The sequence below is a fragment of the Ranitomeya variabilis genome, chromosome 3 (genome assembly GCF_051348905.1).
Source record: "Ranitomeya variabilis isolate aRanVar5 chromosome 3, aRanVar5.hap1, whole genome shotgun sequence".
NCBI lineage: Eukaryota > Metazoa > Chordata > Amphibia > Anura > Dendrobatidae > Ranitomeya > Ranitomeya variabilis.
In genome coordinates, this window is record NC_135234.1 from 110,611,328 (window position 1) to 110,683,416 (window position 72,089).

Genomic DNA, 72,089 nt, shown 5'->3' on the forward strand with positions numbered 1-72,089 from the left:
AGGATAGGGATGAGGAGCCATAAATATGAGGATATGGATGAGGGAGCCATGCATACCAGGATAGGGATGAGGGGGCCATGTGTATCAGAATGGGGATGAGGGGGCCATGTGTATCAGCATGGGGATGAGGGGACCATAAATACCAGGACACGGGATATTAAGTACAGAATTGACCATTTTTTTGCTTCAATTTTTTTTCCCCTAATTTCCTCCTCTCAAACCTAGGTGCGTCTTATGGTCCGGTGCATCTTATAGTCCAAAAAATACAGTATAAAAAAACCTGTGCTTTCAGCCACCATCACCACAGAAGGGTCAGAGAGCGGTCAGATGCCAGAGAAGGCCTATAGTGTGAGGAAGGTCCATGACCAGTGCCAGTAGAAGACCGCAAGCAGCACCAGTAGAAGACCATGACTATATTCAAACCAGGCTCAGGGGGACGATCTGGCTGGTGCAGAGGAATGTTCCTGTGGGCCGGTGCTTTGAGCGTAGATGTATTGTACAGGGTGCGGACTGGGGCCGAGCTTCAGGTAATGGAGTTGGCCAGTGCGACAAGCACACTGTATACCTAGTGACTCGCATATCTAGGTCTTGTGGCCTAGCTGGAAATACTGGTGACCCCCATTGGGCCAGTGTAGCGATCAGAGGTGCTTACAGAGACTACGACGCAGACGGGCTTAGTATTGAGAGTGGCGCCCATTAAGCTGAAACATAAAGGTTAAGCATCACTCAACATCAGTCGTTTTAACTTCTAGAGAATAAGGACAGTGTACATAAATAGGACGTCAAATAGATATCATATTAAGTTGTATTGCTGTGCTCTGATTCTGTCATAATATACTGTACTGACCTTGCTACTGTTGTCCATAATATAGTGCTTACTTGTACAGTATATATATATATATATATATTGCAAAAGGGTCACTGGTAATGTGCTGGAGGGGAGGTACAAGTACTCACTAAATTAGAATATCATCAAAAAGTTAATTTATTTCAGTTCTACAATAGAAAAAGTGAAACTCATATATTATATAGAGTCATTACAAACAGAGTGATCTATTTCAAGTATTTATTTATGTTAATGTTGATGATTACGGCTTACAGCCAAGGAAAACCCCAAAGTCATTATCTCAGTAAATTAGAATACTTCATAACACCAGCTTGAAAATTTACTTTAAAATCTGAAATGTTGGCCTACTGAAATGTATGTTCAGTAAATACACTCATTACTAGGTTGGGGCTCCTTTTGCATTAATTTCTGCATCAATGCAGCATGGCATGGATGCCATCAGCCTGTGGCACTGCTGAGGTGTTATGGAAGCCCAGGTTGCTTTGATAGCAGCCTTCAGCTCGTCTGCATTGTTGGGTCTGGTGTCTTTCATCTTCCTCTTGACAGTAGCTCATAGATTCTCTATGGGGTTAAGATCAGGTGAGTTTGCTGGCCAATCAAGCACAGTGATACTGTTGTTTTTAATCCAGGTATTGGTACATTTGGCAGTGTGGACAGGTGCCAAGTCCTGCTGAAGAATGAAATTTCCATCTCCAAAAAGCTTGTCAGCTTAGGGAAGCATGAATTGCTCTTATATTTCCAGGTAGATGGCTGCGCTGACTTTGGTCTACAAGGAATGCGACAATTGTAGCCCATGTCCTGGATATGTCTATGTATGATGGTTCTTCATAATTTGTAAAGCGCTGCGGAATATGTTGGCGCTATATAAATAAAATTATTATTATATTCTTGAAGCAAATATTCCAGCAGCAGTCCACTCCTTGTGAATCTCCCCCAAATTTTTGAATGGCCTTTTCTTACAATCCTTTCATGGCTGCGGTTATCCCGCTTGCTTGTGCACCTTTTTCTACCACACTTTTTCCTTCCACTCAACTTTCCATTAATATGCTTGGATACAGCACTCTGTGAACAGCCAACTTTTTCAGCAATGACCTTTTGTGGCTTACCCTCCTTGTGGAGTGTGTCAATGACTGCCTTCTAGTGATGAGCAAGTGTACTCATTACTCGAGGTTTCCGAGCATGCTCGGGTATCCTCCGAGTATTTTGGGCGTGCTCGTAGATTATGTTTTAGTCCCTGCCGCTGCATGATTTGCGGCTGCTAGACAACCTGAACACATGCAGGGATTGCCTGTTTGTTAGGGAATCCCCACATGTATTCATACTGTCTAGCAGCTGCAAATCATGCAGCTGCGGTGACTCAAACATAATCTACGAGCACGCCCAAAATACTCGGATAACACCTGAGCATGCTCGGAAAACTCGAGTAATGAGTACACGCGCTCATCACTACTGCCTTATGGACATCTGTCAAGTCAGCAATCTTCCCCATGATCGTGGAGCCTACTGAAACAGACTAAGAGACCTTTTTAAATGCTTAAGAAGCCTTTGCAAGTGTTTTGTTAATTATTCTAATTTACTGAGATAATGACTTTTGGGTTTTAAGTGGCTGTAAGCCATAATTATCAACATTAACAGAAATAAACACTTGAAATAGATCACTGTTTGTAATGACTCTATAATATATGACTTTAACTTTTTGTATTGAAGAACTGAAATAAATTAACTTTTTGATGATATTCTAATTTAGTGAGAAGCACTTGTATGTTTCACTGAGGTTATTAGCTTTAGTGATATAAACCTGGAAGTTTTGCTCCAGCATGTTATGTGCCAGCCGTGGCACCTGCTCTGTGGCATAATTGCATGTTTTATGTGTCAATAATAACTGTTCTTCCTGTTATTCAGCTAGAAAAGAAATCTATTTTAAAAAGGCGCCTGCGCAGTAGCGGCTATGATCCGATAGCTGCTACTGCGCATGCGCTGGTGGCACCATCTTACTGGAAAAGAAAAAAATTCCTCCTCCAAGATGGCACCGTCTGTGCAGTAGCAGCTCTTGGAGATAGCATAATGAATATCTGTACATACTTAAAAAACAAACAAAAAAAACCCCTTCTATTTTTAATAAAGTTAAATTTTCTACTACATTTTGGTTCTTTGTGTACAAATTTCTTGTCTATAGACAAACTGTATCTTCTATGGTTTCAAGCTCGCTGCTGCCTCCAGTCATCAGAACAATACGCAATCAACCAACGATTGATGGACGAGGTGACGGTTGCTTTCACTACTAGGCTAATTATTGGGAAACTGACAGTGACCTTATAATAAATACAGCACCGATTCCAAAGTATGGTCACTGCCAAGCTCCACAATAAGCCAAGAAAAACTACTAGTTGCCACCACCAATCGCTTTACAGGCTGATTGGACACCCGTCACAGATAGCCTATAGCTTTGGGGATGCGGTTTATAGAACAAGAGGAACAAAGCTATTAAATTTGGTAAATTTAATCTGAAAAGTAGGCAGTGTTTATAAAAATATACATAAGATTTTACAAAGGGGACAAAATAATACAGGATGTACAATAACATTAAAAAAAGAATAACCAAACAAAATTACTAAACATAGGTCATGGAAATAGCTCAGATTTATGGAGGAAAGAACCCCAGAGAAACATGGATCAATGCTGCACAGTAATGTACCTGCCTGGTATTGAACGAGGATCATAATTGGCTTTTTATTAACACAAGTTACACACACAAACCTCCCGTCTGGTGACTCATAACAGGGCTTGACTTAAAGGGAACCTGTCACCCCGTTTTTTCCGTATGAGATAAAAATACTGTTAAATAGGGCCTGAGCTGTGCATTACAATAGTGTATTCTGTGGACCCCGATTCCCCACCTATGCTGCCGAAATACGTTACCAAAGCAGTCGTTTTCGCCTGTCAATCAGGCTGGTCTGGTCAAAAGGGCGTGGTGTCTTCCCCCAGATCTTGCTTAGTTTTCCGTTGGTGGCGTAGTGGTGTGCGCATGCCCAAGGACCCAAATCCACGTCACAGGGGAGTGAAAAGAGCGCGATGTGCTGTATTTCATTGGTGATCGGTGGGCGCGGCCATCTTCCATTGGCCGCGCGTGCGCAGAAGCGGCGCTCTGCTGGCCGCGGCTTCAGGAAAATGGCCGCGGGATGCCGCGTGTGCGCAGATGGAGATCGCGGCGGCCATTTTCCTGAAGCCGAGATGCGAACTCCGCTTCAGGAAAATGGCCGCCGCGATCTCCATCTGCGCACGCGCTGCATCCCGCGGCCATTTCCCTGAAGCCACGGCCAGCAGAGCGCCGCTTCTGCGCACGCGCGGCCAAAGGAAGATGGCCGCGCCCACCGATCACCAGTGAAATACAGCACATCTCGCTCTTTTCACTCCCCTGTGACGTGGATTTGGGTCCTTGGGCATGCGCACACCACTACGCCACCAACGGAAAACTAAGCAAGATCTGGGGGAAGACACCACGCCCTTTTGACCAGACCAGCCTGATTGACAGGCGAAAACGACTACTTTGGTAACGTATTTCGGCAGCATAGGTGGGGAATCGGGGTCCACAAAATACACTATTGCAATGCACAGCTCAGGCCCTATTTAATAGTATTTTTATCTCATACGGAAAAAACGGGGTGACAGGTTCCCTGTAAGAGAACTGTAGGATGCGTCTTAGATAATTCTGAGATTCCCAACTTTTGCGATATCTTTGCCCCTGGAGGTCCATGGCAGGAGATATTACCTTCTTCTTTCCTATCTATCGCGATTTTATCCATTCATAGATAGAAGACATGACATAGATATTGTCTTTATCTATCCGATATCCATTTGACGGAACCCTGGCTATTGCCCAGTGACGCGAAATGATGCTTTGTGTTCGCTATTTCATCACATTTCTTATATATTACGTCGACGCCGTTCATAAAACCTCACTTAATAATTTCCATAAGGATTTTACGTTTTCTTTTTAGCTGGGTCTCTTATCTCTATTGGTCGTAAATTTGGTCGTAAATAGTGGTTGCCCAGGCATGTGCCAATTGGGTAGGGTGCCCAGCTATTGTCTGGGAGACACCTTGCAGCTTTTCACATTAACCAAATGCCTCCCAGCTGTCCCTTTAAAAGCAAGGGAGCGCGTGTACTAGGCATGCCACTGAGACACAGTGCGGCGTGCACACCAGGAAGTGACAGGAGCATGTCGAGGATTGCGCCAAAGACTGGGGCAATGAGTAAGCTGGTGTCCCTGCACGGAGCGAGAAGGGGACAGTATCGCTACAATTACCTGTTTCCAAAGGAGGAGCTTGTTAGATTGCAAGAGACTTCTTATAGATTTACAATCATCTATAACAAATGGTAACCTATATTCATCAGTTTGTATTTAGGTGCCATGACTGGTTGCTCTTTTTGTGTTTAATGCAGGCAAATGTGTAGCTGTGGCCTGTTGGCACGGGAATCCGACTGTCAGCAGAGACAGCCAGAGTCCTCATAAAGAGGGCAGAAACATTTTTTTACTGTCTGTTCCTTCTTGATAGCTGTGTACACAGAGCTAAAGAAACTCCGGGTCCAGCGGTAAGGTGATGATAACTGTTTATAGGTAAGGAATTGGAACTACTTGGTGATGAGTCTTTGGAGATCCAGACAGCAGTGCTGTGCTGCCAGGAGGCTGCATTTTCCTTTATAACTAGACCTAATATATCAGCCCCAGTTACAAGAGACGTAAGATGAAAATATAAATATTTCAATATTTAAATCAAACCCTCTTATCCTCTAAAACAGGGGTGGGGAACCTCCGGCCCCAGGGCCATTTATGGCCCTCAATGACCTTTTATCAGGCCCCCGGGCAGATTCTCAGGAACGCATTCTTGGACAGGGAGGTGTATTTTGATTACAACCAGTTCATTATTTTCTTCTTGCTCTGTTAGCACACACACAGTGTTCACTACTGAGCACTGAAGGGCATGCAATGAAAGATTACGTCCTGAAACTAGTGCTAGAGTCAGGATGTACTTTGTAGGTGGAGTGTGTACGGCCCCGAGGGATGGTATAAATATCCAAATGGCTCTTGGCAGAAAAGATTCCCCACCCCTGCTCTTAAAGGTCTTTAAATAAATACAGTACAGACCAAAAGTTTGGACACACCTCATTTAAAGATTTTTCTGTATTTTCATGACTATGAAAATTGTACATTCACACTGAAGGCATCAAAACTATGAATTAACACATGTGGAATTATATACTTAACAAAAAAGTGTGAAACAACTGAAAATATGTCTTATATTCTAGGTTATTCAAAGTAGCCACCTGTTGCTTTGATGACTGCTTTGCACACTCTTGCCATTCTCTTGATGAGCTTCAAGAGGTAGTCACCGGGAATGGTCTTCCAACAATCTCGAAGGAGTTCCCAGAGATGCTTAGCACTTGTTGGCCCTTTTGCCTTCACTCTGCGGTCCAGCTCACCTCAAACCATCTCGATTGGGTTCAGGTCTGGTGACTGTGGAGGCCAGGTCATCTGGCGTAGCAACCCATCACTCTCCTTCTTGGTCAAATAGCCCTTACATAGCCTGGAGGTGTGTTTGGGGTCATTGTCCTGTTGAAAAATAAATGATGGTCCAACTAAACTCAAACCGGATGGAATAGCATGCCGCTGCAAGATGCTGTGGTAGCCATGCTGGTTCAGTATGCCTTCAATTTTGAATAAATCCCCAACAGTGTCACCAGCAAAGCACCCCCACACCATCACACCTCCTTCTCCATGCTTCACGGTGGGAACCAGTCATGTAGAGTCCATCCATTCACCTGTTCTGCATCACACAAAGACACGGTGGTTGGAACCAAAGATCTCAAATTTGGACTCATCAGACCAAAGCTCAGATTTCCACTGGTCTAATGTCCATTCCTTGTGTTCTTTAGCCCAAACAAGTCTCTTCTGCTTGTTACCTGTCCTTAGCAGTGGTTTCCTAGCAGCTATTTTACCATGAAAGCCTGTTGCACAAAGTCTCCTCTTAACAGTTCTTGTAGAGATGTGTCTGCTGCTAGAACTCTCTGTGGCATTGACCTGGTCTCTAATCTGAGCTGCTGTTAACCTGCGATTTCTGAGGCTGGTGACTCAGATAAACTTATCCTCAGAAGCAGAGGTGACTCTTGGTCTTCCTTTCCTGGGCGGTCCTCATGTGAGCCAGTTTCTTTGTAGCGCTTGATGGTTTTTGCCACTGCGCTTAGGGAGACTTGCAAAGTTTTCCCAATTTTTCGGACTGACTGACCTTCATTTCTTAAAGTAATGATGGCTGTTGTGGATTCTGTTTGTGGGCTCCCTCTGGTGGTTGCTGCTGGTACTGGGTGACTTTGGTGGGTTGCGGCCTTTGGTTTCCACCTGTCCATCAGAGGCTGGGTGTTTCCTATTTTACCTGGCCTTTCTGTCATTCCCTTGCCGGCTATCAATGTATTCAGATGTGCTCTGTTTGGTTCCTGCCTACCTGCTCCCAGATCTTTCAGGATAAGCTAAGTGCTGATTTTCAGTTGTTTGGTTTTTTTGTCCAGCTTGCTTATTATGTCTCTATGCTAGCTGGTAGCTCTAGTGGACTGAGGTTCTCCCCATGTGCCATGAGTTGGCACATGGGTTCTTGTAATCTCAGGATGGTATTTTTGATTAGGGTTTTTTGCTGACCGCTCAGTCCCCTTTTGTATCTTTCTGCTTTCTAGTTTTCAGCGGGCCTCAATTTGCTAAAACTATATATATCATCTCTATGTGTGTGCCTTCCTCTCATTTCACCGTCAATACATGTGAGGGGGCAACTATATCTTTTGGGGTTCATTCCTCTGGAGGCAAGTGAGGTCTTATTTTCTCTGCAGTACTAGTTAGCTCTTAGGCTGGTGCGTGGCGTCTAGAACCAACGTAGGCACGCTCCCTGGCTATCTCTAGTTGCGTTTGTCAGGCGTAGGGCAGCGGTCAGCCCAGGTTCCATCACCCTAGAGCTCGTCCGTTATTTATTTGTACTTTGTTTGTCCTGTGCTATCCCTAGCCATTGGGGATTCATGACAGTATAGCCGGCCCACAAAGTGTTAATATTTTGGGCTGAAGCAGGAGAAATAGAAGTGTTTAAGGGAATTTTTTTTTTTTTTTTTTTTTTTTCCCCTTCAGAGTTTTGCTGCCTAGCCCTTAATTGCTGTCTAGCTGCTTCTTACCTCCTCTTAACCCTTGAATGGCTCTGATCTTAGCTGTTTAACATGGATGTCCAGAGTTTGGCTTCCAGCCTGAGTAATCTCGCGGCAAAAGTTCAAAACATACAGGATTTTGTTGTTCACACTCCCATGTCTGAACCTAGAATTCCTATTCCAGAGTTCTTTTCTGGAGATAGATCTACCTTCCTGAATTTCAGGAACAATTGTAAATTGTTTTTTTCTTTAAAATCTCGCTCCTCTGGAGACCCTGCTCAACAGGTCAAGATTGTAATATCTTTCCTGCGGGGCGACCCTCAGAATTGGGCATTTGCATTGGCACCAGGGGATCCTGCATTGCTCAGTGTGGATGCGTTTTTTCTGGCATTGGGATTGCTCTATGAGGAACCTAACCTGGAGATTCAGGCTGAAAAGGCTTTATTAGCCCTCTCTCAGGGGCATGATGAAGCGGAAATATATTGTCAAAAATTTCGGAAATGGTCGGTGCTTACTCAGTGGAATGAGTGCGCCCTGGCTGCAAACTTCAGAAATGGTCTTTCTGAGGCCATTAAGGATATTATGGTGGGGTTCCCTACGCCTACAGGTCTGAATGAGTCTATGGCTATGGCCATTCAGATTGATCGGCGTTTACGGGAGCGCAAACCCGTGCACCAGTTGGCGGTGTCTTCTGAACAGGCACCTGAGACTATGCAATGTGATAGAATTCAGTCCAGAAGTGAACGGCAAAATTATAGGCGGAAAAATGGATTGTGTTTTTATTGTGGTGATTCAGCTCATGTTATATCAGCATGCTCTAAACGCACAAAAAGGGTTGATAAATCTTTTGCCATTGGTACTCTGCAGCCTAAGTTCATTTTGTCTGTGACTCTGATTTTTTCACTGTCTTCCATTTCCGTCGATGCCTATGTGGATTCGGGCGCTGCCCTGAGTCTTATGGATTGGTCATTTGCTAAACGCTGCGGTTTTAGTCTGGAGCCTCTGGAAGTTCCTATTCCTCTGAAGGGAATTGACTCTACACCATTGGCTATGAATAAACCACAGTACTGGACACAAGTGACCATGCGCATGACTCCCGTTCATCAGGAGGTGATTCGCTTCCTTGTACTGTATAATTTACATGATGTACTAGTGCTTGGTCTGCCATGGTTACAAACTCATAATCCTGTCCTGGACTGGAAAACAATGTCTGTGTTAAGCTGGGGATGTCAGGGGGTTCATGGTGATGTACCTCCGATTTCAATTGCTTCATCTACTCCTTCTGAGATCCCTGCGTTTTTGTCTGACTATAGGGATGTTTTTGAGGAGCCTAAGCTCAATTCGCTCCCTCCTCATAGAGAGTGTGACTGTGCTATAGAATTGATTCCTGGCAGTAAGTTCCCTAAGGGTCGTTTATTTAATCTGTCACTGCCAGAGCATACTGCTATGCGGAATTATATTAAGGAGTCCTTGGAAAAGGGACATATTCGTCCATCTTCGTCCCCTCTGGGAGCAGGTTTTTTTTTCGTGGCAAAAAAAGATGGTTCCCTGAGGCCTTGTATAGATTATCGCCTTTTGAATAAGATTACAGTCAAATATCAGTATCCATTGCCATTATTAACTGATTTGTTTGCTCGCATTAAGGGGGCTAGGTGGTTCACTAAGATAGATCTTCGCGGTGCGTATAATCTGGTGCGGATAAAACAGGGTGATGAGTGGAAAACCGCATTTAATACGCCTGAGGGCCATTTTGAGTATTTGGTAATGCCTTTTGGACTCTCCAATGCTCCGTCAGTCTTTCAGTCCTTTATGCACAATATTTTCCGTGAATATCTGGATAAGTTTATGATTGTGTATTTGGATGATATTTTTGGTGTTTTCTGATGACTGGGAGTCTCATGTTCTACAGGTCAGGAAGGTGTTTCAGGTTCTGCGGGCCAATTCTCTGTTTGTGAAGGGCTCAAAGTGTCTCTTCGGAGTCCAGAAGATTTCTTTTTTGGGGTACATTTTTTCTCCTTCTACTATTGAGATGGATCCCGTCAAGGTTCAGGCTATTTGTGACTGGACACAACCTACATCTGTTAAGAGCCTTCAGAAGTTCTTGGGGTTTGCTAATTTTTATCGTCGGTTCATTGCTAATTTTTCCAGTATTGTTAAACCTTTGACTGATTTGACTAAAAAGGGTGCTGATGTTGCTGATTGGTCTCCTGCGGCTGTGGAGGCCTTTCGGGAACTTAAGCGCCGGTTTTCTTCTGCTCCTGTGTTGTGTCAACCAGATGTTTCACTTCCTTTTCAGGTTGAGGTTGATGCTTCCGAGATTGGAGCGGGGGCGGTTTTGTCGCAGAGAAGTTCTAATGGCTCGGTGATGAAGCCATGTGCATTCTTCTCTAGAAAATTCTCGCCCGCCGAGCGCAATTATGATGTGGGTAATCGGGAGCTTTTGGCCATGAAGTGGGCATTTGAGGAGTGGCGTCATTGGCTTGAGGGTGCTAAACATCGTGTGGTGGTCTTGACTGATCACAAGAATCTCATTTACCTTGAGTCTGCCAGGTGTTTGAATCCTAGACAGGCTCGTTGGTCGTTGTTTTTTTCTCGTTTCAATTTCGTGGTTTCATACCTGCCAGGTTCAAAGAATGTAAAGGCAGATGCTCTTTCCAGGAGTTTTGTGCCTGACTCTCCTGGAGACTCTGGGCCTACTGGTATCCTTAGGGATGGGGTAATATTGTCCGCCGTATCCCCAGACTTGCGACGTGCATTGCAGGAGTTTCAGTTTCAGGTGGATAAACCGGATCGTTGTCCACCAGAAAGACTGTTTGTCCCGGATGATTGGACCAGTAGAGTCATCTCCGAGGTCCATTCTTCTGTGTTGGCTGGTCATCCTGGAATATTTGGTACTAGAGACTTGGTGGCCAGGTCTTTTTGGTGGCCTTCCTTGTCTAGGGATGTGCGTACCTTTGTGCAGTCTTGTGAAGTGTGTGCTCGAGCTAAGCCTTGCTGTTCTCGGGCCAGTGGGTTGTTGTTATCCTTGCCCATCCCGAAGAGGCCTTGGACGCACATTTCCATGGATTTTATTTCTGATCTCCCGGTTTCACAGAAAATGTCCGTTATCTGGGTTGTGTGTGACCGCTTTTCTAAGATGGTTCATTTGGTGCCCTTGCCTAAGTTGCCCTCCTCCTCTGAGTTGGTCCCGTTATTTTTTCAGAACGTGGTTCGTTTGCATGGGATTCCGGAGAATATCGTTTCTGACAGGGGATCCCAGTTTGTGTTTAGATTTTGGCGGACGTTTTGTGCCAAGATGGGCATTGATTTGTCTTTTTCGTCTGCATTCCATCCTCAGACGAATGGCCAGACGGAGCGAACTAATCAGACCTTGGAAACTTATTTGAGGTGTTTTGTTTCTGCTGATCAAGATGACTGGGTTGCTTTTTTGCCACTGGCCGAATTTGCTCTTAATAATCGGGCTAGTTCTGCCACGTTGGTCTCTCCTTTTTTTTGTAATTCGGGGTTTCATCCTCGTTTTTCCTCTGGTCAGGTGGAGTCTTCGGATTGTCCTGGAGTGGACGTGGTGGTGGACAGGCTACATCAGATTTGGAATCAGGTGGTGGACAATTTGAAGTTATCTCAGGAGAAGACTCAGCAGTTTGCTAATCGCCGTCGCCGCGTGGGTCCCCGACTTCTTGTTGGGGATTTGGTGTGGTTGTCTTCTCGTTTTGTCCCTATGAAGGTCTCTTCTCCTAAGTTCAAGCCTCGGTTCATCGGTCCTTATAGGATCTCGGAGATTCTTAACCCTGTATCTTTTCGTTTGGATCTCCCAGCATCGTTTGCTATTCATAATGTGTTCCATCGGTCGTTGTTGCGGAGGTATGAGGTACCCGTTGTTCCTTCGGTTGAGCCTCCTGCTCCGGTGCTGGTGGAGGGAGAATTGGAGTATGTTGTTGAGAAGATCTTGGATTCTCGTGTTTCCAGACGCAAACTCCAGTATTTGGTTAAGTGGAAGGGTTATGGTCAGGAGGATAATTCCTGGGTGGTCGCCTCCGATGTTCATGCGACTGATTTGGTCCGCGCCTTCCATAGAGCTCACCCTGATCGCCCTGGGGGTTCTCGTGAGGGTTCGGTGACCCCTCCTCAAGGGGGGGGTACTGTTGTGGATTCTGTTTGTGGGCTCCCTCTGGTGGTTGCTGCTGGTACTGGGTGACTTTGGTGGGTTGCGGCCTTTGGTTTCCACCTGTCCATCAGAGGCTGGGTGTTTCCTATTTTACCTGGCCTTTCTGTCATTCCCTTGCCGGCTATCAATGTATTCAGATGTGCTCTGTTTGGTTCCTGCCTACCTGCTCCCAGATCTTTCAGGATAAGCTAAGTGCTGATTTTCAGTTGTTTGGTTTTTTTGTCCAGCTTGCTTATTATGTCTCTATGCTAGCTGGTAGCTCTAGTGGACTGAGGTTCTCCCCATGTGCCATGAGTTGGCACATGGGTTCTTGTAATCTCAGGATGGTATTTTTGATTAGGGTTTTTTGCTGACCGCTCAGTCCCCTTTTGTATCTTTCTGCTTTCTAGTTTTCAGCGGGCCTCAATTTGCTAAAACTATATATATCATCTCTATGTGTGTGCCTTCCTCTCATTTCACCGTCAATACATGTGAGGGGGCAACTATATCTTTTGGGGTTCATTCCTCTGGAGGCAAGTGAGGTCTTATTTTCTCTGCAGTACTAGTTAGCTCTTAGGCTGGTGCGTGGCGTCTAGAACCAACGTAGGCACGCTCCCTGGCTATCTCTAGTTGCGTTTGTCAGGCGTAGGGCAGCGGTCAGCCCAGGTTCCATCACCCTAGAGCTCGTCCGTTATTTATTTGTACTTTGTTTGTCCTGTGCTATCCCTAGCCATTGGGGATTCATGACAGATGGCCACTCGTTTTTCTTTACTTAACTGCTTTTTTCTTCCCATAATACAAATTCTAACAGTCTATTCAGTAGGACTATCAGCTGTGTATCCACCAGACTTCTGCACAACACAACTGATGGTCCCAACCCCATTTATAAGGCAAGAAATCCCACTTATTACACCTGACAGGGCACACCAGTGAAGTGAAAACCATTCCCGGTGACAACCTCTTGAAGCTCATCAAGAGAATGCCAAGAGTGTGCAAAGCAGTCATCAAAGCAAAAGGTGGCTACTTTGAAGAACCTAGAATATAAGACAGAATTTCAGTTGTTTCACACTTTTTTGTTAAGTATATAATTCCACATGTGTTAATTCATAGTTTTGATACCATCAGTGTGAATGTACAATTTTCATAGTCATGAAAATACAGAAAAATCTTTAAATGAGAAGGTGTGTCCAAACTTTTGGTCTGTACTGTACATCTGATGGTGGGTCAGTGACGCCAGCACCGATTTGGCACAGGTTTCATGTGATGTAACAACCTCACGTGAGCTCTGTGAACACTAGTGCCGACACCTCTGGAACAGCCCCGGCAATGGAGGTGAGTATAGGTGTTTTTATTTTAACGGGGGGCAAATATTCAGATCGAGACTGGGTTGTCCTACTAGTGGATGACCCCTTTTCCACCACGTACGAAAAAACCCTTAAAATGTAGCTGGTCAGGAATGGGGGTAAATGAGTTAGGATTGAACTAGTTAACATGTATTTTATGTTTTTTGTTTTACAACAATAAAGAAAAGAAAGACAGTGTTCACATGAGAATGCTCAGGGTGTCAAGAGTCAAATATCCTAAAATTGTAAGATTCTCAACCTGACACATGACTCTGACCACTGAAAGCAGAGATGGTATGATACGTGAGGCCATGCCATGATCAGCTGCAGAATCCACTGATGCTCTTCTTTATGAAATCTAGGACAGCAGCGCGGTGTCACAGATCTAAAGCTGCCCATCCTTAGGAAGAACTGAGATAAGAACATGTGTAATGTGATGAGATCTCCCCCCCCCCCCCCTCTCCTCTGTAAAGCCAGAGGCAAAATGAAAAATATAGGCTGCGCTAGCTGAGAAGATGGAGTAAGATGTCAGATAACTTATAAATGGCACATCAAATAAAATAAGAATACCCCACATTCTTCACATTATTGTGTAATAATAGCCTGTACTGCACTACATAGACAAAAAAAAATAACTGAATGATGCCTCTAGGCTCAATTTACTTAGCATGTCAGTAGGATGTGCCATTGAAAAAGTGTCACTAGGTGTCACTGGTTACTAGCAATACACAGTGTAACCCTTGCCTCTGAGCTAGAGCAAGCGTAAAACTTCAGATCAGTGTCTCATCTTATTGTATGATACAGCTACCATCACTTTTATTTTAAGACTGTGATAAGAAATTTCTAAATTGTACACTATAGTATCTTTACATGTTAGTTATCACCAAAAGCATTCTCAAATTCATGAAATGTGTCTTACTTGTAAGTGGATATAGTGTACTAAAGCTTAAAATTACAATTTATCGTAATGTCAACCACTTCTGTTCCATACATCGCTTGTGATGTCCACCTAGTATTGTCTACAGATGTACTGAACCTGTATTAAAGGGAACCTGTTGAGTCCAGAAACACAATATACCTGCAGAGAGTGTGTGTAGAGCAGTCTGTCAATCAAAGTGTCGGGGAGTGAGTACAGCTTTGCTTTCAGTGTAGTGAATGGTGACTGAAATCACTAAAAAAAGCCGCCCCAATGACTAGAATCGGCTGCAGGGAGGATATAAGTTCATTGTGTACCCCTTAGCCGCTTTTGTAGTAAGACAAGTAAGATTTTAACACTATTTACCTTCAGATTATCCTTATATCATCAAGTATAAAACGTTTCTAGATATAACAGGCTCCCTTTAAATCAGACTTGGGCAAAACTGTGTCTCATGGGCCACAGCCTGCCCTTTGGCTTGGGGGCTATCATACTGCGTGTGGGGGGCTGTAAGGACATCAAATTGTGTATATGTGTGTGAGTGTGTGGTGGGGTGCTGTGGGGGCATCATGCTGTGTGGGGGGCTGTGGGTGCCATCATAGCGTGCGGGGGCCATCATACTGTGTGATAATGTGTTTAAGGAGCTGTGAGGAGTATTGTACTGTCTATGGAGAGCCGTGGACCAGCATATTGTGTGGGGGTCTGTAGAGGCCATTATACTGTATGGGAGAATCATACTGTTTATGTGGGGGGACTGTTGGGACCATCATACTGTGTGTCTGGTGTCTTGCGGGAGCATCAAACAGTGTGATGGAGCCATAGGGGCAATCATATTGTTGGAAGAAAAAGAATCCAGCTCACCCGCAAGTAGACTCTTGCGGTCTGGAGCAATGGCAGCGTCTGTGCCTCGATGCTGGAAAAGTCCAATGAATGGAGAGCAGTCCAGCTCCATGCAACCGAATTTTACCTTATTTCAGTGCAAAATCCAGTGCAAATTATTTAAAATATCATGATAGAAAAATAAAACATCAACGCATTTCAGGTTAGTACACCCATGACTAAGGGTGTGCTAACCTGAAACGCGTGGATGGAATCATTATACATATCAGACTAGAAGAAAATTAAACTTTATGACAGATGTAAATAGCACGAAATAGAGCTAACAATATGAGACCAAATAATCTATGCTATATATTATAAAGCATCATGGATCTAAAAGAAAATACGGTAGATCTTAATTCTGATATTGGAATTTTTCTCATATATGAACAGCTGAAGCTGAGATTTTCATTTAATCCCTCAGAGGTGACTGTACTAATTCTGTCAATCTATCTCCATTCACACTGTAGGATCTTTTAGTTCCAATTCCCACCTCTCCAGAAATCTATGTTTCAGTATCACATGTCTAACATTAGGGATCCATAAGACAATACAACCATTACTATGCTTACTGAATAAAGCTCTAAAAGGTCATAGGTGTCACGGGTGCATCAGGTGTGACAGACAGTCATCCTGGATCCGGCTGTAGAAGGTCATTGCAATTAGCTCTACAAGTACCTTCTTGATTTTTGCAACTCTTTTATGGAGCGATATCCTTCTCACTCTTGGACCCAACAGTTACCTCTACTTTCTGCTGCTTATTAGCACACCCTTGCTGAAGGCTTAAATATCTTCAGCCTCTTCAGCAAGGTGCTGGTGTTAGCTCAATTTCCCTCTGTTTGGTTGGAAGTACTAGCAGTCGGCTAGTGTCTTCTCGGAGTACTCTTGGAGCATTGCTGGCATGATATCTTGGTGGTCTTCTCAAGCTAGGTTTATCCCCTCATTTGTCAACCCTGTCTTTAGTTGTAGTGGGGGATGACTATCCTACATCCCATCCCCTCCCTATCCAGGACCTATCGCTAGGGTCAGGCAGGGATTAGGTTCCTGCTCGGTGATAGGTGCAGACCTATTTAAGGATGTCATGCAAGACAGGGTGTAGTTAGATCTGCCTAGAGGTCTCCACTCTCCCCTTCCCTAGTTTTTGGGCTTCCCTTCCCTCTCACTGTTGTTGTGCACCTTGCTTCTCCCTCACCCAGCGTGACAGTAGGGGTAGTGTAAAAGCATCAGGGGACCTAGAATATTATTACGGCGCACTGTGATACTCACCTAGCTTCCCGGGTTCCGTGCCGCGTTCCTTCTCTTCCGGATCCTCAGCCACAATGGGGATCCTGTTCCCCCCCCGCATGCGTGCTAGGCCACTTAGGCCGCAGTCGCACGCACTCCCGGCTTCATAAAGAAGCCGGGTTGTACTGACCCGGAGGCGCTTTCCTGCCTGGGCAGCAGCCTCTGGGTATATCAGGTTGCTTCCTGCTAGAGGAGGCGCCTGATTACTATTGTGTCCCTCCGTGCTCCCACCGGGTCCACTTAGGCTCCAGTACGTCAGGTCCCTTTACGCTTCCAGTGCACGCGTGCTCTGCTCAGTCCCTGTATGCTTTCAGTGCATGCGTGCTCTGCTTTGTCCTTGTACGCTTCCAGGGTGTGTGTGCTCTGCTCTGTACCTGTATGCTTCCAGTGCGACCATGCTCTCTCTGTTCAGTCCCTGTACGCCTCTACACTGTGTTCCAAATTATTATGCAAATAATATTTCCTAATATTTTCTCTAAATTACCGTATATACTCGAGTATAAGCCGACCCGAGTATAAGCCGACCCCCCTAATTTTGCCACAAAAAACTGGGAAAACTTATTGACTCGAGTATAAGCCTAGGGTGGAAAATGCAGCAGCTACCGGTGAATTTCAAAATTAAAAATAGATGCTCCATACCATTCATTATGGCCCCATAGATGCTCCATATAAAGCTGTGCCACATATAATGCTCTGCACCGTTCATTATGGCCCCATAGATGCTCCTTATAAAGCTGTGCCATATAGAATGCTCTGCACCGTTCAGTATGGACCCATAGATGCTCCACATAAAGCTGTGCCATATATAATGCTCTGCACCATTCATTATGGTCCCATAGATGCTCCACATAAAGCTGTGCCATATAGAATGCTCTGCACCGTTCATTATGGCCCCATAGATGCTCCTTATAAAGCTGTGCCATATAGAATGCTCTGCACCGTTCAGTATGGACCCATAGATGCTCCACATAAAGCTGTGCCATATATAATGCTCTGCACCGTTCATTATGGTCCCATAGATGCTCCACATAAAGCTGTGCCATATATAATGCTCTGCACCGTTCATTATGGCCCCATAGATGCTCCACATAAAGCTGTGCCATATATAATGCTCTGCACAGTTCATTATGGCCCCATAGATGCTCCATAGAATGCTGTGCCATATATAATGCTCTGCACCGTTCATTATGGTCCCATAGATGCTCCACATAAAGCTGTGCCATATACAATGCTCTGCACTGGTCATTATGGCCCCATAGATGCTCCACATAAAGCTGTGCCATATAGAATGCTCTGCACCGTTCATTATGGCCCCATAGATGCTCCTTATAAAGCTGTGCCATATAGAATGCTCTGCACCGTTCAGTATGGACCCATAGATGCTCCACATAAAGCTGTGCCATATTTAATGCTCTGCACCGTTCATTATGGACCCATAGATGCTCCACATAAAGCTGTGCCATATATAATGCTCTGCACAGTTCATTATGGCCCCATAGATGCTCCATAGAATGCTGTGCCATATATAATGCTCTGCACCGTTCATTATGGTCCCATAGATGCTCCACATAAAGCTGTGCCATATATAATGCTCTGCACCGTTCATTATGGCCCCATAGATGCTCCTTATAAAGCTGCCCCATATATAATGCTCTGCACAGTTCATTATGGCCCCATAGATGCTCCTTATAAAGCTGTGCCATATACAATGCTCTGCACTGTTGATTATTGCCCCATAGATGCTCCACATAAATCTGTGCAATATACAATGCTGCTGCTGCTGCAATAAAAAAAAAAAATGACATACTCACCTCTCTTGCTTGCAGCTCCTCAGCGTCCCATCTCGGCGTCTCTCCGCACTGACTGTTCAGGCAGAGGGCGGCGTGCACACTAGTACGTCATCGCGCCCTCTGACCTGAACAGTCACTGCAAGAGGACGGGAAGACGGAGCGGCGCCCGGCGTGTGGAACGCGGACAGGTGACTATGAGATACTTACCTGCTCCCGGCGTCCCTGGCTCCTTATCCCAGACAGCTGGTCTCCGGGTGCCGCAGCCTCTTCCTCTGTCAGCGGTCACCGTTACCGTCATTAGAGAAATGAATATGCGGCTCCACCCCTATGGGTCACAATGCAGTCATTGTTGTTTTCCAGTCATCTACTATTCTAGTATAATTGCAATGTTTTGGAACAAACTGCCTATGAAAACAGTATCTTTTTAAAAAAATAAAAATAAACACTCAAAATGCATGTTCCAAATTATTATGCACAGCAGAGTTTTCAACCTTTTTTTTTATTTTGAACAAAAAAATGGCCAATTGTGAAGTTATAAGCATTATCAGCTTATTACAAAATTAAATCAAACAGTTTTCAAGTGAAAACTTTATTCTAGGTGATGTTACATTTGCACATAGCACCCCTTGTTCGAAAGAAGCTTCTGAAATCTCTCGTCCATTGAATTTGTCAGTTTTTGGATGGTTTCTGCTTCAATTGTTTTGCATGTGGACAGAATACCCTCCCAGAGCTGTTGCTTAGATGTGAACTGCCTCCCGCCATCATAGACACTCCTTTTGATGATGCTCCAGAGGTTCTCAATGGGGTTGAGGTCAGGGGAAGATGGTGGCCACACTATCAGTTTGTCCTCTTTTATGCCCATAGCAGCCGGAGATGCAGATGTGTTTTTTGCAGCATGAGATCATGCATGAAAATGATCTTGCTGCGGAAAGCACGGTTCTTCCTCTTGAACCATGGCAGGAAGTGTTGTTTTAGAAACTCCACATAGATTATGGAGTTCATCTTTACCCCTTCAGGGATCATAAAGGGGCCAACAATCTCTCTCCCCATGATTACAGCCCAAAACATTACTCCACCCCCTCCTTGTTGGCGCCTTAGCCGTGTTTTCATGGGGTGTCCATCAACCAGCCATCCTCCACTCCATCCATCTGGACCATCGAGCGTTGCACGGCACTCATCGGAGAACAAAACAGTTTGGAAGTCAGTCTTCATGTATCGTTTGGCCCACTGGAGCCGTTTCTGCTTGTGTGCAGTGGATAGAGATGGTCGACAGGATGGCTTACGCACAGCTGCAAACCTCTGAAGGACCCTGCATCTTGTTGTTCTGGGGACGTTGGAGGCACCAGCAGCTTCAAAAACTTGTCTGCTGCTATGACAAGGCATTTTTGTAGCTGCTCTTTTAACCATACGCAATTGCCTGTTGGAAAGAGTCCTCAATTTTTCCTTATCAGCACGCACACGTGTGTGCTGGGAATCCGCTACATACTTCTTGATTGTGAGATGATCACGATGAAGTGTCTTGGCAATGTTGATTGTAGTCATGCCTTGACCTAAATACTCCACAATTTGTTGCTTCTCAGCAGCCGACACATCCTTTTTCTTTCCCATTTTGGCAAAAAATGTAGGCTGCTTAATAATGTGGAACAGCCTTCTTAAAGAAGTTGTCCACTACTATAACCTTTTTTTTTTTTTTTCATAAATCTTGCTATTATGGGCCACTGAAAACATCTACTGTGTTTATTTTACCAATATAACCTTTTATCATGCTGTAGCAGCACATCTTTAGTGCTGGATTCAGCTCTCATGGGGTTAATCGACAACTTCCTTTCTCCTGAGTTACTGTGCTCTAATACTACAAGTTCCATGATGCATTGCACTGCTACTAAGCACGAACCTACCACACCCACTCCAAAACACACCCAACCCCTCCCTCCTCTCCCCCCTCTAGCTTCAGAAAGATTTATGATGTCATTTCTGTCCAACCTCCTCTTTACATTTGTCCAACCCACACTCCATTACACACAGATAGAGGGAAAGATAGATAGATAGATAGATAGATAGATAGATAGATAGATAGATAGATAGATACATACAGATATATGTCTATTTCCATAGATATGTCCATATCCATGTTTCTAAACCCCTTCACCCCCTGGAGCTTTTTTGTTTTCGTTTATCGCTCCCCTTCTTTCCAGAGCCATAATTTTTCCGTCAATATGGCCATGTGATCTTTTGCGGGACAAGTTCTACTTTTGAACGACAGCATTGGTTTTACCATGTCGTGTAGCAGAAAATGTGAAAAAAATTCAAAGTGCAATGAAATGGCAAAAAAGTGCAATCCCACACTTGTTTTTTGCTTGGCTTTTTGGCTAGGTTCACTAAATGCTAAGGCTGTGTGCACACGTTGCGGATTTGATTGCAGATCCGCAGCGTTTTTTGCTGCACTGAATTGCATCAAATCCGCAGTGTAGTGCACAACCAATGTAAGTCTATGTGAGCCGCAGACTTGTTGTGCACATGCTGCGGAAAAAGCCACATCAAAACCACACCAAGAACTGCATCAAAACCGCACCAAAAACTGCATCAAAACCGCACCAAAACTGCAAAACTGCACCAGGTTTTGATGCAGTTTTTGGTGCAGTTTTGATGCTTTTTTTGGTGCGGTTTATGCGCGGTTTTAGGGTACGTTCACACAGGACTTTTTTGCTGCTTTTTTTTGCTGCTTTTTTTTATGCTAATTTTCAGCTGCTTTTTACAGTACCAGTAAAGCCTATGAGATTTCAGAAATCTCATGCACACACGTTGTTTTTTTGTTTGATCAGTTTTTTTCTGCTTTGCTGCTTTTTTTGGACATAGGGCATGTCACTTCTTTCAGCGTTTTTGCTGCGTTTTTGCAGCGTTTTTTCACCCATTGACTTGAATGGGTGATGAAAAAAACGCTGCAAAAACGCTGAAAAAACGCATGTAGCATTATTTGCTGCGTTTTTTGTACAGAAAATCATGGCCAGCAGGAAGGGATCTCACAGCCAAGAGCTTAGGGGTGTGGTTAGTGAGGTGTGAAGAGCCATTGTGAGGTGTGAAGAGCCATTGTGAGGTGTCCTGATTGTGATCTATTGTGAGGGAGTTCCTGGTAGTGAGGTGTGAAGAGCCATTGTGAGCCATTGTGAGGTGTGAAGAGCCATTGTGAGGTGTCCTGATTGTGATCTATTGTGAGGGAGTTCCTGGTAGTAAGGTGTGAAGAGCCATTGTGAGGTGTCCTAGCAGCTGAAAATTGGCATAAAAAAAGCAGCAAAAATCTGCAGCAAAAAAGTCCTGTGTGAACGTACCCAAAAAACGCACCAAAAACGCACCAAAAAAACGCACCTAAATTAGCATTAAAAAAAAGCAGCAAAAAAAAGCAGCAAAAAAGTCCTGTGTGAACGTACCCTAAATGCCGTTTTTAGAAATAAGTAAATAAACGGAAAATGTGCATGATTTGAATGGAAACATGCATGAAAAAACGGATTCCAAGGCCGGATTCATCATTTCACAGCTCAGTTTCATACTTTTTTTGCCGCAAAAAAACACATGCGTTTATTTGCGGCAAAAAAATGCATTGCTGTCTATGTAAACGCATGCGTTTTTAAGCACATGCGTTTGTTTGCGTTAAAAACGCATGCGTTTTTATAGAAAAAAACAGAAAAAAACACTGAAACACCACCCACCACCATCAGGGTGATAAAGGGATCCAAACCCTAACCCTACCCCTAACCTCACCCCTAACCGTTTAATGAACATTTTCTGACATAGTGCCACGATATTTCAGTGCCACGTATTTCAGTGCCACGTATATAAGTGCCACGTGCCATGTATATAAGTGCCACGTGCCACGTATGTAAGTGCCACGTATGTAAGTGCCGCGTATGTAAGTGCCACGTATGTAAGTGCCACGTATTTAAGTACCACGTGACACGTATTTCAGTGCCACGGATTTAAGTGCCACCTATGTAAGTGCCACGTATTTCAGTGCCACCTATGTAAGTGCCACCTATGTAAGTGCCACGTATTTCAGTGCCACGGATTTAAGTGCCACGTATGTAAGTGCCACGTATTTCAGTGTCACATATTAAAGTGCCACGTATTTCTGTCACGTTTACGGTTAGGGTTGATGTCACCGCTCTATAGGACCCTCAGTGACACACTGACAGGAGGCAATGGCTCCTGCAGTGTATCACTGAGGTTACTAAAGTTCACTGGTCTCACTTTATGGCAAAAAGCTGCGTGGGAACTTTCTCATACAGCATGCCATAAAGTGAGACTAGGGACTATTTTCTCACAGGGGTGTAGGAATACATTGTGGGGAATACATTGTGGAAGGATACCTTCCTCCCCTCATTGTGTTCCTGGAGCCCCTGGTGAGTGGTTGCATCAGCAGATGCTCCAGCTCTCCACAGGAGATTGTCGAGGGACACTCGTTTTAATTGGATTTCTGCGGATCAGGGAGTATAGTGTTTGTTTATTATTTTAATATTTTTTACAGATGACAATGGCTTCGGGGATCAAAGTGACAAGTGATGGTGAGTATGTAATCTATGTTTAATGTACTGTATGTCTATATGTATGTATGTATGTATGTATGTACTGTATGTACTGTATGTATGTATGTATGTACTGTATGTATGTACTGTATGTCTGTATGTATGTACTGTATGTATGTACTGTATGCGCATGTCGCATGCCGCATGTCGTCGCATGGCGCATGTCGTCGCATGGTGCATGTAGTTGCATGGCGCATGTCGTCGCATGCTGCATGTCACATGTTGTTGCATGGCGCATGTCATCGCATGCTGCATGTCGCATGTTGTCGCATGTCATCGCATGGCGCATGTCGTCCCATGTCGTCGCATGGCGCATGTCATTGCATGGTACATGTCGCATGCCGTCGCATGGCGCATGTTGCCGCATGGTGAGTGTCGTTGCATGGTGCATGTCGCCGCATGGTGCATGTAGTTGCCTGGCGCATGTCGTCGCATGGTGCATGTCGTCGCATGCTGCATGTCGCATGTTGTTGCATGGCGCATGTCATCGCATGCTGCATGTCGCATGTTGTCGCATGGCGCATGTCGTCGCATGGCGCATGTCATTGCATGGTACATGTCGCATGCCGTCGCATGGCGCATGTTGCCGCATGGTGAGTGTCGTTGCATGGTGCATGTCGCCGCATGGTGCATGTAGTTGCATGGCGCATGTCGTCGCATGCTGCATGTCGCATGTTGTCGCATGTCATCGCATGGCGCATGTTGTCGCATGGCGCATGTCATCGCATGGCGCATGTCGTCCCATGTCGTCGCATGGCGCATGTCATTGCATGGTACATGTCGCATGCCGTCGCATGGTGCATGTCGCCGCATGGTGCATGTAGTTGCATGGCGCATGTCGTCGCATGGTGAGTGTCGTCGCATGTCGTGTGTTGTATGTATGTATTTTTTTATTTTTTTTTTACATTCAACACATTAGCCGGATGATGGGACTACTACTGTCCCATCATTGGCTAATGTGTCACTCACTGCCACTGTAGCAGGCAGAGCCCGATGGGACTTGTTGTCCCATCGGACGATGCCTGCACACAGAGACAGACACACACACACCACCCCCCAGCATATACCGGTCCGCACAGCGCCGGGGACCGGGACCGCAAAGCGCCGGCGACCGCACATCACCGGGGACCGGGACCGCACAGCACCGGCGCTCGGGACCGCAAAACGCCGGCGACCGCACATCGCCGGCGCCCGCCCGCACATCCCTGCATAGCCCCGCCCGCCCCCAGCACGGCCCCGCAGGCAGCCTCAGCCCCGCCCACAGCCCAGTCACTCTTTATGAGTGACTGCTGTCTGTGGAGCCTGGGGACACGCCTGCTACTGACGTCACGTCAATTTCCAGAGTCTGGAAATTGACGTGACGTCGGCGGAAATGAGCGGCGGCTGAAGCCTGGGGGTCACGTGACCCGGACTCAGGCACCAGCATAGCGCCCCTCACAGGCGAAAACGGCTAAAGAAGGTATTTACACAAATCATCAGGGGCCCCGGGGGGATACATAGGGGGGTTAATTGAAAGTAGTGGACAACCCCTTTAAGTAGTCTTGCCTTTGTTTGGACACACCTGCCAAACTAATTTGCACAGGTATTTGCAATTGCTTTCAGTGATATAAAGAGCCCTGACACACATCACCATCAATGAGTTTAAATGACAAACAAAAAAATTCTAACCTTATCACTCCTAAACTCTTTGTGCATAATAATTTGGAACACAGTGTAGTGCGTGCCCTGCTCAGTCCCTGTACGCTTCCAGTGCGTGCCCTGCTCTGTACCTGTACGCCTCCAGTGCGAGTGTGCCCCGCTCAGTCCCTGTACGCCTCTAGTGCATGCCCTGCTCCGTCCTGTATCCGGTACCCTCTGTGTGAACCCCGCCATGTCCTGAGTCCCGGGTATTCTCTGTGGCTGGTCCATCCGTCTGGTCCTCTGTGAGTACCCTGATTCTCTTCATTGTCCCTGAGCTGCCCCTCTGGCACAAGCTATTGCGGTGTGTCTCCCTCCTAGGCTTGCCCCTAACGGTCCCTGTATAGGGGTCAGTTCCACCTGGTCAGCTCGCCTGGGAACGGTCATCACCACAATCCAGTGGGTCCACTCCAGGAACCGTAACAAATATTTTTCCTGCATTGACATTGTATTTTCAGGGGAATAAATATAAGGCTATGCCTGGGGTCAAATGAGCATATGTATTTTCTGTTGTCAGAGAATAGGGCTGATTATGCTGATCAGTGTTTGATCAGAGTGTGAACCTATTCTCTCAGAAGAGGAGAAGATGGAGAAAAAATGTCTCCATTTTCTCCATTCTGTCAGTTTGTGAAACTTGGACTGCACTCACATATAATTGAAGTGTGGTCTGATGTTTTCCACAGACTCGTTGACTCGCATGGTCGAGTGCAATTCGAATATTGGATCAAACTATGGCATGCAGCGATTTTTTTTTTTTTCATCGAACCAGCTTGCCCCCAGGAAAAAGTCTGACATGTGCACGGCCCTATAGACTAACATTGGTCCAAATGCAATCCAATGTTTTGTCGGATTGCACTCGTACTGGAAATACGACCATGTGCACAAGCCCTAAGGGTGCTAAATTTCCTCTCTGAAAATTAGATTAAATATCAAAATGGCATTAAGTAAATGGACATTCAAGTGAAATGTGTTATCCAGGATTATAAACCTAAGCTATTTTTTCCATAAGCAGTGCCAAAACTGCCCATGGCCAATGCCTTGAACCGTACCCCACCTTCATGCAGGTGCGTAGGAGCAGTTTTAGAGATATTTTAGACAATATGTTAACCAAAAGTGGAAATAGTATAACCAGCAATGAGTAAAAAGAATTGTAATTGTGGAATCATTTATTTGGGATGCTTGTGCCATTAAATGTATTGTGGATTTCCAATTTGTAATATGGCAGGAAAACTACAGTCTTTTTACTGCCCATTGCTGCCATATATTCCCTATATTGCAACTACGAACTCTAGCCTGCAGAAATAAAAAACTATTGTATATTATGTTTTACTTTTACCCCGGTTTAATGAGACGTAAGAGAAATGATTTTCCGAACTAATACTGTTATATAATTATTTTACATGTCATAAGAAAAAGCCAAGACCCTTGTAAAGATTACACTTTGTGTCCGAACATGCTACGCCGTCTTTCATGTGCAAGTCCTATAGGGCAGCAGGGGGGAATGTTCTGTTATGTCGTATTACAGATCACATTTCCGATTATTCCCAGTATAATTATATATACACATGTAAAGTGTTAGCGGCATGTTCCTGGAACTCAGAATGGGATTGAATTAATGAGAGTGTAATAGCAATCCAAAAGAGGGCAACCCTTCAGCCAAAATGTTACTTAACATGGGAATGTATATTTTACTTACAGATTAGAAAAAAGAATGACTTGCCAAGCAGTGTTATAATAATATTACAAGGTAGCTTGTAGAGAGGGAGGTACACGTCCACGTTCCCATTACTCCTGAAATAGCCTCACTATTTTAGGGCACAAGTGCTAATGGTTACATTATTTCTAAGTTATTGCAGGCAGAATACAGAATTGATAAAATATCCATTAGTTTATGCCCCGTTGTACTCTATTATGGCATGACTCTCAATTTACTGCAATTCTGCAAACCTAAAACAGCAATAGGTCAAAATTATTTTCTTATGTAAAGTTTTTTTTTTCTAATGCATAAACGCTATGAAATCGCTTTAGGGTGCCAAACAGATCCTGAGAATGAAATGATGACAGCACTGGTTTAACACTGCGGCCCCCTCACGGTTCATCCCTACTATGGTCACTGGCTATTCAGGAAGCCATTACACGACCCAATTCAAGTCTCAGAAAAGTGCAGCATAGTCCTATGGAAGTGAATAGGGTCACGCCAAGGGGTCGACATACTGTTGGTGCAACTTGTGCAGCCGCACTGGGTCCAAAAAGGTAAGGGGGCCACCTCTACCTCCAAAGCTGGTGGAATTGTGCATTACGATGAACTATTGTACGGCAGAGGGCCCATATATTGTTCTTGCACAGGGGCCCTCATCTGTCTGTGTCCGCTCCTAGACCACTCTGCGGCTCTTACACACAGTGCTAAATCAGGGCAGTGGCCCCATCATTCTCAGGATCAACGTCAGATGCCAACAGATCACAAAGTGATGGTATATCCTAGGAATATGTCACAGCTGGGAAATCTACTTAATGCACTGGGAACGCTTACAGAAGTTGCCGTGGCTCACGTTACCCATAGAACTAATCAGCTTTCATTTCTGATAAGTAAATGCATTTCTATGGCCAACCTCATTTTGCAGTAATTCATTTATCAGGATGTGTGATGCATGACTGTGCTACAAGTTCTGTTTCTTATTGTCTATCTTAACAGTTTTTAAGATGTTAGAGGGTTGTCGACAATTTTATTATTTTTTACAAAAATTGGCAAATACATTTTTTATTTTATTCAGCTACCAATCCCCTGCAATTCCCTTGGTGCCGCTTCATAGATCCGCCTGGCAGTGTTCATATGACTGCTGCAGCAAGCGATTAGCTGCAGTGGTTACTTGTCTGCAAGAGCAAAACAGGATTTACAGAGTTGGAAGGGGACCTGTACAGCGATACCAGATGAATGGTGGAGGATTGGTAGGGGAGTAACACATTGTCAGCTTTAACCTACTGGAAGATGGATCCATTGGCAATGGAGGGTAAAAGAGGGGGTGGGTCAACATTACAGGGTGATAGCAGCAAATCTGTGCTGCTGATTTAAAAATAGGTTGTATTGGAAGACATGATTATTTCTGTATGTACGGGACACTGAGACCACATTATAATTTGGGAATAACCCTTTAATATCTGCATGTGTTGTTTGGACAAACACTATGTAACTGCAATCTATGCAAGAGCAGCTAGGGCAGGAAGGCAGCCAGACATAGGGCAGAAGTCGGAGGCAAGTAGGGGCCTCTTTCAGGAGCTTGTAACTGGATTTTGGGAATCCTACTGCCTATCCTAGCCACTATTAATACTTGGGATCAGTGGGAGTCCCAGGAAGTCAAAGACCAACAAATAACAAAGTGACGGCATATCCTTCTGATATGGCATCATTTTATCAGCTTTGCAAAATAAAACCTAATGCATTGGGAACACATAACATTTGCCATGGGTCATCTCTTATCTAAAAATGCTAAAAGAAAGAGCACAAAGGATAAAACAAAATTCAAAGTAAAAAAAACACCACCAATTTGTGATGTGAGTGATAGCAGACCGTACATAAACAAGATGCCACCATCTTCTATAAATGTGATGCAATAACCCAGAATACCTCCGCTTTCCACAGGTGAGATCTTACCAGCCACTTCAGGAAGTGTTTTCTTGATGTAACTGACTATAACAATGTTACATTAGTAAATATGAGGGCGCACAATATTTCCGCTAACCTTCTCATAGCAGACATCATTGTGTTCATTATTTGTGGCCGTGCAGAATGGATCCTGTGTTGGCTAAATGAGATGTTCTGTTTACTGTTATGACTTAGATGAAGAAAGATAACATCACATTGTAGGAGTTACAGAACGCCAGGTCATTTCAAGCTTTTTCTAATATTTTCTCCTATATCACTCTTTGTGCTAAGCTTCCCAATGTCATGTTCACACTGACTTTAAACTAGTATACCTGTTCTATGGCCTGAGTTTCCGAACAACTCCATGCACTCCTTTAATGGAATATTATTTTATTCTGTATATTGTCAACATGATTTCTTGTTGTCTTCAACTTTTGAAGAAGCCCTTCCATGTATTTTTTTCCATTAAATGTGTGTATATGTGTGTAATGTAGTATATTTCTTAATATACTCACCTACCGCTGCTCTCTCCGGTGTCCAGTGCCCTTCTTCTCTTCTCAGTGACGTCATGACAGTTCTGACTGGCCGGCTCACTCTATGCTTTATGTATGACCTTGTTCTGATGTTCCATAGATACCTATATAATCCACCATATCTATATTGCATATAATTTGTATTATCGACTGAACATGGTAAAAACAAAACCCAAAAATCCATGGCGGAATTTCACTTGTTTTCACAACTTCAGCACACTTGGAATTTTTTCCTATTTTCTAGTACATTGAATGTCAAAATGAGATGTGTCATTCAAAACTACAACTCGTCCGACCAAAAACAAGTCCTCATACAATGTCAGCAAAAAAATAAAAAAGTTATGGCTCTTGGAAGAAGGGGAGAAAAAAAAAAGCAAGAGCAAAAATTACAGATCGCCCCCAGTCCTTAAGACGTTAATGGGCATTTTTAATTGACACAGATTATACTGATGCACACTTCTCTCTTAATGGAAGTGATACTTTGTTTTATTTATCCACAGAACTCATCAGCGAGATTTTTTAAATTTTTTTAAATAAAATTGAGAAGAATGCAACTGAAAATTGCATGAGGTCTGCACGTGGAAGCTCCAGGAACCCACGTTCAATGTTACATGATCTCACATCTCACAGCATTCCATGACAGCTCCTCATTCCTTCCAGACCATCGATCCCACTGTAGACAACAGATCAGGATGAACATGACACTGTGTTTTGATGCCAACAGACACCATACTCTTCAAGGAGTATGGATGTTTTCTCTGTCACCACCTGTTACCCACAAGATATATGAGGGTGGGAGTGTGCTAGCCAATGGTCTTGGCACAAACTAGCACGAGTCACATCCGTTCTTCAGATTGCTGGGACTGTTACCAGGCTAGATGTCATTAGTAAGTCTATATCATGATCAATCAACCAGACTTAGACATTGGTCAGTAAGTTTATCACCATGTGTTGCAGGCAGACATTTGTATGTGCAGTAACTGTACACTCCTGTGTATGTATATATATTATACAGTCTATATATCTATCTAAATAAAGCATATATGTATTTACAGATATTTATAATTTTCTTAAGGTTAGACTGTGTTTACATATGACGTATTTGCTTTCGATTTTAATGAAAGTTACATACCAAAAATATACAATGTATTACAATATAATGAATGTAAATGGACTGAGCTTGCTGAGATAGTTTTCTTCAAAGGTAAGAAGAGCTAATTTGCATACTATTTCTCCATGGTGCATTGCCCATAAGTCTCCATACACCTGCTGGATCTCCTTAATGAGAACCAGTGCACCCACCCAGAAATGAAATAAAGAAAAGTTTCAGTGGTTTTCAGCGTATGCTGCCGAATTTAAAACCTTTCAGGTCATCCTACCAACTCCATCACTCTCATTCCCTTCTTTTGAGGTCCACACCATCAGGCTCTTCTGTCCCCTCTCCCTCAGAGTAGCGGTCATATACCGGCCCCCAGGCTCACCCACCCACTTCCTGGACCATTTCTCTGCTTGGCTGATGCACTTCATGTCCTCAGAACTCCCAACCCTTATCCTGGGAGACTTCAGCATCCCCATAAACAGCCCCACTTCTACATCTGCATCCCAGCTTCTATCACTAACCACTTCGCTTGGCCTCTCACAGCTCTCAACCTCTGAGACACACAAGGACAGTAACACCCTTGACCTGGTCTTTGTCTGGCTGTGTTCAATCTCCTACCTAAATAACTCACCGCTTCCCCTCTCTGACCACAACATTCTCTCCTTCATGCTCACAAATCCTCGCTCACCCCAGCACCCTCCTACCTACCATTCAGTCAGAAATCTACAAGCCATTAACCCTCATACACTTTCAGACTCCTTACACTCATCACTGTCCCCAATCTCCTCTTTTTCCTGTCCTGATCTGGCTGTACATCACTACAATGACACTCTTAGAAGCACCCTGGACCAAGTAGCTCCCTCACCCCCAGAACCTCCAAACACAGAGTAAAACAGCCCTGGCTCACATCGCAAACCCAATTTCTCCAGCGATACTCTAGGAGTGCTGAACGCTTATGGAGGAAAACTCGCACACCAGAAGACTTCACACACTTCAAATTTATGTTAAAAACCTATAACTCTGCCCTTCACATCACCAAACAGACCTACTTCACCACTCTGACCTCCTCACTATCCAACAACCCCAAGAAACTTTTTGACACCTTTCACTCTCTCCTCGGGCCAAAAGCTCAAGCCCTATGACAGACATTTGTGCTGATGACCTGGCCTCCCACTTTATAGAGAAAACAGACAATATCCGTCAGGAAATCCGCTCCCAATCACCAAGTTCAGTGACTCCCATCCCTCCCTGCATCTCCCCTGGCTCACTCTCTGCATTTGATCCCATCACAGAAGAAGAAGTCTCCAGGCTCCTTTCTTCTTCTACCGACCCCATTCCCTCTCATCTCCTCAGTCTCTCTCTTCAGTCGTCACTACTCACCTAACTACAATCTTTAATCTCTCCCTCTCCTCAGGCATTTTTCCATCCTCCTTCAAACACTCTATCATTACTCCATTACTAAAGAAACCCGCCCTCGACCCATCCTGCACAAATAACTACAGACCAGTCTCCAACCTCCCCTTCATCTCAACTCATGGAGCACCTAGTCTACTCCCGCCTTACCCCTCCATTCACTCCCTCCTAGACCCTTCACAGTCCGGCTTCCGCCCCCTACACTCGACAGAAACTGCACTCATCAAAGTGACCAACGACCTTCTGACAGCAAAATGTAACGGTGACCACTCTCTGCTCATTCTTCTCGATCTTTCTGCAGCTTTCGACACTGTTGACCACCCTCTCTTATTCTCTAGGCTCCAGTCAATTGGCAATAAGGACACTGCTCTCTCCTGGTTCTCCTCCTATCTTTCTGACCGCTCCTTCAGTGTTCTGTTCTCTGGTTCCACTTCATCTCCTTTTCCTCTCACTGTCGGGGTACCCCAGGGCTCAGTCCTTGGCCCTCTTCTCTTCTCCCTCTACACGGCCCCAATTGGACAGACCATCAGCAGATTTGGTTTTCAGTACCATCTTTATGCCGACGACACACAACTATACACGTCATCCCCTGGCCTTATTTCTACTGTACTACAGAACACAGTCCGCAGTCTCCAACATCATGTCCGCTCTATCTGAAACTCAACCTCTCCAAAACTGAACTTCTTCTGCTCCCACCATCTACTAACCTCCCTAAACCTGACGTTTCCCTCTCCGTGGGTGGCACCATAATAACACCCCGGCAGCATGCGCGTTGTCTGGGTGTTATGTTTGACTCCGATCTCTCCTTCACATCTCATATACAATCTCTTGCCCGCTCATGCCGCTTACACCTAAAGAACATCTCTAGAATCCACCCTTTTCTCACTATAGAAACAACAAAAACCCTCACTGTCGCCCTGATCCACTCCCGCCTGGACTACTGCAACACTCTATTAATTGGCCTCCTCCTCACTTGACTTTCCCCTCTCCAGACTATCCTTAATGCAGCAGCCAGGTTTGTCTATCTAGCTAATCGTTACTCAAACGCGTCCGCTCTTCGCCAGTCATTACCCTGGCTGCCCATTCACTACAGGACACAATTCAAAGTACTTGTTCTCATCCACAAAGCTCTTCACAGTGCGGCACCCCCTTACATCTCCTCCCTCATTTCTGTCTATCGGCCTAACAGACCACTGCGCTCTGCAAATGACTTTCGACTAACCTCTGCACTAATCCGTACCTCCCACTCCCGACTCCAAGACTTCTCCCGTGCTGCGCCAATCCTCTGGAATGCTCTACCCCAAAAAATTAGGATCATCCACAATTTGCATAGTTTTAGGCGCTCCCTCAAAACACATTTGTTCAGAGCGACCTATCATGTTCCCTAATCAATTATTTTGTTTGTGTGTAGCCCATTTACTACTTCCATCTATCCCCCACTCCCTGAAGATGACTGGACCATCATTGTAAATACATCATTGTAAATACACACCTGTACTTTGTATCTCCCCACCTCATTGTAGATTGTAAGCTCTCACGAGCAGGGTCATCTTGTGTTGCTTTAATTATTGTATTGTTAACATTGTTACTTATGACTGTTGTGTTTGAAACTCTTAAACTGTAAAGCGCTGCAGAATATGTTGGCGCTATATAAATAAAGATTATTATTATTATTATTATTATTATTAATAAAACCCATAGTTGTCTGCTTTCTGTTGCAGGTTTCCTATGTATTCACTCATTTGGGGGCTCAGAAATTACTAAATTGATAGATCCTTGCAATTTGGTAATCATCACCTTGTTGTAGATTGTTTTATATCACTTTATAGCTTTTCTTTCACTTACTGTGTATACACTGCTATAAATGACATGTAAAAAAGAAAATATATCCTCAGCACACTCTCAATTGTAAGGGACACAGTCCATAAAAAAGACCAGTCCACTGATTGAGATAGTTCCGTACAAAAATTTAATGGACAGAACTCCTTAGGGGTTGAAGATATATATAAACTTGAGAAAGACCTAATCGGTCAAAATATTGCTTTATGTGCATGGTTCAATAAAAAATTTTTTTTTTCATATTTTCTACCCCTGGTGAGTACTGTCAGTTTTGTTTTGTGTGGTGCTATAAATGCAGGGCTGCCACCAGGAATTTCAGGGCCCCATACTGGCAAAATTTTCGGACCCCCTTGAGACTCCAACCCAGGCTCCACCCCAGCTCCGCCTCCACTCCTCAAACCTTCCACAGTCCCAGCGCCCACTCTTGGAACTCCATTTCTGTGCCATGTTCTCACCAATCACACATTAACAGTTCCCATGAAATACCATATCACATACATAGCCATCAGCTTTTGTTTTGTACAAAAGATTTTTTGCACCACGACAAGGTAGACTCTTTTGGCCGGGGCCTACTCTACTCTAACCATTTAAACACTTCTTAAAATACCCAATACTTTCTTATATTTTTCTTTAAGGGAATGTGTCAAAGACATTCTTTTAAATGAGCAATAATACCACATACAAGGGGAAAATACTGTCACAACATAACCAGACCTCATATTACCACCACACAATGACCGAATAATACCACCAAACCATAATCAAACCACATATTACCACACGAAGTAGTAACAAAATGTGCATTGGAGCGACGGGGTCTGTCCAGACTGATACAACCACTTGTAAGTTCCCTCTGCCTTAAAGCCATACAGGTTTTGGTATAGGAATTTGACATCCAAGTTTTAATGTCCAGTTAGGCTTGTTCACATATACTCCTCTTATACCACGGCAGTTTAAACCTGAGTTAGTCAGCCTCTGATGTTTAGCCAGAAAATGTGGTGATATATTAATCTATATACTGTTGGCACTAGAATAATCTGTTTATCCTGAGGATTCTGGTCTATCCAGTTACTGTATACTGATAGACTAATACAGTATATTACGCAAGTGGTTTTTGCACTATGCACTTTATCTGACCAGTCTGCATTTCACTGCACTCTGCTTAGCAGTCTCTGTATTTTAATCATTTGTATTTTAAATTTATTCTAATAAAATGATATGTTAGGACTATACTCTATGAGCCTTCAGCTCTTTTCAGCATTTTGATATCTAGTTCATGAGTTTTTTGTCCAATATATATTCATGTCTTTGGATATTTTTGTTTAATATCCACATACTACCACCACATAGTGCTCGAATAATACCACATGCAAGGGACAAATACGGTCACACCATGACCAAGCCATATATTACCACCACATAGTAACAGAATAATGCCACATACAAGAAATAAATACCGCCACACCATGACCAGACCACAATTACCACCACATAGTGAATACTACAATACTGATCATTAATAAAAAAACCAAACAAAATACTAAGTGTCATTATACAAAGGAACTCTGTATATAATGTCAGTGTATAGGTAATACATTAACTCACCGGTGACATTTTACACCGAAGCTCTGTATGTAGTGTCAGTGCACAGGTAATACAGGGATCACCAGTGACATTATACACAACAGCTCTGTATATAGTATACAGTGTACATGTAATACAGGGATCACCAGTGACATTATACACAGGAACTCTGTATATAGTGTCAGTGTACAGGTAATTCAGTGATCAATGGAGAACATTATACACAGGTGCTCTGTATATAGTGTCAGTGCACAGGTAATACAGTGATCACCAGTGACATTATACACAGGAGCTCTGTATATAGTGTCAGTTTACAGGTAATACAGTGATCACCAGTGACATTATACACAGGAGCTCTGTATATAGTGTAAGTGTACAGGTAATACAGTGATCACCAGTGACATTATTCACAGGAGCTCTGTTTATAGTGTCAGTGTACAGATAATACAGGGATCACCAGTGACATTATACACAGCAGCTCTGTGTATAGTATATAGCATACATGTAATACAGGGATCACCAGTGACATTATACACAGGAGTTTTATATATAGTGTCAGTGTACAGGTAACACACTAACTAGTATTGTCTCTACTTTAAATCCTTCATCTTCGCTTTTCTTTTCCAGCTCAGACCGCCATCATTTCTTCCAGCCAGGACTCGTCTCTGCAGAAAATAACACACCGTTATCTAGAGCACTGCTTCTAGAGCACATTCCCCAATTTTTCCCTATTAATATATAATTAGTTATTGTGCACCCCCTTTACAAATCCAATTTGTGATCCACCACTGTGCCCCCACTAACTATACATAGCCACTTTTCTCCATGCAATAAATATATGAACTAATTAGCACCTGTACTCTTTCCCCAATTCAATACCAGTCACACTCCTGCATCCTCAACGCTCCCCATTCTGTACCTCCCACTCCCCCTGTTCATTATATTTACATGTTTCCCGCTGCCCCAAATCATTATGTAATATCTTCTCTCTCCCACACCCACATTCTATTCATTGTCAACTGCTCTATCTCACATTTAATACATAATTTACCCTTCCCCACCGACAACTTATTATTTTCTATCCCCCACCCCTGTTGTGAAATTGGATTTTGGGCTCCCCCGGTGGCCACTGGTGGAATTGAACTGGTGTGCATCATCCCCTCTGTTCACCTGTTTCCATCAGGATGTGGGAGTCGCTATTTAACCTTGCTCCTCTGTCACTTCCATGCCGATCAACATTGTAATCAGAAGCCTTTCTGTGCATGTTCCTGCTGCTAGACAACTCCCAGCTAAGTTGGACTTTAGTCCTCGTTTGTTTTTGCATTTTGTTCCAGTTCACAGCTGTAGTTTCGTTTCTGTGTCTGGAAAGCTCTTGTGATCTGAAATTGCCACTCTGATGTTATGAGTTAATACTAGAGTCTTAAAGTAATTTCAGGATGGTATTTTGAAAGGGTTTTCAGCTGACCATGAAAGTGCCCTTTCTGTCTTCCTGCTATCTAGTAAGCGGACCTCAATTTTGCTAAACCTATTTTCATACTACGTTTGTCATTTCATCTAAAATCACCGCCAATATTTGTGGGGGCCTCTGTCTGCCTTTCGGGGAAATTTCTCTAGAGGTGAGCCAGGACTATATTTTCCTCTGCCAGGATTAGTTAGTCCTCCGGCCGGCGCTGGGCGTCTAGGGATAAAACGCAGACTACGCTACCCGGCTACTGTTAGTTGTGCGGCAGGTTTAGTTCATGGTCAGTTTAGTTTCCATCCTTCCAAGAGCTAGTACTTATGTTTGCTGGGCTATGTTCTCTTGCCATTGAGAACCATAACAGTTTGACCGGCCCAAAAGGGGTTAAATTAATTGACAGAGAAAGGAGAGAAAAGAGAAGTCTGCTGAAGATTTTTATTTTTTTTTCCCTTCCCTTCCCTTCAGTTCTGAGTGTGCTTGTAATTGAATCTCTTGCAAGTCTGCCTATATTGCAGCCTTTCTCTCTCTCTCTCTCCTTCTAATCCTGGAATGGCTCTGTGTTCACCTGTTTAAAATGGATATTCAGAGTTTAGCTGCAGGTTTGAATAATCTCACCACGAAAGTTCAAAATTTACAAGATTTTGTTGTTCATGTTCCTATATCTGAACCTAGAATTCCTTTGCCTGAATTTTTCTCGGGGAATAGATCTTGCTTTCAAAATTTCAAAAATAATTGCAAGTTGTTTTTGTCCCTGAAATCTCGCTCTGCTGGAGATCCTGCTCAGCAGGTCAGGATTGTGATTTCCTTGCTCCGGGGCGACCCTCAGGATTGGGCTTTTGCATTGGCTCCAGGGGATCCTGCGTTGCTCAATGTGGATGCGTTTTTTCTGGCCTTGGGGTTGCTTTATGAGGAACCTCAGTTAGAGCTTCAGGCGGAAAAGGCCTTGATGTCCCTATCTCAGGGGCAAGACGAAGCTGAAATATACTGCCAGAAATTCCGTAAATGGGCTGTGCTTACTCAGTGGAATGAGTGCGCCCTGGCGGCGAATTTCAGAGAGGGTCTCTCTGATGCCATTAAGGATGTTATGGTGGGGTTCCCTGTGCCTGCGGGTCTGAATGAGTCCATGACAATGGCTATCCAGATCGATAGGCGTCTGCGGGAGCGCAAACCTGTGCACTATTTGGCGGTGTCTACTGAAAAGACGCCAGAGAATATGCAATGTGATAGAATTCTGTCCAGAAGTGAACGGCAGAATTTAAGACGAAAAAATGGGTTGTGCTTCTATTGCGGTGATTCAACTCATGTTATATCAGCATGCTCTAAGCGTACTAAGAAGCTTGATAAGTCTGTTTCAATTGGCACTTTACAGTCTAAGTTTATTCTATCTGTGACCCTGATTTGTTCTTTATCATCTATTACCGCGGATGCCTATGTCGACTCTGGCGCCGCTTTGAGTCTTATGGATTGGTCCTTTGCCAAACGCTGTGGGTATGATTTGGAGCCTCTTGAAACTCCTATACCCCTGAAGGGGATTGACTCCACCCCATTGGCTAGTAATAAACCACAATACTGGACACAAGTAACTATGCGGATTAATCCGGATCATCAGGAGATTATTCGCTTTCTTGTGCTGTATAACCTACATGATGTGTTGGTGCTTGGATTGCCATGGCTGCAATCTCATAACCCAGTCCTTGACTGGAAAGCTATGTCTGTGTTAAGCTGGGGATGTAAGGGGACGCATGGGGACGTACCTGTGGTTTCCATTTCATCATCTATTCCCTCTGAGATTCCTGAATTCTTGACTGAATATCGTGACGTTTTTGAAGAACCTAAGCTTGGTTCATTACCTCCGCACCGGGAGTGCGATTGTGCCATAGATTTGATTCCGGGTAGTAAATACCCTAAGGGTCGTTTATTTAATCTGTCTGTGCCTGAACATGCTGCTATGCGAGAATATATAAAGGAGTCCTTGGAAAAGGGACATATTCGTCCTTCGTCATCTCCCTTAGGAGCCGGTTTTTTCTTTGTGGCTAAGAAAGATGGCTCTTTAAGACCGTGTATTGATTATCGGCTTTTGAATAAAATCACGGTTAAATATCAATATCCGTTGCCACTGCTGACTGATTTGTTTGCTCGCATAAAGGGGGCCAAGTGGTTCTCTAAGATAGATCTCCGTGGGGCGTATAATTTGGTGCGAATTAAGCAGGGGGATGAGTGGAAGACCGCATTTAATACGCCCGAGGGCCACTTTGAGTATTTGGTGTTGCCTTTTGGTCTTTCTAATGCCCCTTCAGTCTTTCGGTCCTTTATGCATGACATTTTCCGTGATTATTTGGATAAATTTATGATTGTGTATCTGGATGATATTTTGATTTTTTCGGATGACTGGGACTCTCATGTCCAGCAGGTCAGGAGGGTTTTTCAGGTTTTGCGGTCTAATTCCTTGTGTGTGAAGGGTTCTAAGTGCGTTTTTGGGGTACAAAAGATTTCCTTTTTGGGATATATTTTTTCCCCCTCTTCCATCGAGATGGATCCTGTCAAGGTTCAGGCTATTTGTGATTGGACGCAACCCTCTTCTCTTAAGAGTCTTCAGAAATTTTTGGGCTTTGCTAACTTTTATCGTCGATTTATTGCTGGTTTTTCTGATGTTGTTAAACCATTGACTGATTTGACTAAGAAGGGTGCTGATGTTGCTGATTGGTCCCCTGCTGCTGTGGAGGCCTTTCGGGAGCTTAAGCGCCGCTTTTCTTCCGCCCCTGTGTTGCGTCAGCCTGATGTTGCTCTTCCTTTTCAGGTTGAGGTCGACGCTTCTGAAATCGGAGCTGGGGCAGTTTTGTCGCAGAGAAGTTCCGATTGTTCCGTGATGAGACCTTGTGCCTTTTTCTCGCGTAAATTTTCGCCCGCCGAGCGGAATTATGATGTTGGGAATCGGGAGCTTTTGGCCATGAAGTGGGCTTTTGAGGAGTGGCGTCATTGGCTTGAGGGGGCTAGACATCAGGTGGTGGTATTGACTGACCACAAAAATCTAATTTATCTTGAGTCCGCCAGACGCCTGAATCCTAGACAGGCGCGCTGGTCGTTGTTTTTCTCTCGGTTTAATTTTGTGGTGTCCTACCTGCCGGGTTCTAAGAATGTTAAGGCGGATGCCCTTTCTAGGAGTTTTGAGCCTGACTCCCCTGGTAACTCTGAACCTACAGGTATCCTTAAGGATGGAGTGATATTGTCTGCCGTTTCTCCAGACCTGCGGCGGGCCTTGCAGGAGTTTCAGGCGGATAGACCTGATCGTTGCCCACCTGGTAGACTGTTTGTTCCTGATGATTGGACCAGTAAAGTCATTTCTGAGGTTCATTCTTCTGCGTTGACAGGTCATCCTGGAATCTTTGGTACCAGGGATTTGGTGGCAAGGTCCTTCTGGTGGCCTTCCCTGTCTCGAGATGTGCGAGGCTTTGTGCAGTCTTGTGACGTTTGTGCTCGGGCCAAGCCTTGTTGTTCTCGGGCTAGTGGATTGTTGTTGCCCTTGCCTATCCCGAAGAGGCCCTGGACGCACATCTCTATGGATTTTATTTCGGATCTTCCTGTTTCTCAGAAGATGTCTGTCATCTGGGTGGTGTGTGACCGTTTCTCTAAGATGGTCCATTTGGTTCCCCTGCCTAAGTTGCCTTCTTCTTCCAAGTTGGTCCCTCTGTTTTTTCAAAATGTGGTCCGTTTGCATGGTATTCCGGAGAATATCGTTTCTGAAAGAGGAACCCAATTCGTGTCTAGATTTTGGCGAGCATTCTGTGCTAGGATGGGCATAGATTTGTCTTTCTCGTCTGCTTTCCATCCTCAGACTAATGGCCAGACCGAGCGGATGAATCAGACCTTGGAGACATATTTGAGGTGTTTTGTGTCTGCAGATCAGGATGATTGGGTTGCTTTTTTGCCTTTAGCGGAGTTTGCCCTCAATAATCGGGCCAGCTCTGCCACCTTGGTGTCTCCTTTTTTCTGTAATTCGGGGTTTCATCCTCGATTTTCTTCTGGTCAGGTGGAATCTTCGGATTGTCCTGGAGTGGATGCTGTGGTGGAGAGGTTGCATCAGATTTGGGGGCAGGTAGTGGACAATTTGAAGTTGTCCCAGGAGAAGACTCAGCTTTTTGCCAACCGCCGGCGTCAGGTTGGTCCTCGGCTTTGTGTTGGGGACTTGGTGTGGTTGTCTTCTCGTTTTGTCCCTATGAGGGTTTCTTCTCCTAAGTTTAAGCCTCGGTTCATCGGCCCGTACAAGATATTGGAGATTCTTAACCCTGTGTCCTTCCGTTTGGACCTCCCTGCATCTTTTTCTATTCATAATGTTTTTCATCGGTCATTGTTGCGCAGGTATGAGGTACCGGTTGTGCCTTCCGTTGAGCCTCCTGCTCCGGTGTTGGTTGAGGGCGAGTTGGAGTACGTTGTGGAAAAAATCTTGGACTCCCGTGTTTCCAGACGGAAACTCCAGTATCTGGTCAAATGGAAGGGATACGGTCAGGAGGATAATTCTTGGGTGACTGCCTCTGATGTTCATGCCTCCGATCTGGTCCGTGCCTTTCATAGGGCTCATCCTGATCGCCCTGGTGGTTCTGGTGAGGGTTCGGTGCCCCCTCCTTGAGGGGGGGGTACTGTTGTGAAATTGGATTTTGGGCTCCCCCGGTGGCCACTGGTGGAATTGAACTGGTGTGCATCATCCCCTCTGTTCACCTGTTTCCATCAGGATGTGGGAGTCGCTATTTAACCTTGCTCCTCTGTCACTTCCATGCCGGTCAACATTGTAATCAGAAGCCTTTCTGTGCATGTTCCTGCTGCTAGACAACTCCCAGCTAAGTTGGACTTTAGTCCTCGTTTGTTTTTGCATTTTGTTCCAGTTCACAGCTGTAGTTTCGTTTCTGTGTCTGGAAAGCTCTTGTGATCTGAAATTGCCACTCTGATGTTATGAGTTAATACTAGAGTCTTAAAGTAATTTCAGGATGGTATTTTGAAAGGGTTTTCAGCTGACCATGAAAGTGCCCTTTCTGTCTTCCTGCTATCTAGTAAGCGGACCTCAATTTTGCTAAACCTATTTTCATACTACGTTTGTCATTTCATCTAAAATCACCGCCAATATTTGTGGGGGCCTCTGTCTGCCTTTCGGGGAAATTTCTCTAGAGGTGAGCCAGGACTATATTTTCCTCTGCCAGGATTAGTTAGTCCTCCGGCCGGCGCTGGGCGTCTAGGGATAAAACGCAGGCTACGCTACCCGGCTACTGTTAGTTGTGCGGCAGGTTTAGTTCATGGTCAGTTTAGTTTCCATCCTTCCAAGAGCTAGTACTTATGTTTGCTGGGCTATGTTCTCTTGCCATTGAGAACCATAACACACCCCCAATTCATCATCATTTGTTGTCCCCCTACCCTCCACTCATCATAATTTACTGTCCCAATCCCCGAGTCTCAATATACCATCATTTACTTCCCCCACCCTCAAAATTCATAATTATTTGCTCTCCCCAAGCCCCCAAGTCATCATTTGCTCCCCCCACCCCATCTTCAATTCATCATTTGCTCTCCCCACCCCAAACCTTTAATTCATTATTTGTTGTCCCTGTCCCCCACCCTCAATTCATAATTTGCTCTCCCCCATCCCCCACCTTCAATTCATCATTTGCTGTCCCCATCCCCATCCTCATTTCATCAATTGCTGTCCTCCATCCCCTACCCTTAATTCATCATTTGCTCTCCCCCGGTCCCCCATCCTCAATTCATCATTTGCTGTCCTCCGTCCCTCACCAATAATTCATCATTTTCTGTCCCCCAATCCTAATTCATCATTTTTTGCACTCCCTCACCTCAATACATCATTATTCTCTATACCCCGTCCCAAACCCACATTTCAGCATAATTTTCTCCCCCCCAAGCCCATTTAATTCATTTTGTTTATAAAAAATAAAAAAAGTTTTTCATGCTTCTTTTCATACGATTCCCTGCAGACGTAGCTCTGCTTCTGGTGTCCTGGTGACGGCGAGTGGCGGGCATACATGATGATGTCGTTGCATATGTGCTGTCACCAGATGTCACAGAAAAGATGGAGGGAGATGTGCAGCTGTTCAGTTTTGATGGCCATGGAGCTCCGGGAAAGTTCCCGGCGCCAAGATGTAAGCAGCCCTTTATTATACCTTTGGCGTGGTGAGCAGAAGAAAAAAAAGGGGGCTCCCCTCTGTACTTCTGCTCACCGTGCCACATACAGCAATAAGGGCAGTAATGTATAAATTACAGTCTACACCTCACTGACAAATTGTTGGTAGATTGTTGGTAGATTAAGCTCTTATTCTTATGTCCGTGATTTTTATCATATGTAAAAACACGAACAGGCTAAGTACACATCTGCGTTTGGCAGCCCTGTGTAGGGCTTCGTACTTTTTCCCTTCATATCCGCACAGGTGCGCATGCACCCTGCGTACCTATCCTTAACATTGGGTATGTAGGGACATGCGTTTGTCTGCGGATGCATCCGCACGCGTCGTTTTGGCGTGCCACCAACCGCACGGGAACGCAACATGTTGCGTTCGGCGGCACGTCAAAACAACGCACGTGGATACATCCGCAGACAAACGCATGTCCCTGCATACCCAATGTTAAAGATAGGTACGCAGTACGCATGCGCAGCTGTGCGGATATGAAGGGAAAAAGTACGCACCCCTACGCAGGGCTGCCGAACGCAAATGTGAAACCAGCCTCAGTGATTGGTCAGTGTTTCTATTTTTACCATCAGTGTTTTAGCAGTGATTTTTCACTTATGAAAAGAAAAATTGAAAAGTTTCTCCTATCCATTAAAGTGCAAATCATGGACATCACATAGCTGGCACATGGATGAAATTTGTGTAATGTCCATAATTTTCATTGACCATTGCATGTGATTTTGATCAAAGGATCAAAAATTGACATGCCTCCAGGAATTTTTTGCAGACCACTTAGTCCATGAAAAACACGGACATATGCACAGACCCATAGACTATAGAGGATATGTGTTCTATCCATGAAAATTACATATACAGTACAATATGTACTTAACTCATGGACATCTCGTCTTATATACCTGTACTATAGGATCCGTGTCAACGCTTACTCGAAAACTTTCTCCATTAAAGCTTTTGGAGTGTGTCTGTGGAAAATTACAATTGCAATCAAAATTATTGAACTTCCATTGCAAATTAGTTTTATTAGCAAAATTTATAAACGTTCTGCTGTTTGCAATAAACCAATCAAACAAGAACAATTGAAATTGTTCAGCATAACTAATATAACAAGTGGTGACTCCAAATTCAAAACTCAAAGATTCATCCTTTGGATGTTTTTTTACATCACTTTCCTTTTTTGTCTTGTGTACCAATTGCCGTTTTGGCAGCTAACTTCATCAAAATCGAGCACGCGATTCATGAAATTGAGGCAAAGTAAAACATGGGCTTTTTTCCTGTCTTGAACTGTTTTTGCGACTTTTGGTGACAAATGTAGCAAATATTGCACTAAAATACTGGCTGTCTTCAAGAAATCGCCAAGGGAGGACTGAAGAGAAGTTACGATTTTTTAAAAAGTTGCAATTGATGAATGGGGATAAAATATCCGGAATTGTTAGCCTCCATCCACAGTACAGAAAATAAAACAAACAAACAGGCTAACACATAAAATAGGCTTAAAAAATGGAGCAAATAATATAATGAGTTGGGTGCAAACAAAAAAAGTACAAAAAAGGCAAGAAGGCAGGATAAGTAACATTTCTCGGAGGCGCACTCCACTGATAAGATGCGCCAAATTCATTAAGTACTGTGCGCCATTTCCTCCTCCTCCCTCTCTTGCTCCTCCTCTTCAGCCCATCCATGCTGAACAGTAGCTCTGTAGCACAGGCCACCATCTCCTATTCCTCCTCCTCATTATCATCCAATCCGCTCTGAGAAGATGAGATGGAGCTGAGCTGGGTAGTATCACCCTGTGTACTCTCTTCTTCCATCTCCACCTGGAGCTGAGCTGGGTAGTATCACCTTGTGTACTTTCTTCTTCCATCTCCACCTGGTCCATATGCAAAGCTTCCTCTTTAATTGTGAGCAGCAAGTGTTTGACACAGAAGCTGTATGGTTACCCTGATTATGGCATCATCGCCGCTCACCATCTTGGTTTATTAATCAAAGTTTTGTAGAACCTCACAGATGTCAAACATCCATGCCCACTAGTCAGTTGTTATGTGTGGAGGCTGACGGGAATACCAATGGGCCTATTATAGCTGGAATTCAACTACTCTGCTGCTCACAAAACCTTACCAACATGTGTAATGTGAAGTTCCAGGGCGTGGTCACGTTGCACACCAATCAGTGAACTGCCACTTGCAAGCGCTGCTGCAGCAATGCCAAGCCAGCGGCAACTGTTCCTGACTTGAGGAAATTAGTGCAAATGTGGCGTACCATCACAAGTAGCTCAGGCAAATCTGGGCAGGTTTTTCAGAAACCACTGAACCACTAAGTTAAGCACATAGGCCAGGCATGGTTTGTGTGCGAGCTTGCCAAGCTTCCGAGCCGCCTCCAGGTTACGGTCATTATCACATACAATCATGCCTGGTTGTAGGCTCAGCGTCTAGAGCCACATATCTGTCTGGTCTGTTACACCTTTCCCGTAGACCTGTAGAAGCGCAATACAGCGCGAAACAGCCTTCGCCTTTGCACTCTCTAGCCCCCACCTGCCTGAGATGTTTGAAACATTTTTTGGACCAATAAAGTTTAGACTTTATTCCGGTGAGTGCCAACTCTTTTCATTTCATTTGGATTATGCACTTTGCTCTGGTGTGCACCTGAAGAAAAAAAGGTTTTATGCCTGCGACATTTTTGATCAGCTGTATCACCAGTGGTGCTCGGCTTTCTCTATTTCTGTGAACACCTAACCCTTGGCCTGGGGACTTGATGCGTATGAGTACTCTGGTGAATAGGTGAGTGCCTTCTCCCTCTGGCCACCATAGTGCCTCTTCCTGCCTGTTGCGGTGCTGTGATCCCTCCCCCACTGCACTGCTGTCCTTGCTCAACATTGGAACCTTCCCAGGTAGGGTCAGTGGCGTCATTGTCAACCACCTCGTCTTCCACTTCCCCACTCTGGTCCTCATGACTTGTTGACTTAACATCACTTGATGGCAACTATGTCTCATCATGTACCTCATAAGACACCAATTGCCATTCTCCACCGTCATCTTCTTTTGACCATGGCTGCTCAAATATTCAGGCATCACTACACACAATCTCCTCATGTCCCTTTTGAAACCTGCAGGGCCAGAGGCCAGAATCAATGGAAGTGTAAAGAGCTCCTCGAAATGTCTGAGTTTGTGATCACTTGTCTCCTGGGACTCGCCGTTGTAGGAGGAAGGAGAATCGGTGAGAATTATATGATCCAGAATCTTGGCTAGTGAGACTGGACTGTGAGGAAGACAGGGTGGTGCTGCAAAACATACTGGAAGCATTATCTGCCATCCAACCGACCACCTGTTCGCACTGTTCTGGCTTCAAGAGTGGTGTCCCACGTCCTCTTGTAAAGTGGGAAAGGAAGTTAGGTCTCTTGGATAAGCATGTTTGTTGTACTTCCGCTGCACAGTTTAAGGTAGCCCATGACCTCGGCCTCTGCGTGCATCATCAGCAGCACATCTATTTCCCCTTCCCTTACCGCATGTCTTCTGTATTTTAAATTAGGTATATCATACATGCCTGCAAACTATATGCCGGTATTAAAAGGGAAAATAAATGACGTAACCCTGAAAATGACTTGCTTTTAGGTTGCAGCAGTAGTATACCTATAGAAGGCTGGAAGGCAATAAACCCTGCTTATATACTAGTTCTGAACCATCCCTCCTCCACCAGCTATCCCTACACTGAAGACAGGTAACAGTGGTTTTACTAGAGAAAGGACAGTATGTAGACCAGAAAAGGCCTTTTGTTTTAATGCCTGCTCTAATCTAAGCTCTCCCTCCTGGATCATCTCTCCCTGAACTGCTTCCAGAAGAGAGTGTACCGAGCATCGCGTCACCGGATCTTATATAAGACCCGATCATGCGATGCGGCCAGCCAATCATAGCAATACCAGTAGCCAGCATGGCTATGGCATTATCATGTATGGCAGGCAATCACCATATGTTTATTGGCTGTCTAAAAGCCGCAAAACATGCGGGGCCGGGATTTGAGCACGGCGCTCAAGCACTCGGGTTACTCGATCGAGTAACTAGTGTACCCAAGCATTCCAATGTAGAGCTGCAATTCTAATTTTGTAAATGGTAGAGATGAAATCTTAATGTACTCATGCTCTGAGCTTTTTTTTCAATTCTTATATTACTATGCAGGGTGGCATAAAATGAGAGGGGGCTGTGCTGATGGGGGGAATAAAATGAGGGGAGGGGATGTGCTGATGGGGGAAGACTCGAAAGAAGATGCAATCTATAAGATACCTAGATGTAAATGTTTATTTGTGATACTGATTAATTCTCATCAGTACTGTGGTTGCTGTCTGGTCCACAGTCTGATGATGGCTTTTAATAACAACTCTCAGTATATCCTTACCATTGTTAAGGACATACTAGGAGTTGTAGGGTTGTATGTTCATGCAATACAATTCTTTATGGGGCTGACTTAATAGTACAATTGATCGTTGTACTAAGCTTGGTTCTTGTATTCAAGCACTCTTGGTTCTGGTCATGCATTCAGGTACTTATGGTAATTCTGGTGATGTATTCATGTACTGATGGAGGTTCTGGTGATGTATTAATTTAATGGTGGTGGTTCTGGTGACAGAGTCAAGTATGTACTGATGGTGGGTCTGTTGATGTATTCTTGTACTGATGTTGGATCTAGTGATGCATTCAAGTACTAATCATGGTTCTGGTGACGTATTCATGTACTGATGGTGGTTCTGGTGACGTATTCATGTACTGATGTTGATTTTGGTGATGTATTTATTTACTGATGATGTTTCTGTGCCATATTCATGTACTATTGATGGCTCTGGTGATCTAATTATGTACTGATATGAATATGTCACTAGAACCATAATACACCACCACAACCACCATCAGTTTTGTACAAACTGTATTTGTCGCATGACAGACGCAAAAACCATCAGATGTATCCCTTACTTTATAATGGGGGTCTGTTTATTTTCCATTAGGGTATTTGCCAAACGGCCCCAATTATAGTTAGGCTTTATTAGTGTCCATAACTATTCTTGGGTTCTACATTTCAAATATAGGACATGGATGAATATCGCTATTTTTTCCCCTATATTGTGTAAATGGTCAGAAAAAAATGATTAATTCTGTAGCTAACTTTGATAATACACTCCATGTCAAGTCACATCCCTCAAGTAGACAGGAAACAACAAAAAATGCTTTAATCGTTGTACTTTGTATATTAGGTTTCTTTTATATATATATATATATATATATATATATATATATATATATTATTCAAGTTTTGATACGGCCACACAAATAAGCTAAGCAGCGGCCTGAATGCAACCGACCTAGACCTAACCATCAACATGCCAGACTATACTGGTAGATGACTAAATAAAGTAATGTAGTGGTGTTCAGCCTATCAGGCCATACCAGTATAGATTCAGTGGATGACAAACAAAACAAAATCACTCCAGACTGTAAGTAGAGGCCTTTGTTGTCTCTAACTTGTTGTCCACTGCCTGTTGTCAAGTGTAATCCATCTCTAATAGCAGAGATGCAATGATGGATTGCATGATGTGGGAGTGCGTCCTTGTCTCATACAGGGATAACAGGGCGATGGGTTTTCAGTTTAGTGCAGACAAGACTCTAGACAATGGTAGGAAGCAGTGCATGCTGGGAAGTAAGAGAAAGGATGTTCCTTTACTTATGGTGCTGGCAGGATGATGATGAAGCTCCACCCACTTAACCATAGTGTATAGCATGTTACACAAAATGGATATGCTAGACTGCTATGTGCATGAAAAGCAGTATATCTTTTGGGGTGTACGGGCAGCCAAACCCTGAAGGTTTTGCATTAAAGGACAGGTGTGCTTTAGGTTTCACCCAAACTATTGAGTGAGCGGAGTTGGTGACTGGGCACGGGATTTTTTTTCTTGAGCTTTGCATGTTGGCAGCAATCTTTGTAAGATCTTCGAGGAACAAGTTTTCCTTATCTGCATAGATGAGAAATCTAGAGGAGAGAAGTTTACAGGTAATTCCCAGCCTTGGGGCATGACAGAAGCCGTCTGAATGACAGCTTCCCTTATTAATTATTATTGGGACTTTTTTTACATTTAATGACAATTTTTTGTGAAAAAGTAGCAATTATAGTGGAAGTGGTCATCAAGGTTTGCCACCTAACCCATCAGAGGTGAAGGGGGAATGTGCATTAGAGGTCCTGTTACCTTAGTCCCTGTGCCATTCCTTTGCTTTAGGCTTCAACTGCCTAGGGCACCAAAATACCTTATCCCAGCCCTGATATTGAGTATGTGAATAGTCTGTGCTGTATGTGCCTAATTTATGAGCAATGTGTCCTGTAGGCATCTAATATGTGAGCTTTGTTTGTACTCTATACGTCAAATACGTGAGTAGTGTGTGCTATATGTATCTAATATGTAAGCGGTGTGCACTGTATGGATCTAATATGTGAGTGGTATGTGTTATATTTGTGCACAATGTGAGCATTTTATGTACTGTATGTGTCTAATATGTGAGTAGTATGTAGAGTATGCAACTAAAAGGTGAGAATTAAGATCAGTATATGTACTATATGAAAGTAATATGGGAGAGGTGTGTATTAAAGGGAATCTGTCACCTACTTTTTCGTATATAAGATTCAGCCACCACCATCAGGGGCTTATCTACAACATTATGTAAAGCTGTAGATAAGCCCCTGATGTAACCTGAAAGATAAGAAAAACAAGTTAGATTATACTCACCTGGGGGGCGGTCCGGTGGGCGTTGCGGTCTGGGTCTGGCGCCTCCCATCTTCACGCGATGACGTCCTCTTCCTTCCTGTCGCGGCTCCTACACAGGCGTACTTTATCTGCCTTGTTGAGGGTGGAGCAAAGTACTGCAGTACGCAGGCGCTGGGCTTCTTGGACCTTTCCCGGCACCTGCGCACTGCAGTACTTTGCTCCGCCCTCAACAGGGCAGATAAAGTACGCCTGTGCAGGAGCCGCGACAGTAAGCAAGGAAGAGGACGTCATCGCATGAAGATGGGAGGCGACGGACCCGGACTACGACGCCCATCGGACCGAACCGCCCCTGGGTGAGTATAATATAACTTGTTTTTCTTATCTTTCAGGTTACATCGGGGGGCTTTTCTACAGCATTACAGGATGTTGTAGATAAGCCCCTGATGGCGGTGGCCGCAGCTTATATACGAAAAAGTAGGTGACAGATTCCCTTTAATATGTGAGTGGTGTGTGTCCTGTAAATGTCTAATATGCAAGCAGTGTGCACTGTATGTATGGACATGTGCAGCGCCCCAGAGTCCTGGTTGCTGCAGTAATATTATTCTTCCATCAGGGGGAGTGATATTACGTCTGAAGGTAATAAAGGAGTTCATCCTTCCAGGTATCACCAAACATACACCACACTTCACACTCCAACCCACCAGGGGGAGCTATGCTCCTATCTAGTAGGGCACGCCTCACAGAAGGGTAAAATTGGTGGTTTGGATAGAAAGTTAGGGAGATGCTGGCTTGGCTTTGCCCAGGCAACACCTGTCAGGCAGACAGGGGGAAAGGAGGAACATCTGAGCTGCAGACAGAGGGTCCCTGTCAGGGGTGGGATCCTGACAAAGGCCTAGCGAGATAGAAAGCTACGGAGCTGCGCCTGCCCCACGTGCGGCAGCATCCTAAGAAAGGACATGAAGAGAAGTGTATTGTAGAGAGTGAGAAACGAAGTCACAGCACAAGGAGAAAACACCGGGAGGAGTTCTGCCCTGAAAAGGCTGCCTCCTTCTGAGGCGCGTAGCCGGTGGCCAGAACACTGAGGGAGTAATTGACTCTACGCTTTACTTCAGAGACCGGCAGGACAGTCAATTCCAAGTTGGCTGCCCGACCTTAATACCTAAGAAGACACAGTGGCAAATTGTGGGGGTCGGGGCATCTCTAGGGTCCCTATAAACAAGCCTCAGGCCATCAGTCAAACGGGTTTGTCCTATCCACACCATCTGGGGGACAGAGGGGAAGAAATAACATCTAGAACATCCACGAAAGTTGTGAGGACCTTACCGAGTTGCTCAGCAGGGAGGTACTACAACACACAGGCGCTAGTAGGAAGGCTACTGATTTCCACCTGGATATGGGGACTCTGGATTTGCCTTCGGACCGGCCGGACTCTGCCTGCCCTGTGGTCTGTACCCTGGACTGTGGATGCTGAAGTCTTCAGTAAAAGGTAAAGAGACTGCAACCTTGTGTCCTCGTTATTTTCTGCGCCTTGCAACTTCCACCATCACCATCTACACTTCTGGGAAGCCCTGGGGATACACTTCACCTGTGGGAAGGTATACCATCTTGCTGCTATAACATCGCCCCAGTGGACCCCTAAGCAGCGTCGGTCACCCTGACCGAGTACCACAGATGGCGTCACGAACCCTATTCACACTACACCTTTAATTGGATGCCCCTCAAAGGGCCACGGACCAGGTCAGGCCACCGTGACATCCCCCCGAACTGAAGGACCTGGTACAGGGTACCCCATTGCCCTTGCGTGGAGGCGCTCCACATGCAAATGATGAAAAAATGAAAACAAATTCTTCAAAACATCTCAATTGAGTATGAGTGCCATGAGCAGAAATATTTACACTTGCAGCCTTGGCATGCTATCAGTGAGGTTATTAATGGCTGACTGAGGAATGTTCTGCCACTGTAAATGCACCTAGGTACAAAAATCATCAAGTTCCGCTGCTGGCAGCTACAGGCTGTTTGTGTGTAATACACTCATGGCTGAAAGTGTTAAAATTGTTCCAGAAAATGAAGTATGTCTCCTTGAAGATTATTGCAATTACACATGTCTTGTAATATACTGTACCTGTTTAGTTCATATGTGTATATTGGAGCAACACAAAAAAACAAGGCAAATTGGACATAATTTCACGCTAAACCCCAAAAATGGGCTGGACAAAGTTGGTGGCATGTTCAACTTAATATTTGGTTGCACACCCTTTGGAATAAATAACTACAATCAATTGCTTCCTATAACCAAGCTTCTTACACCTCTCAACTGGAATTTTGGTCCACTATTCTTTTGTAAACTGCTCTAGAGCTCTCATATTTGAAGAGTGCCTTCTCCCAACAGCAAGTTTAAGATATTTCAACTGGTTTTCAATGGGATTTAGATCCATACTCATTGCTGCCACTTAAGAACTCACAAGTGCTTTGTTTCCATCCATTTCTGGGTGCTTCTTGAAGTATGTTTGCCACTTCAGAACTCTCCAGTGCTTTGTTTCCATCCAGTTCTGAGGGCTTCTTGAAGTATGTTTGGGGTCATTGTCCTGCTGGAAGACCCATGACCTAAGATGCAACCTAGCTTTCTGACACTGGGCACTACATTGTGACCTAAAATCCTTTGGCAATCTTCAAATTTCAAGATGCTTTGCACACAGTCAAGGGGCACACTGCCAGAAGCAGCAGGACAACCCCAAAACATCTTTGAACCTCCACCATATTTGACTGTAGGGACTGTGTTCTTTTCCTTGTAGGTCTCTTTCCATTTCCAGTAAACAGTAGAACGATATGCATTAGGAAAAAGCTCTATCTTAGTCTTTTTTGTTCACAAGATGCTTTCCTATAAGGATTTTGGCTTACTCTCATATATTTTGGCAAACTGCAGAATAGCTCTTTTATGTCTCTGTATCAGCTATGGGGTATTTGTGGGTCTCCTATAGCATTTCATTTAATTCAAATGTCAACAAATAGTTTGCACTGACACTGATGCACCCTGAGCCTGTAGGACAGACTGAATTTCTTTGCAACTTGATCCAAACTGCTTATCCACCATCTGGAGTATCCTGCATTGCAATCTTTCATCATTTTTTGTCTGCTGTCCACGTCCAGGGAGATTAGCTACAGTGCCATGAGTTGTAAACCTCTTGATTATGTTGCACACTGTGGACAAAGGAACATCAAGATCTCTGGAGATGGACTTGTATCCTTGAGATTGTTGATATTTTTTTAATCAATTTTGGTTCTCAAATCCTCAGACTGTTTTCTTCCACTCTTTCTGTTCTCCATGCTTAGTGTGGCATACACAGAGACACAGTACAAAGATTGAGTCAACTTCTCTCCTACAGAACTTTTTTTTAAAACTATAAAGCATTTCTTTATTCTATTTCCTAGTGGTAGTGGCAACATGACTGACATCTCTCTTTTGGATGCCCATCACTGTATTTCATCTGGTTTCAGGTGTGAGTTTTATGTTGCCCACACCTGTTACTTGCCACAGATGAGTTTCAATGAGCATCACATACTTGAAACAAAGTTGTTTACCCACATTTTTAGAAGGTGTCAACAATTTTTTGAGACCATTTTTAGGATTTTATGTGAAATTACGTCCAATTTACCTTTTTTTCCCTCAATTTTTTGTGCTGGTCCAATACACACAAATTAAATAAACATGTATATACCAAGACATGTATAATTGCAATAATTTTTTGAGAGAAATACTAAAATTCCTGAAACAATTTTAAGGGCGCCAACACTTTTGGCCATGATTGTATGTTAGTAGTGTGTGCTGTATGTATGTAATATGTGAGTGCTGTGTGCTGTATGCAAGTAATATATGAATGGTATTGGTACTGTATGCATCTAATATGTGTGTGTATGCTTCTAATATGTGAAGAGTGTGTGCTGTATTCATCTAATATGTGAGCAGTGTATGCTGTATGTGTCTAATGTGTGCGGGTATGTGCTGTATGCTTCTAATATGTAACACCTTGCCTTTGTAGGGTTCAGAAATTATTGATGACTGCCCTCATGAGTTGACAACACTTTAACTCTTACATTTCCTATAGCTGGATTGAGGAAATAATTGTAAGTACTGTTTGTTTTTCTGTAGTTCATTTATTTTTCTAGGCTACAGAACTTTTCTTTAAAACTATAAAGCACTTCTTTATTCTATTTCCTAGTGGTAGTGGCTACATGACTGACATCTCTATTTTGCATGCCCCTCACTGCATTTCATATGGCAGACCCTGTCTGTCTGCAGATCCCATAAGCCCAGCAGTTACATAACTGTTGTGATGTTTGGCTATCAGCCATTGTTTTGTCTTGTCAAATACCACATAACAAATGCTAAATGCTGAAAAGAGCCATTTTAATGTTTTAGGAAACAGCTGTCTAAATAAAAAAATATATAAAACTTTCTCTTTAACTCTACAATGTAGACATTTTGTCTCAAAATATTTCCCAGGCAAATAGAAGCCCTGACAGGACATCGGGGGAAAGAGATAGTCTTTGAACAATTTGGTATAATAGTAATAACTGGCAGGATTAGCTAATGTCTCTTACTGTTTATTATTACGTAATCCCATGCACATCTGTCAGTGTTTTATGAATTTCATGGAACAAAAACAGCGAATTAAATCCATATCATTTACTTTGGGGGGTAAAAGAAGTTTTAAGAGTGATTTGTAGCTTAGTTCAGACATAGAACATTAACCCCTTAACAACCGCCGTACACATTAAAACAGTGCTCGTTAAGGGGCACTATTCCCTCATCGCCGTAAAACAAAAAATATCACTTTGTCCGGAACGACCCGCTATATAAAACTGGCACATTATTTATTCCGTATGGTGAACGCCATAAAGAAAAATAAAAAACATGCCAAAAATGTCACTTTTTCATCATACTGACTCACAAAAATGTGATTAAAAAGCGATCAAAAAGTCATATGCAGAAAAAAACGGTATAAATGAAAACACCAAACCGTCCCACAAAAAACAAGCTGTAATATGGCCCATTTGGAAAATAAAATTAAAAAACTACAGCTCTCAGAATATGATGATGCAAAAACAAATTCATTTTTGTAAAATATTGTTTTTAGTGTGCAAACACAACACAGCAAAGCATACAAAAATATATAAATCTGGTGTCGCTGTAATTATACCGACCCAATGATCACTTTTACTGCACGGTGAACGGCGCAAAAAAATAAAATTATAAACAATAACTGAATTGCTGTTTTTTGTTCATTCAGTGTCTGAAAAATCTGAATAAAAAGTGAACAAAAAATATTATGACCCCAAAAATGGTTACAAAAAAAAGAATGCAACTTGTCCTGCAAAAAATAGACCCTCATACAGCACTGTTCGCTAAAAGGTAAAAAAGTTACAGCTCTCAGAATATGTCGACAAAAAAAACTATTTTTTATAAAAAAGCATTTTTACTGTGTGATAGCAGCAAAACAAAACAAAAAAACTATATAAATCTGGTATTGCAGTAATTGCACTGACCTGGAGAATAAATCCGCCTTATCCCTTATACCGCACGGTGAACCGCGCAAAAATAAAAATAAAAACTATTCTTGTACTGTTGTCTATTTGTTCATTCCACCTCCCAAAAATCGGAATAAAGCTGGGCTCACATTTATCCTGCGCTCTCCGCTGAGCGCTTACGTCGGGGTTTCCGTGTAAATTCCCCAAAACCGCTATTCAGACAAAACCCCCAACAGAACTACTCACTTATGAGACAGATGGAGTCACTTTGGACTGGTCTCTGTTACGGCAGTGTCCCATCATTTTAGGTGTCTATTTCAGCGCACAAGAGTGGGCAACTACAGATCTGTGCGCACTTAAAAAGATGGATACCACTGGAGCAGATGCCAAAAGGAAACCAAAGTATCTCCATCTGCCTCATTATGGTGGGTGGTTCTGTTAGGGGTTTCATCTGTCTGAATTGCATTTTTGTGGGATTTACATGGAAATCCCAATGTAAGTGGAGCGCCCCCACACCGCCGCAGGGCCGAGGGGTACCCGGAGCCGGGCCTCTAGGTCTCAGTCCTGGGGTTGTCACGGTGGCTAGACCCGGTCCGTGGCCCTGTCTGTCAGTGGGGGACGTCCGGTGCAATAAGTCGTGTTGTAACGGTGCAGTTGTGGGGTGCAGGTCGCGGTAAATAACGAGGACACCAGGTTGCAGTCTCTTTACCTCTTTACTGGAGATCTCTGAGTCCTCAGTCCAGAATACGGTTCACCAGGCTGCGCAAGTCCGGCCGGTCCAATGGCACCTCCAGAGTTCACTTCACAGGTGGAAATCGGTGCCTTCCTTCTTAGCGCTATGTGTTGTAGTCCTTCCCTGCTGTGCTTACGGAAAGTACCCCACAACTGTTGTGTCTGTTTCTTAAGTTCCCTCACAACTCGATTAAATGATGTTCTTCTAATCGTCCGTCCCTTCCTGATGTTACAGTTAGAACGGCACCCGTTTGTCGGATAGGCCTGGAGTTCTTCCGGGACCCTAGAGACGCCCCTCTCCCGCAATTGCCTCCCAAGACTTCATAGGTGATATGTGTTAGACAGCCCGCCTTAAACTGACTGTCCTGCCGCTGTTTAGAGTATTGCTTGAAGCTGAATGTTATAATACTCCCTCGGCGTTCCGGCCACCGGTAGTGCGCCTCAGTAGGGTGTTGCTCCGGTCTTACAGCACGACCCCTACTGGAATTCTCCTATTGCTTGATCTCGTTTCTCACTCAGCACAATCTATCTCGCTTCTAGTCCTTTCTTGGGCCCCGCCGCTTCCCGGAGCTGGCGCGGACCCGTTACGTTCTTTCCAATGCCAAGCCTCTGTCAGGATCCCACCCCTGACAGAGACCCTACTGTCTCTTCCTCCACAACACCCTCTGCCACTAGGTGTTGCTTCGTCCAATCCAGTCAGCTTTCTCATCTAACTTCCTGCCTGACCCCCCGGTTTACCCACTATGGTGGGGAGTGGCCTAATGAATAGCACCCTTAGCTCCCCCCGGAGGCCCGGCTGTGAAATGTATTGGTGTCTGTGATACCTGATCAGATGAACTCCTTCAGTGCCATCGGACGCACCATGGCTCCCCATAGTGGCGGAGCCACAGTACTGCAACGACCAGGACTCTGGGGCGCTGCATAAGTGCTCAGCGTAGAACACAAGAATTCGATCCTAGTTTTATACTGGAAGCAATCAAAAAATGTTATGTACCCCAAAATTTACCAATAAAGTACCCTAATTTATCCCGAAAAAAAACAGCCCTCACTCAGGTCCGTCATCTGTCACTGGAACTATAGGGGGTTCTCACGTTACTGGTAGAACAAAGATTCTGGAGAAGCTACATGGCTCCCACCCTCTCAAATAAAATCCAGTGAATTCTGCGCTCCCGAATCCAAATCTCCTGCTCCTTTTGAGCCCCACTGTGCCTAAAACACAGTAAGCGGCCACATGTTTGGCATTATTGTAGTGAAGAGAGCACTTGACAATTTACAGGGTGCATGTTACCAGAAGTACAAGTACAATTTATGGGGGTGCTACAATATATGGGGGCACTAGACTTTATGGAGGCACAAAACTGGCATATTTGCAATTCTCCAGAAAAAAAGCCTGGCATGAATGTTACAAAATGTCACTGCAGCCATAGATGAATTCATTGAGAGATGCCATGTCTACAATCAATCGGGGTCACTTTTGGGTTTTTTCTGCTGTTCTGGCAACTTAGTGGCTCTGCAATGTCACCCACAAACTATTCTACCAAAATCTTTGCTCCAAATATTGCTTCTTCCTTCTCAGCCCTGACGTGTGGCTAAACAGTAGTTTCTGACAATATCTAGGGCAGCACCACGTTTGGGAGAAATTGCGCAATAAAGTATGAGGTTTCACCTACTAACCCTTGTGTAACTGACAAATTTCTAGCAAATGCAAAAATGTAATTTTACCACTAAAATGTCATATTTCCACATCTCAATGTTATAAAATTATGTGAGGCATCTGTGGGTTCAAAATACTCACTACACCCCTCGATGAATTCCTTAGGCAGTGAAGTTTCCAATATGGGGTCACCTGGAGGGTTGTCTGCTGTTCTGGCACCTCAGGGATTTTGCTAATGAAGCCCAAACTCTCTTCAAACGAAATATGCTTTCTAAAAGCCAAGTAGTGCTCTTTCCCATCCGATCCCTGCCATGTGCTCAAACAGTAGTGTTCAATCACATATGGGGTACTGCCACATTCGGGAGAAATTACAAATTGTGGGGTCTAATTTCCCCATTACCCCTGGTGTAAATTAGATATTTGGTGCTAAAACAGAATTTTAGAGGTAAAAATTAAATTTGTCATTCTCACATGTAAATGTTATAAAGTTTTGTGAATCACCTGTAGTTTAAAAATGCTCTGTAAACCCCTAAATGAATTCCTTGAGGGGTCTAGTTTCCAAAATGTGGTCACTTGTGGGGGTTTCCACTCTTTAGGCACATCAAGGGCTCTCCAATCATGACATGGCATCCGCTCTCGATTACAGCCATTTTTATGTTTAAAAAAGCGGTGCTCCTTCACTTCCAAGCCCTGCAATGTGCCCAAACAGTAGTTTTCCCCCACATATGGGGTATCGGCATACTCAGGAGAAATTGCACAACAAATTTTGGGGTTATTAAAGTTTCAATGGTTTTCTGATAACAAAAAAAGTTAATCTTTTTATTCTTTCTTTCTTCTTCTTCCTTCTTCTTTAAGATTTTCCTACCCCTCATGGCGTCATAGTACCATGCATGTGCCGATAGTGGCGCACTGAACTGCAGGAGCATGCGCACCTTGGGTTGTCATCTGGAACTGGGGCTGATTCATATGTGTGACATCATCAGACACGGCCAGCAACACAGCGGCATCTGATTAGGTAATTTTAATCAATGTATATAATGAACCGTAGGACATCCAGCATTCATTCAGTTGAGAAAGTGGGCAAGCAAAACGCACAGCACTTTTGTTGTGCTTACCATGTTTGAGGCTTCCACCTGGATTTATTGATCATCACATGTACTATGGTTCTGCATCATCACTTTTATTCCTATGCATTGTACTTGATTATGAGCACGCTGTATTATGTTCGTTTCTCTAGAATTGCACTTACACTTTTTACACTGCTCTTTATAAATTGTCAATGTATACTGATTTTCATCTAATCATGTTTTTGCTTTAATCATGATGATATGCTGCTATTTTTGTGTATCCTCCCTTGGTGACAATGATACTTTTATATGAACTTTTTTTTTTAACATTATATAATAAAGAATTATTTTTTATATGATAAATTTGTTACTCCATTTTTTCTGGTTTGTAATATTAGCCCGTAGTCATTATCACGAGTGTTTTGTTATGTACGGAGTATACTTTGTATATGCTATTTATCCATTCCCCATATGTAAATTGTGCCTTATGAACAGTATCACCCCCGGAGCTTTTTCCGTTTTTCCGTTTTCGTTTTTCGCTCCCCTCCTTCCCAGAGCCAAAACTTTTTTATTTTTCCGTCAATTTGGCCATGTGAGGGCTTATTTTTTGCGGGACGAGTTGTACTTTTGAACGACATCATTGGTTTTAGCATGTCGTGTACTAGAAAACGGGAAAAAAATTCCAAGTGCAGTGAAATTGCAAAAAAAGTGCAATCCCACACTTGTTTTTTGCTTGCCTATTTTGCTAGGTTCACTAAATGCTAAAACTGACCTGCCATTATGATTCTCCAGGTCACTACGAGTTCATAGACACCTAACATGACTAGGTTATTTTTCACCTAAGTGGTGAAAAAAAATTCCAAACTTTGCAAAAAACAAAACAAAACAAAATTGCGCCATTTTCCGATACTCGTAGCGTCTCCATTTTTCGTGATCTGGTGTCAGGTGAGGGCTTATTTTTTGCGTGCCGAGCTGGCGTTTTTAATGATAGCATTTTGGTGTAGATACGTTCTTTTGATCGCCCGTTATTGCATTTTAATGCAATGTCGTGGCGACCAAAAAAACGTAAATCTGGCGTTTCGAATTTTTTTCTCATTACGCCATTTAGCGATCAGGTTAATGCTTTTTTTTTATTGATAGATCGGGCGATTCTGAACGCGGCAATACCAAATGTGTGTAGGTTGGGGTTTTTTTTTATTGATTTATTTTGATTGGGGCAAAAGGGGGGTGATTTAAACTTTTATATTTTTTTTATTTTTTTCACATTTTTAAAAACTTTTTTTTTTTACTTTTGCCATGCTTCTATAGCCTCCATGGGAGGCTAGAAGCAGGCACAGCCCGATCGGCTCTGCTACATAACAGCGATCATCAGATCGCTGTTATGTAGGAGAATTGCAGGTGTGCTGTGAGCGCCGACCACAGGGTGGCGCTCACAGCCACCGGCGATCAGTAACCATAGAGGTCTCAAGGACCTCTATGGTTACAATGGAGGAGCATCGCCGACCCCCGATCATGTGACGGGGGTCGGCGATGCGCTCATATCCGGCCGCACGGCCGGATGCGGTAGTTAAATGCCGCTGTCTGCGTTTGACAGCGGCATTTAACTAGTTAATAGCGGCGGGTGATCGCGATTTCACCCGCCGCTATTGCGCGCACATGTCAGCTGTAAAAAACAGCTGACATGTCGCGACTTTGATGTGCGCTCACCGCCGGAGCGCACATCAAAGCGGGGGTCCCGACATGTGACGTACTATTCCGTCACATGTCGGGAAGGGGTTAAATTATCCTCTTTAGTTCTATACATATTTAATCAAGAATGACAAGTCTCTACCTATACAAACAGGGCCAAAAGTTTGGAAACTTTGTTTTTTTCAAGTTTGTGGCTTAGATCTTTCAGTCAAATGTTTCCATACTATCAGCTTCTGGGCCAAATCCTGACTGATCACAATCAATTCTTGTCTAATCAGTGCTTGCAGTTTATCACAATTTCTGTGTTTTGTTTGTCCGTCTACTTTTTGAAGATTGACCATAAGTTCTCACAAGTTCTGTGGGAAGTTTCCTGGCCGTGGAACAAAATTTCAAGAATTTGATCCTCAAGCTACTTAGTCATTGCTTTTGCCTTGTGGCATGGTCTCCATCAGACTGGTGTGAGCGCATCAACCATCGTCAAGGTGGTCTCATTAAACTGATGGGTACCTGACTTCCCTATCCAAATGTGTACACTTACCGAAGGCTAATGTCTGTATGCTTGGGTGAATATGGACAACCCATATGTAGGCTTTGCTGAGAGAGGTGTCCATATTCACCCAAGCATACAGACATTAGCCTTCGGTAAGTGTTCACATTTGGACAGGGAGGTCAGGTACCCATCAGTTTAATGAGACCACCTTGACGATGGTTGATGGGCTCACACTATTTGTCCAAATTCTGTGCTAAGCGTCTCAAAAAATTTTTTCCTAATGTTCAAAAAGCCATTTTGCTATTCATATTTCATGTATTTCAAATTTGACGTGTTTTGGCACGATAGAGTGCAACCTTTTTTTGTATATTATATATGGAGGTAGCTGCTCCTGGTATGCACCTATTCACACTAGTTTGGATGTGCCAGTCGTTTTTCTGTCATTTCAACGTTTCTGAAGAAACACAAATATATATACAGTGGGGCAAAAAAGTATTTAGTCAGTCAGCAATAGTGCAAGTTCCACCACTTAAAAAGATGAGAGGCGTCTGTAATTTACATCATAGGTATACCTCAACTATGGGAGACAAACTGAGAAAAAAAAATCCAGAAAATCACATTGTCTGTTTTTTTTATCATTTTATTTGCATATTATGGTGGAAAATAAGTATTTGGTCAGAAACAAAATTTCATCTCAATACTTTGTAATATATCCTTTGTTGGCAATGACAGAGGTCAAACGTTTTCTGTAAGTCTTCACAAGGTTGCCACACACTGTTGTTGGTATGTTGGCCCATTCCTCCATGCAGATCTCCTCTAGAGCAGTGATGTTTTTGGCTTTTCGCTTGGCAACACGGACTTTCAACTCCCTCCAAAGGTTTTCTATAGGGTTGAGATCTGGAGACTGGCTAGGCCACTCCAGGACCTTGAAATGCTTCTTACGAAGCAACTCCTTCGTTGCCCTGGCGGTGTGCTTTGGATCATTGTCATGTTGAAAGACCCAGCCACGTTTCATCTTCAATGCCCTTGCTGATGGAAGGAGGTTTGCACTCAAAATCTCACGATACATGGCCCCATTCATTCTTTCATGTACCCGGATCAGTCGTCCTGGCCCCTTTGCAGAGAAACAGCCCCAAAGCATGATGTTTCCACCACCATGCTTTACAGTAGGTATGGTGTTTGATGGATGCAACTCAGTATTCTTTTTCCTCCAAACACGACAAGTTGTGTTTCTACCAAACAGTTCCAGTTTGGTTTCATCAGACCATAGGACATTCTCCCAAAACTCCTCTGGATCATCCAAATGCTCTCTAGCAAACTTCAGACAGGCTCGGACATGTACTGGTTTAAGCAGTGGGACACGTCTGGCACTGCAGGATCTGAGTCCATGGTGGCATAGTGTGTTACTTATGGTAGGCCTTGTTACATTGGTCCCAGCTCTCTGCAGTTCATTCACTAGGTCCCCCCCGCGTGGTTCTGGGATTTTTGCTCACCGTTCTTGTGATCATTCTGACCCCATGGGGTGGGATTTTGCGTGGAGCCCCAGATCGAGGGAGATTATCAGTGGTCTTGAATGTCTTCCATTTTCTAATTATTGCTCCCACTGTTGATTTCTTCACTCCAAGCTGGTTGGCTATTGCAGATTCAGTCTTCCCAGCCTGGTGCAGGGCTACAATTTTGTTTCTGGTGTCCTTTGACAGCTCTTTGGTCTTCACCATAGTGGAGTTTGGAGTCAGACTGTTTGAGGGTGTGCACAGGTGTCTTTTTATACTGATAACAAGTTTAAACAGGTGCCATTACTACAGGTAATGAGTGGAGGAAAGAGGAGACTCTTAAAGAAGAAGTTACAGGTCTGTGAGAGCCAGAAATCTTGATTGTTTGTTTCTGACCAAATACTTATTTTCCACCATAATATGCAAATAAAATGATAAAAAAAACAGACAATGTGATTTTCTGGATTTTTTTTTCTCAGTTTGTCTCCCATAGTTGAGGTCTACCTATGATGTAAATTACAGACGCCTCTCATCTTTTTAAGTGGTGGAACTTGCACTATTTCTGACTGACTAAATACTTTTTTGCCCCACTGTACAAACAAAAAAAAAGAGAGTCATGGTATAATATATGAAAGGTATGATAACTACAAGATTGTCTTGTTTTTCACATTGAGAGCATTGTTTTTTCAACTAGCTAACACTGTACCAAAACCCTTTTTTTCTTTTTACATTTTGCAGAGACGAGTAATGGCAGTCTGCAGCAGATGAAGAAGAAAATTAATTACTTCAATTAAAGATGTCACTGATTAGTCACTGGACTTACCAGCACTGTATATGATATATACAGAACTTGTATATACAGAGCTCCTATGTGTAATGTCATTGGTGATAATATTAGTGTTAATGCTGTCGTTTTTGTTAATGATCAATTTGGTGGTATTATTTGATCACCATAGTACATGCTGGTAATATCTGGTCTTGGCTTAGCAATATTTGTCTGTCGTATATTGTATTATTGGTATTTCCGACTTGGTACAGTGGGTTTTGTTAAGTTACATTACGGTGGTTATATTGAGACACTGGAAATCTCTTCGCTTAGCAAAACGTGGGTTAAAACATATTTCTTCACATATCGCAGCCATGCTCCTGGCCACCACTGGGGTATGTGTGATATTGCTCTTGTGAATTGAGACACAGGTCTTGGCAGGTGTATGTCTTCAGTCTGCAGCCTGTCCTCACATCTGACTAGGACAGACTTCAGTTTGAATTATATCAGTGATGCCATTTTATCTCATTCCTTGAAGACATCTTCTACGTGGCCATCAGAACATTTTTGTAAAGTACTAATTGTGCAGATATTGCTGATACCAGTTCACTGGGAAATATTTCAGTAAATAATATCCTGTCTGTATGAGGCACTCAGGTTACTGGTCTAGCATCACATGTAGGGTACACAGATTTACATGTGTTATCCAGGGCTTCTTGGTGACATATGTCTTGTGACCATGAAATCTCAGTGACACATTGCATCACTGGATGACATGACTTCCATTGGTGTTGCCTTCAGACCTGTGACATACTATGGCAAAGAGTCGCAAATGTTTACAAATGTTTTGTATTTTCAGTCACTGGCCGAAAGTCACATGTGATAAATTTGCCCTGGACTTCTGTGCACATCACACGTTGTATGCGACTTTTGTGCAACTTATCTGCATCTTGGCTGTTTTATTTACAGCACAATCCCTGCTCTAAAATAGCAAGTTGCACAAATATTTATCCGTTGCTCCGTTTTTTAGAGATTTGCTGTCACATGAGTGATGTCGCCATGCAGCCTTAGCCTCATCATTGAACTCTTGATTTGTTTATTATTAGAATTTTATCTTTTTGAGCAACAAAAGGTAAAAACATTAATTAGCGAAACTGCTAGGTCATCATCACATCATCATTGTAAAAGATTCATCTCATTTCAGAACACAAAAATTGTGAAGAACTTGTTGCACAGTTGGCATGAATAGATGTTTTCTTGATTTCTTGCTACCTCCTACTTGCTTTTGCTGTAGCTAAAATTCACCTATGTCACACACATTATAATAGCATAGTTCGTTGGATCGAAAAAGCAATCTTCACCTAACGCAATCTGTCCTATATAATATGCTCATCTCTGCCAACACACTTAAAGGGAATCTGTCAGAAGGTTTTTGCTATGTAATCTGAAGACAGCATGCTTTATGTGTCAAAAAACACAGATTTCAGCGATGCCTCTCTTATCCAAATCTGAGGTTTTGTTTGCTTACAATGATTGTTTTAGCACCAGTAGCTTATCATTGCTGTGACTAGCTGGTGTGTGAGCCCTGGTTCCACTCTTGTGACAGACACCTCACTGTGTATAGACATTGTACATACAGAGCCTGGTATGGGTGGGGTCGGCTGTGGTGTGGGTGGGGTTAGCTTTCTCAGCTCTGCTTCATGCTAAATCTAATACTCTGTGATTGTGTCACAACTTCTACACCTAGTAATCTACATGATACATTGTTGGCTTCGGCTTCTCTTTGCCTACATCATGCTGCTCTAAGATGAGGTAGCAAAAACCTGCTGACAGATTCCCTTTAAGCCCTCCTCTTTGCTAACATTGAATTCCTGTAATCCTCCTAGCTCATTTTTAAAGGGAACCTGTCACCCCAAAAACCGAAGAAGAGTTGCGGCCACTGGCATCAGGGGCTTATCTACAGCATTCTGGAATGCTGTAGATAAGCCCCCGATGTAACCTGAAAGGTGAGAAAAACAGGTTAGAATATACTCACCCAGGGGCGGTCCCACTGCGGTCCGGGTCCGATGGGCGTTGCGGTCCGGTCCGGGGCCTCCTATGTTCTTACGATGACGTCCTCTTCTTGTCTTCACGCCTCAGCTCCGGCGCAGGCATACTTTGTCTGCCCTGTTGAGGGCAGAGCAAAGTACTGCAGTGCGCAGGTGCTGGGAAAGGCCAGAGAGGCCCAGCTCCTGCGCACTGCAGTACTATGCTCTGCCCTCAACAGGGCAGACAAAGAACGCCTGCGCCGAAGCCGCGGCAGGAAGACAGGAAGAGGACGTCATTGTAAGAAGATGGGAGGCCCCGGACCGGACCTGAGACACCCATCGGACGGGACCGCCCCTGGGTGAGTATAATCTAACCTCTTTTTCTCATCTTTCAGGATACATCAGGGGCTTATCTAAAGAATTACAGAATGCTTTAGATAAGCTATTGATCCCCTTCCCTAACAATCACTGAACATCATTCATCTCAGACTATAAGCTCTTATAACCAGGGTATTCTAGTCTTTTGTCTTTTTGATAAGAAAATATTATATGCAGATACTGTGCAATGCCCCACATTATGTTCTCTTTGAGCCTTACTATCCATATTGAGTGTTTGGCTCAGTTTACAGGGAGTATTGACATGAATACAGACCCTATATACAGTAAATCTACATTAGGAGAAGGCATTGGTAGGCTTTTTGACAAAAATGTGACAAGCTCTCTAGCTGCACAAAACTTGGTTTCAAAATGCACCACTCTGCCCTTGGACACTAAAGTTCAGTATGTTAATTGCCTGATAAGCAATTATTCATCTATATATCCTCCTTTTCCCAACAATCCCTAGTGTTCTTGTTATCATAGAGGAAATACTAAACACAAAAAAAGAAAATCAGAATATTGTTTTTCTTTTTTTCAAATCCATAATTTGTGCCCCACTACAGTAGTGCCCTAAGTGACTGCTTGGTCTGCCTATGTCTTGTCCCACAACTGCATTATACACGCTGACAGGCAGACATGGTGTTCTTTATTGATGAGCCAGTCACTGAAGATAAGTTATCACAGTCTTATAACATGGTATGATAATTGTAATATCATGATTAGAGATGAGCAGATTGATCCGTGGAGGATCGAAATTAAAGGGAACCTGTCACCCCCAAAATCGAAGGTGAGCTAAGCCCACCAGCCTCATGGGCTTATCTACAGCATTCTGGAATGCTGTAGATAAGCCCCCGATGTATCCTAAAAGATGAGAAAAAGAGGTTAGATTATACTCACCCAGGGGTGGTCCCGGTCCTGTCCGATGGGCGTCGTGGTCCGGTCCGGGGCCTCCCATCTTCTTACGATGACGTCCTCTTCTTGTCTTCACGCTCCGGTGCAGGCGTACTTTGTCTGCACTGTTGAGGGCAGAGCAAAGTACTGCAGTGCGCAGGCGCTGGGCCTCTCTGACCTTTCCCAGCGCCTGCGCACTGCAGTACTTTGCTCTGCCCTCAACAGGGCAGACAAAGTACGCCTGCGCCGGAGCCGCAGCGTGAAGACAAGAAGAGGACATCATCCTATGAAGATGGGAGGTCCCGGACCGCAACGCCCATCTTGATTGGACCGCCCCCCCAGGTGAGTATAATCTAACCTCCTTTTCTCATCTTTCAGGTTACATCGGGGGCTTATCTACAGCATTCCAGAATGCATTACAGAATGCTGTAGATAAGCCCCTGATGACGGTGGGCTTAGCTCACCGTCGATTTTGGGGGTGACAGGTTCCCTTTAAGTTAAATTTCCTGATATCTGCAGTTTTATGCAAATTTAAGTATTTTGATATTTCATTTGTGGTTCACGAAAAAATAAACAAAAAAAATGCTTGCCCAGTACCACTTCCCACAGTGCTGAAGCGTCAGTGGGTGGGCTAATGTCATTTTGCGTTGTCGCGCGGACCTCCCCATAATGTTCTGCAGCTATGATATCTAGCGGATTATCATACATTGTACAGTGGTGACTAGTACCTTGGCCATCACAGATCAGAGGTTCCCGCTGTAGCCTTTTTGGGAAGGCAGTCATTTTCCATTTCCAGGGTCACTGGATAAGTATCGCTCTTCAGTAAATTGTAAGCTCTTACGATTAGCCGGGTCCTCTCTGTCCAGTAGAGTGTCAGCTCTTAAGATTAATGGGGTCCTCTCTTTCTCTCTCCTGTAGAGTATAAGCTCTTATGGTCAGCAGGGTCATCTCTCTCATTCTCCTCTTCCCCAAGTGTATTTTACAAGCAATTACCAGCTTTCCATTATTAAGATAAGCGCAGTCATATTCAGCGATAAACAAAGTTTTGGGGAAAATTCGCCAAGTCGGCATATTGTCAAAAGACCCGCTCATCTATACTCAAGTTTTTCTAAAGCCTCAAATATTGCAGCTGAGCAGCTGAATAAACATATGGCACCATGCAGAAAAAATATTATTACCTTCTCCGCCATGCTTAGCAACCACTTATACCAGCTCTTAGGGTACTGTCACACAGTACCATTTTGATCGCTACGACGGTACGATTCGTGACGTTCTAGCGATATCGTTACGATATCGCAGTGTCTGACACGCAGCAGCGATCAGGGACCCTGCTGAGAATCGTACGTTGTAGCAGATCGTTTGGAACTTTCTTTCGTCGCTTGATCACCCGCTGACATCGCTGGATCGTTGTGTGTGACAGCGATCCAGCGATGTGTTCGCTTGTAACCAGGGTAAACATCGGGTAACTAAGCGCAGGGCCGCGCTTAGTAACCCGATGTTTACCGTGGTTACCAGCGTAAAAGTAAAAAAAACAAACAGTACATACTCACATTCCGGTGTCTGTCCTCCGGCGTCTCAGCTTCTCTGCACTGTGAGCGCCGGCCAGCCTGAAAGCGAGCACAGCGGTGACGTCTGACGTCACCGCTGTGCTTTCCGGCCGCTGTGCTTACACAGTGCAGAGAAGCTGAGACGCCGGAGGACAGACACCGGAATGTAAGTATGTACTGTTTGTTTTTTTTACGTTTACGCTGGTAACCAGGGTAAACATCGGGTTACTAAGCGCGGCCCTGCGCTTAGTAACCCGATGTTTACCCTGGTTACCCGGGGACTTCGGCATCGCTCCAGCGTCGTGATTGCAACGTGTGACCGCAGTCTACGACGCTGGAGCGATAATCATACGACGCTGCGACGTCACGGATCGTGCCGTCGTAGCGATCAAAATGGCACTGTGTGACGGTACCCTTACTCCAAACAATAAATCCTAGAAACATCACTGACGTTAGATCTTTGCTGGAGATTTCTTCTGCTATTAATAGAGAAGGAATAAACTGTCCATCCATCCCTTGATGTTTAGTTCACGAGATCATTGAAGCAGAGACATGAACAGCCCATAACCGCCCCAGACCAGGACTGTGCAGAAATACTCTAGTAACTCAGGTTACTGGAGCAATTTTAAAGAGTATTAATGGTATAAATTAGAAAATGTCCTTACAAAAAGAAGAAAACACAACACCCAGAATTTCCCAGAGCCAAGAATGGAAAAGAAGTCTCTTTGGAGAAACGGAAACAACATAGCAGCACATAGGAACTTGATACTAATTCTCAGAAAATCTGAGTCATTGCTCTCCCTTAGGAAGGATGTTTTGGGGAAAAACAAGAACTTTCTATCACAAGGTCACTCATTCATATAGACATGGATTCAGAGTATTTTGAAAGAGATGGAGCAGCACTTTAAAATTAGCAGGATTGCGTCATAACATCTTTATTGCATTTTTTTTTGGTTATGACCCAAAAAGACACGCTGCATTCATAAATATACTTTTGTGGGAGCGCAACTTTTCTGGATAGATTACAAGATCATGGTGGTTTCAGTGACATGGCATAGTGGGTCACTTTAAGGCCGGAGTCACACTAAACATATGGAAAATCGGTCCAAGTCTCCCAGCCACACAAGTGTTCTCCGTATGGTCATCCATGTGTAATGTGTTTGCAATGCGATGATGCAATTTTCTCACACCTATGCATCCGTTTGGCATCCGTATGACTTTACATTTCTCACTGATTTTCCTCATTGAATTTAATGGCTCAATGGGCTGAAATGAGGAAAATGTGTGCGTATTTGTCGCAAGCTAGACGAATGGTCCGTGTGGTGTCCAAGTTTTTCTCGCACCCATAGGCTTGCATTGGCGAGTCTCGGATGATATATGCCTACAATTGCAGCATGCTGCGATTTTACACACACGTCGAATTCGCCTGAGAAAAAATACGGTGATGTGGGCTGCCCTATAAATTAACACTGATGTTTTCTCGCATAACACTCGTCCATATTCTAAGGTAGTGGAACGCCCGCCAGGGCCGTGGGGTACTCGGTACTGGGTCCGTTCGTCATTAAAGAGGTGGTCACGGTGGTAGCGACCCGGTCCGTGGCCCTGGGTGTCCAAATAAAAGAGAATGTCTTTAAAGGGATTATGTAAAATAAAGTTTGTTAGTGACACCATCTGTGGTATTCGGTCAAGGATGACCAACGCTGCTTAAAGGGGTCCGCTGGGGTGATGTTATGGCAGCTGGGATGGTGTGGCTTCCCACAGGTGAAGCTGGGTCCCCAGGGCTCCCGGTATAGTAGGGACAGGTGGTAGGTGGTGTAGAAAGAAATGGAGGACACAGGGTTGCATTCTCTTTTCCTCTTTACTGAAGGGTTCAGGCATCCACAGTCCAGGATACCGGATCTCAGGTGCTGGTATGGTCCGGTCGGCTTGGAAGCAAATCTGCAATCCCCCTTACCAGGTGGAGTTGGAAGCCTTCCCTCTAGCGCTGTGGTGTTGTCCCTTGCTGCCTTAGGCCTCACACAAAGTCATCACGTGTTCACTCTGTCCCCCTTTAGGTAGGACAATACCCATATGACAGGTAACTCGAGTCTTTTTACAGGATTTCTATCGCGACCCAGGCTCTATGTGTTACTGTGTCTTCAGGTGTATGGTGGACAGGTAACTTGCAATCTGCTGTCCAGCTGGTTTCTGCTGTGGGGCATAAAGTTATCCCCACAACCTCGGTCTTCCGGCTACCGGTTTTTGCTTCTCTCGCCAGCTCTTCACTTCGTCTGTGCTTCTTTTCTCCTTGACATTCTCTTCAATCTGTTCTGCTTTCCTTTCTCTCTCTTTCCAGGAGCTGCAGCACCCTCTTGGCTGCACGGCCCCTCTCTCAGACTCTCTGCCTCAGACTGCTCCAGTCTGCTGTCTGGCACTCAGTAATTGACTAACTTCCCCTCCAGACCAGAATATCTATAGGGGAGCCACACACAAGCTGGATCAGAGCTCCCCCTTCTGGCCTGGAGTATGAACATGTTGCATGTTTGTGATTACCTGATAAAAGAGATCTTTTGTCGCTTCCAAGCGTGACATCACTCTCCCCGTGAGGAAAGCAATGACACTGTAACAACCAGGAACCTGGGGTGTCACAGTAGTGTGACCTTGGCCTAAGTCTCAGACTATGTAGAAGTTTAGCCAGAGGGTTGGGGCACCATATTTTGAACAGGCATAGCACATAACATACGCACAGATAGTTTAACAGCTCATATCCGAAAAATAAAGACATGCCACTCACAACCCCATACAAGTAAAGAGAAAAAATAGACATCAACAATGCATGTGTAGGGGGGAGGCTGGGATGAAGAAGACATTTTGGCAACAAGAGGGTTGTGATGTTGAGTTTTATAAATGTGTGATAATCTCTATGGCTGGTGTATGTTCGGTTCTAATACAGGCTATGCCTATGGTCATCGCTGGGAATAAGGGAGGTCTGTCCACTACAGGAACCATACACCATATAGTAGATAGGGATACAGTTTGCACTACACTAGGGATTAGATAGTTAATAGTGTTGGGATTAGCCCACAGCTTGGGAGGGGTTATATGAGGTTTTATAGAAAAATCTTTCCTGGTTGCAGTCAGTTGGAGGCAGTAACACAGACAGTCTAGTCAGAGTGTAAGAATCATCAAATGCAAGTTCTGGGTGGAGTGGAGACCAAGGCTAAACATGGCAGAGTTAGCAGATTCTAATACAACAGGGTGCAGCAGAAGAGAACGAGCCCGGTCAGTATAAGTTTCCAAGAGGAGTGAGCGCACAGCTTCGGTCACGTCTGGATGCCGGGGCAGTCTTGAACCTAAGGTTCGGAAGAGGTATAGAGAATCATGCCTCTGTCTCCCTGATGAGGAAGATGTCAGACGGATTACAGAGTGAGGTGAAGATGGTGGGTTTCAGGACAGGACGGGGAAAAGGACTGATGGATCATAAAACCAAGGGGAAATCACTAAAAAGAGACTTTGTTTTAATCTGTATGCAGCAAGCATGTGCAAACAAATTGCACAGTAAAATCGAACCTATTAACCTGGACCCAATGTCTTCTGTCTTGTTTGTAGCTGGAACTGGTCCTATGGACAGGGAGGTAACGAGGGCTCCCGAAGAAAAAGTGAGTAAGGAACATACTCCATCACATCACGCACTCCACCTAGACATTCGTTTAGAAGAGGGGTTTCAGGGCACCAGAACTTTGTTCCGGCCCACAGCAAATGACACGAGTGCCCTGGCCCCGCTTCAAGTGGCGTGGCGAGCAGGGTCAGGCCCTGGAAAATGAAGAAAATAAGGAAGTAGGGGAACTAAAAGAAGCAAGAAAAAAGAAGAAACAAGCAAATAAAGTACAACATGTACCCATTGTAATCTATGGTGCTATTCACATGACCGTGTTTTTTACAGACCATATGTCTGGGCAAAATTCATGAAGATATGAGCATTTTTTTAATGTATCACAGATGAAAAGGACCAACACAAGTCCATAGGCCTGTGAAAAATACGTAAAGCACACGGATGGTAAAATAAGTTACCAGCAACTCCAACCACTGGCAACAATGGGCATGTTTTGGTTTCAATCTCACAAACATTTAAAAAACAGAAAAAAATTAATAGCGCTGCACAGCCTCTCAACTTAGAGCAGATGGGGGGGGCGTGGCGATGTAGTGGAGCTGAACAGACGTGTCAGGCTGGAGCTCCCGTAATCCTGCAGAATCCTGCTTTAAATACTCACCCGGGAGGGATCCGGTGAACACCGCTGGAATCCTCTGGGTGCCTGGGGGTCCCCGGCTTCTGAGAGGGCGCGAGGTGCGGCTTCGGTCGGGCGGAATCCCTGAGGCGCGCGGACGGAGAACAGAGAAGGCAGGAGGCGGCGGCCATCTTCCCTGCAGCGTGCGCTGGAGTCGGAAGGCGCGAAGTGTGCCAGGAGACTCGGGAGGTGCCGGCCACAACTACCGGAGGTACTTGAGAGGACTGTGCGGTGTGAGTCCTGGAAGACGGACCCCGCACCCCTCTCGTTACTGTTGCACCATATTATATAGAGCCGACCGGCTCCAGCATCGCCCATAACTTTAGATCCTCTCCCCTGCACGGCTGCCCGGGTGGAGACTATACGTCCTCTGTGACTCTCAGATAACAGAACCTATAACCTGCACTCTGCAGTTATTGGGAGACAGAGCCTACAGATATTATAAGAAA